At 43.7% G+C, this 68,549-nt stretch overlaps 1 protein-coding gene across 1 annotated transcript; it reads right to left on the reverse strand.

The window, feature by feature from the left end:
* Positions 1 to 3,390: 3,390 nt before the first annotated feature.
* Positions 3,391 to 46,043, reverse strand: HPRT1 (hypoxanthine phosphoribosyltransferase 1). The gene is made up of 9 exons (XM_044234958.1): positions 45,885 to 46,043; positions 31,012 to 31,118; positions 28,528 to 28,711; positions 15,760 to 15,825; positions 12,315 to 12,332; positions 10,066 to 10,148; positions 5,163 to 5,209; positions 4,652 to 4,728; positions 3,391 to 4,129 (listed from the first exon to the last, which is right to left on the reverse strand). Exons 1-9 carry the CDS (start codon positions 45,909 to 45,911, stop codon positions 4,082 to 4,084), a joined length of 657 nt encoding a protein of 218 aa, XP_044090893.1. The 5' UTR covers positions 45,912 to 46,043; the 3' UTR covers positions 3,391 to 4,081.
* Between the last annotated feature and the right edge of the window lie 22,506 nt (positions 46,044 to 68,549).

Genomic DNA, 68,549 nt, shown 5'->3' on the forward strand with positions numbered 1-68,549 from the left:
CCCCGGAAGCCAGGACACCCCGACAGTGATGAGCAGGGCCAGCTGCCACATCCAGGATGAACCCGTCAAGGACACAGGGAGTGGGGGGCGCCCACAGGGCAGGTGCCGGTATGAGCCCTCCAGAGGACGCCATGCGCAGGAGAACTGAACTCGTTCATGGTTCACAGCTCTCAAATATTCTCATGATGAAGGCAAAAGGAAAAACAAACGCCGAGAAAAGGTAGTTCTACTGTAAAGCTACCAAGTTTGAAAGTCACTTCGGTCATGAATCATCATGAGAAGGCTCATTACGAAGTACACCCATGTCGTGTAAAGAGAAAACTTGAAAGAATTTGGCAGTTTTTATCAGTAATGCTTGAAGTTACAGCTAATAATGAAAAACCATTAAAAAATCATTACTCTTTCAAGTGGTTTGAAGGATCTATAAAATTCACATTTAAAAATGGCAGAGAGCACACACACAATCCTTCATGCCAAAGAGTCACTTTGTCTGAAGCTGCCCACGGGTCGTAAAATAAGCCAGTTGAAAAATTCGGAGATCGCACTGGAGGAACTCCGGAATCATCTTTGAAAACGGTTCCCAGTGCTGGAGGAAGTCAGCGCACATTCTTAAAGATCAGCTGGGCCCTCAAAAAGCTGCTTAATGTACAAGTCCTTTGGAATTAGTACCTCCAACAAGCTTAGTATTTTTCTCTGGGCCCTCGGTGTACTAGTTTGCACATTAAGAGCCAGGCTCTAAAGGTTAAGTGGTAATGGACTAAGAGGCCAGGTTCCGGAGTAAGACTGCCTAGGTTCAAATTCCTAGCTGTGTGATCCTGGGCAAATTACACAACCTCTCTGAGCCTGCATTTCTTCACTTGCAAAATCGGGTTGATTAAAAAACATCTACCTCCTAGGGGTATCACAAAGATGCGACAGTGCTTAGTAAGGCTCCACTGCATACGGTAACAATTCAAAAAAAGTTAGCGAGTGTTAACAAGAAATCAAATTCTGGTGGTGGTTTTTTGCTTTGCTCAACCTGAGACAACATTTTGCTTGTCATTCTGGGCAATTCAGGTATCATTTTTAAACATTTTATCTGCTTTTTAACTTCCTGTCCTTTATCCAACAAATGTTTTCCCAGTCCTGGTAGGTGCTGGGGACCAAGCAGGGAAAGGGGCAAAGTGCTGCCCTCACGGGGCTGGGGGTCTACAAGGGAAGCCAGGCAAGAACTAGAGTAAGAAAAGGTCCATTGGGCAGGCGTTTGTCTGGGAATGGCTCTGCCCCAGACGTCACCACCTAGGCCTGTAAACACAGTCGACGGCCTCTGGACCCAAGTCTCAGACACTCCATGACCCTGCCAGGAACAAAGAGAGGTGAGCAGCCGAGCGACAAGCTGTCACAAGGCTGTTGTGCCCCTCCCGATCTCACAGGGTCTGCCACGAGGCAGCTTCTCATCGGCCCCCCAGGTTCAGGCTAAGCCATGGGGCCTTTGACGTCGCTAAGGGTAACTGTCCACCTCTGCCTGGGCTGTTTCCTTCCCAGCCAAGCATGGGCAGAGTGGCCACCGTGGCCATTGCTGCCCTGTGGGGAAGGCGTGACCACCTGACGGTGCTGAGGGCCACGGGGAACCGGAAACAGGTCATGTCATGGAGGGTCGCTTTGAGGCTGTTAGAGAAGGAGGATCAGAGAAGGGGTTCACTAGGGTGACCCGTAGAGCCAGCTCGGCTGATGGGGGTAACTGAGTGACGGGCAGAAGGAACTGCAGGAACGGAGGCTCTGAGGTAATGGGGAGGTTGGAGGGGGGGTGGCAGGCGTGAGAAACTGAAAGAAGAGCGGCGTGGCTGAAGTGAAGGGAGCAAGGGCAGGTGACAGGAGGTGGCCGGGAGCTGGCTCTCAGGAGAGCTTGCAGGCCACGCGACAGCCTGTTTTCAAGTGTTAACCAGGCAAGTGATATAGTCTGATTTCTGTTTTTTTGTGTTTTATTTTTAAGATTTTGTTCATTAGAGAGAGAGCATGAACTGGGGGAGGGCTCGATCCCAGGACCCTGACCTGAGCCCAAGGCGCACGCTTCACTGACTAAGCCACCCAGGCGCCCGATTTCAAAAGATCGTCCAAAAAAGGCAAGCAGACACCGAGAAAAGAGGGGTAAGATCCCATGTTTCCGTATCTCCCGAAATGAAGCAATTGAAATTTCATTTTCCTTCCCTCATGAACATTCCTAGGACACGAGGCTGTGATGAAAGCACAGCCCCGAGGGTTACAGACGTGGGACAACTGTGACCAGCTGCTCCCAGGCTAAATGACTAAAGGGCCCCAGGAGGCTTTAGCATTTTTTTTTTCTTTTTAGTACTTTTCCTCTCCCTTGACAGACGACTGTTATTCCAGAAATCACTGCTGCTCCCGGTAGGGCACCCCTTCCGTCATCCCATAGATGGACTACGTTTCACCTGCTGCAAGTTGGTGAAGGAAATAAAAATGACTGGAAATGGGCGTCCCGATGGCAGGTGAAGTAAGATGTGAGGCGTCTCCTTACAGGGAAAGGGGAAGCGCTGTCACCTCAGGCGAGAGCAGCGAGAATCAGACAGATCTCAGTTCACATTCCACCGCTGACTGGCCGCACACCTCACTTCTCGAAACATCCATTCCTGCCAGGCTCAGCCACTGTATGGTGCACCTGGCAAGTCCCGGTCCCCGGTCCCATCTCACCTGCCCTGTCACAGCTCATTACTCCTCACCATGGGCCTGTGAAGAGACACCACTGTCCCCATTAACCAGCTGAGAAAACAGGCCCCAGAGTTTAGCACCCCAAGGTCACAGAGCTAATAAGCAAAGGACAGTCCAACCCAGACCTCTTCACTACTCATCCATTCAACGACTGTCACCTGAGCTCCTAGTACCTTTGAGACACTGAGTGTATGTGTCAGTGAACAAGACAGGTACAAGTTCTCATCTTCCTTATGGGGCTGACATTCTAGAAGACGCGGATAGGGGAGACAAACAGGAACCCATACGAATGTAAACCACCCAGCTCGTGTTCAGGTTATGCCGCTCGGAACTGCCACCAGCAACCAATTTTTTACCTGCCAAAAGGGTCATTTCACACGGTTCCACCTAATAGGAGGTGGGAAGGCAGATGGGAAGCGGGAGGCAAAGGGTCATGAAGATCAAATGAGGTAGGTAACAACAGTGAAAAGGCTAGATGAAACTAGAATGTTCCGGGACCGTAACAAATTATTACATGGTATTACTTCAAGTAATACTTCAATGCATTCTACCATATCATCATCATTCGCTGTGCTCGGTCAAGATTACAGTTAAAAGAGCTGCTCAAACTTAACAGACAAGGAAAAAGTAACTGACAGAAAATGACACTAGGTTAATCTGTAGAGAAATGATAGGCATGCGGAGTTTCTTTTAAAGAGACAGCCTTTATTGTAGGGATGTTTACATTGAAGAATTCAAAACGTGGTAACGGGTTTTTGGTTTGTTTGGGTTTTTTTGGAATTTATTTACTGATTTGTATTTAAAAGGAAATGTTGACACAGATTCCCCAGAAATCATCTGAACAAGCGGGGAAAAAAACAATTAATCCTGCTGAAGCAGTAAAATAATTCCAAGACATATGGTTTACCCAACAGACAATACTGTAGATGCTGTCGCTGACACGAAAACTGACTGCTCCTTACTCTTTTAAACACACAGTGGTATATAATTAACAATATTCAATCACTTCTGTTCTTTCCTGAATATATAAAAATTAAAATACCAATTAAAAAACTAATATATCTTCTCTTTAAATGTTTCTTACAGATACAATTTCAATATTTTCATTCGATAGTGGTGTAGCTTAAGAGATTTTTTTTTTATTCACAAGTCAAACAACACTCCACGCCAAGAGAACGGATAGTCTATAGGCTCGTATTGCAAATAAAGACTTCAGGAATGGAGCAACGGGCATTTCTAAAATACAAAATGGATAAAATTCTGAGAGGATACATGCAATAAAGCTCTATGGAGCAGCTGGCCACAGAACTAGAACATTCTACTGATGATTTCAGTGGGGTTCCAGATGCTTCCGAACTCAACGTAAACTCTCATCTCAGGCTTTGTATTTTGCTTTTCCAGTTTCACTAATGACACAAACATGCTACAAGATAAAAATCCAGAGATTCACATTAGAAAAGCGTATCCTGCAATGGAAGGCAAGAACAGCGTTTTGCACGGCTTGGGGGAACAGCGCTGCGCTGCAGGGGCTCCACTGGACAGACAGACAGACAGAGGCTAGCGGGGCCTTCCTCACCGGGTGCGGAAACGCACGCTCTTGCCTCCTGCCCACGGAGCAGAAGCAGGTGCTTGAAGGAGAGTGAGTGAAAAGACTTACACCAGTTCATTTATTTCTCACTTATGACCACATCTATCATCTGAAATAATAATGGGACAGTTACTGTATGTTAAAGCTGTTCGACTGTTGCAGCCAACAGAAGTGTCGCCCCAGCCTGGCCAAGTTCCAGCTCTAAGGACGTCTGCGCTTGACTACAGCTTTATGTGACTAATGGGAAGCATCAGTCTGTTCAAATTATGAGGTGCTGGAAAGAGAAAACAATTCCTCTCTTTCGTAAATTTTTATACGGGCTCTGAAAAATGAGTGAGAAAAAGAGGCATTACTTACATTCAAATCCCTGAAGTATTCGTTATAGTCAAGGGCATATCCTACAACAAACTTGTCGGGAATTTCAAATCCAACAACTGAAAAGAATCATAAATCATCACTCAGATACAGAAAACATCATTTTGGATTCAAATGCTTATGAATGTGCCTCTCTACAGATTCTCTCTAAAATCTTAATGAAAAAACAAAACAAAACAAAATAAATATCCTCTGAAGTAACTCTCAACCATTTCATAGAAAACTTTCTCAGGTTGGGGCACCTGGGTGGCTCAGTGGGTTAAAGCCTCTGCTTTTGGCTCAGGTCATGATCTCGGGGTCCTGGGATTAAGCCCTGCATCGGGCTCTCTGCTTGGTCGGAAGCCTGCCTCCCCCTCTCTCTCTGCCTGCCTCTCTGCCTACTTGTGATCTCTCTCTGTCACTCTGTCAAATAAATAAATAAAATCTTAAAAAAAAAAAAAAACTTGCTCCAGTTAAGGATGGTTAAATGACTGACAGAAAGTAATTCACTTACAGTCTGGTTTATAGCCAACACTTCGAGAGGTCCTCTTCACCAGCAAGCTGTTAATTACAAAATGTAACATGTGACATAGGGAGACGGGACAGGGCATCACAAAAGGGGACATTCATGCTCTGAGACATGGTCTCTCCTGCACCTAGAATATTTTCTATGTAGAAAGACTACGAAACGAGCAGTGAGCTTGCAGGGACCGGGCAGGACAGCAGTGAGCTCCCGCCACAGCCGAGGCCCTTGCCTGATCCCCACTAGGAACACGACTGAGGATTCTGAGATGGTTCTGACCCCGACTACTCACGCACCCATCAGAGGGCAGCGGATCAGAAGGATGAATGGATGGGGAGTGTCAACGGGCAGTTTCAGGATCCCTGGAAGGCCAATGCTACAACTGCAAAGGGGTGCGGGAGATGTGAGCGTCACCTTTTGAGACTCTTAATATGTGGCTTACAAAGATCGTGAGGCTAAAAATAACTAGCATGTTCAAGGAGCTTGTACTGATTTTTGAGAACAAAAACTGTAGCTGGGATACACCACCTCTAACATAAGCTCATTTCGTAACCCAAGTGTGTACTGCCTGCTGGAATTTTTCAGCCATTAAGAAAACCTATTGGGGTGCCTGGGTGGCTCAGTGGTTAAAGCCTCTGCCTTCGGCTCAGGTCATGGTCTCAGGGTCCTGGGATCGAGCCCCGCATCGGGCTCCCTGCTTGGCAAGGAGCCTGCTCCCGCACCCCATTGCCTGCCTCTCTGCCTACTTGTGATCTTTGTCAAATAAATAAAATCTTAAAAAACAAACAAACGAACAAACAAAAACATATGGAAATCCTATTAAAAAAAAGAGAGAGAGAAGCTATCAACAGTGTTTTGATAACCTTTATGTATGTTAAGGGCAGTCCCAATAAAACTTACGATTTTATACCTTCTTAGATAAATATATTTCAAAAGCTGGAAAGGACAGGGGTGCCTGGGTGGCTCAGTCGGTTAGCCTCTGCCTTCAGCTCAGCTCATGATCCTGGGGTCCTGGGATTGAGCCCCTCCCTCCCCCACATCGTAGTCATCAGGCTAACTGCTCAGTGGGGAGCCTGTTTCTCCATCTGTACCCCACCGCCCCCCTGCTTGTGCTCGCTCTCTCCACTCTGGTCTCCTCCCAAATAGTTAAATAAAATCTTGAAAAAAAAAAAAAGCTGGGAAGGGCACAAAATGATTTTCAACCTTAGTTACACATCAGACTCACCTGGGCACTTTAACAAAACAAAACTCAGGTATCCGGGCCACACCCCTGACCGATTACATCAGAATTGCTGGGGATGGGGCACAAACATGGGTTTCTTTTTGTTTTGTTTTGTTTTACAATTTGTATAAGTAAATAAACTACAAGGCATACTTCAGAGATCTTGTGGGTATGGTTTCAGAGCACCACAACAAAGCAAGTATCACAGTAAAGGGAGTCAAATGAATGTTTTGGTCTCCAAGGGCATAAAAATTACGTTTATGCTACACTGCAGTCTATTAAGTGTGCTACGGCATCACGTCTAAAACAGTACGCATCTTAGAGACATTTTATTGCTAAAAGGCTTTCATCTGAGTTTTCAGAATTCATAATCACTGATCACCACAGCAAATATAAAAATGAAAAAGTTTGAAATATTCCAAGAATGATCAAAATGTGACAGAGAGGGGCGCCCGGCTGGCTCAGCAGGTTTAGCGTCGGGCTCCCTGCTCAGTGGAGCCTGCTTCTCCCTCTCCCTCTGCTCCTCCCCTGCTCATGCTCTCCCTCTCTCTCAAATAAATAAATAATCTTAAAAAAAAAATTGTGACAGGGACAAGAAGTGACCGGAAAACCGGTGCCTACAGACTTGCTTGATGCTGGTTGCCACGGGCCTCCGATCTGTAAAAAACACAGTATCTGGGGCGCACGGGTGGCATATATTTGCAGGGGGAAAAAAAAAAGAAAGGTCTAAACTCAGTTACATAAGTACAATCCAAATAAATAAATAAATAAATAAGAAGGGGCGCCTGGGTGGCTCAGTCATTATGCATCTGCCTTCAGCTCAGTTCATGGTCCCAGGGTCCTGGGATCGAGCCCTGCATCAGGCTCCCTGTTTGGCGGGGAGCCTGCTTCTCCCTCTCCCATTCTCCCTGCTTGTGTTCCCTCTCTTGCTGTCTTTCTCTCTCAAGTAAATAAATAAAATTAAAAAAAAAACCACACAGTATTTGCCAAGTGCAATAAAGCAAAAGCACGATAAACTGAACTATGCCTACGTTAAGAGGTACTAAGCAGATAGAAAGTTCAACATGAACAGCTTATTCAAATTCTTCATTTTGAAATAATTATGTAATATTTTGAAATAATTATATAAATAATTACAGGTTGCCGGAAGTCACAGAAATGCGCAGGGCCATGCCACGTGGCCCCTGCCCAGCCTCCTCCAGTACTAAGAGCTGACATTAACTGGCAGATCACCAGGACCAAGACGCGGGCTCCGGGGAACTGACCTTATCCAGATCCCACCAGTCTAACACGCATGCGTTTGCGTGCGAGTGTGTGTGCTTCTGCACGATTTTATCACACATGCGGGTTCAAGTGACCACCACCGCCTCGGGATGACAGGACGTCCCATTGCGCGAGGCTCTATTTACAGTCACGTATCACGTTCACCTCCCTCACCCCCGGTAACCACTCACGTGCTCTCCACTTCTGGCATTTTGTCACTTTAAGAAGGTTGCATACATGGAGTCATATAGGAGGCAACCTTTCGAGATTGGCTTTTTTTTTTTTTTAAAGGAGGCTCCACACCTAGCGTGGAGCCCAGCACGTGGCTTGAACCCATGACCCCGAGATCAAGAGTCGACATTTAACCGACTGAGTCCCCCAGGCACCCCGGACACTGGCTTTGATGAGCACAGGCCCCTTGAGGCTTAGCTAGGTTGTCCCGTGTTCCTTCGTACGACTGAGCAGGGCTCCATGGAACGCTGCCCTGCGGTCCGTTTCGTCATTCACCCACTGATGGGCACTTTGGTTGATTCCTGTTTGGGCCTATGACAAATGAAGCTGCCACGAGCTTTCGTGTATGAATCTCCAGGAGGACCTAAGTGCTCATTTCTCCGGGACAAATGCAAGTGCTGGAGTCATACGGCAGCTACGTGCTTAGTTTCTCACAAACCCGACAAGCCGTTTGCCAAGGCAGCCATTCCATCTGACGTTCCCACCGATTCACAGTTTTTAAATTTTTAATCGAACTTCTTGGAACACCCAGGTGGCTCAGTGAGGCAACTGCCTCCTACACGGGTCGTGATCCTGGGGGTCCTGGGATCGGCTCCTGCTTTCGGCTCCCTGCTCCATGGGGAGCCTACCTTTCCCTCTGCCTGCTCTGCCTGCCGCTCCCCATGCTTAGGCTTTCTCTCTCTCTCTGACAAATGAATAAATAAAATCTTTTAAAAATATATTAAAAAATAAATAAGTAAATTTTAATTGAACTTTTAAAATTTTTATTTATTTGACAGACAGAGATCACAAGGAGGCAGAGAGGCAGGCAGAGCGAGGAGGAAGCAGGCTCCCTGCTGAGCAGAGAGCCCGATGCAGGGCTCGATCCCAGGACCTGAGATCATGACCTGAGCCGAAGGCAGAGGCTTTAACCCACTGAGCCACCCAGGCGCCCCTTAATTGAACTTTTTAAGTTAAAATGCTTATCTAGTCCTTCTTAAGCCTGCACTGAATAAAAAGAACAAGCTGCCAGGCTTACTTTCTATGTATTGAGCACAGGTTACATACACACCACGAACAGATATGTATCTGTGATATTAAAACCGAATGGTGAGGGCGGGATTAAGAAAAAAAGGTTAAGAAAACATGGACTTAGGCCAGCTCCATCACTAAGAAATGAATGACCAAAGCACCCTCTGGGCACTCCACACCTCCAGCAACACAAAGCCCTCTCTCAGGAGGCAGTCTACCTCAATTCCACAGCCTACTCCAGGAAGGAGGGACAAAAAAGACTATCCCGAGGCTACAGAAGTATCCTGTGCCACGGGAGAGACATAAGCAAGTGCAGGCCTGGCTTACAGGAAGCCACTTAGTGCCCCAGAGTGCAATGTGGATAGAGACCCTCTCATCACACCTGTCTCTGTCAAATAAATAAATAAAATCTTAAAAAAAATAGAAGATGAAATTGCAAAAGCCAAAAAACAAATAAACAACAAAAACAAAAAACAATCCCCCAAAACCACCTCGGGTGTTACCCTACCAGAACCTTACAGTGGCAAATAAAGCCAGAACTGTGAGCCGGGTGGCCTGGTTCAAACCTCACCCCATAGTGTGCTGGACGCTGTGCTGTGCCTCTGGACAATTCCCTATACCTTGGTGTCCCTAACTGTCAAGTGGGAGCCACAGTGCTCCTTCAGAGTTGTAAGGGGTTCAGCTGTAATTATAATTAAATAGAATTAAACTAGAAACAAAGGTAGAGCTAAGAAAGCAAAAGCCAAACAGCAGAGGCAGGGCCCGGAGGGGAGGTTGGCATACGTCATCACTCAATTCCAGGAGCTCCGGATCCTCAGCACCCGCCCCCTCCCTAACACCTCCCCCTAAACCCAGTGTGGGATCCTTGGTCTCAGTTCGTCAAGCAAGCCCCAATGTTCTACCAGGCTACCCAAGACAAGGTGACATCATTATTAGCATGCTGAAAAACCAAGTGTTAATAATATTAAGCAAAAATATGACTGCAATGAAGGGCTTCATTAACACATGACAAAATAATTTACAAAGCGTATTTACTGAGTCTTATTTGAGATCATATTACTTTTTGAAGATAAACAAGTTGAGAACATTTACTCTTACGAGAAGCAATTAATTACTGAAGCCCATTTCAAATGAAGAAAATAGCCCGTCAAAATGTTATATACATACCTTGCGACCTTGACCATCTTTGGATTATGTTCCTTGACCAAGGAAAGCAAGGTCTGCATTGTTTTGCCAGTGTCAATTATATCCTTTAAAAGAAAAAGACAAGACATTTATTTATTTATTTGTGTGTGTGAGAGAGAATGAGAGAGAAAGAACATGAGAGGGGAGGGTCAGAGGGAGAAAGAGACTCCCTGCCGAGCAGGGAGCCCGATGCGGGACTTGACTCTGGGACTCCAGGATCATGACCTGAGCCGAAGGCAGTCGCCCAACCAACTGAGCCACCCAGGTGCCCAAGACAAGACATTTAAAGAGCAAATAAAACTGCATCCTATAAACACGAGACACCGAAACCCCATGGATAAGTAGAAGAATGCTATTGTTTTCAGGGTCGCCAACTCTCAGAAGCAGGTGGTTAAAGACGGCACTCCGAGAAGCGTTGCTCCACGCCATCTTGATAGTCTCCAAATTAATAAGGCTTTACTACATAAAATGACTTTATATTAAAGTGAATCTTAGCTACTTAGTCAAAAGTAGGAGACTATTCAAAATAAATACATCTCTAATTGGAAAAATACTGCTTAAACCATAGCCCTAATGTTCTTCAATGAAAACGTGATGGACGGTACAAAGCGGTGCTTCACAAAGTGCGGTCTGGGAGCCATCAGAAGCATCAGGGCTGGAGACTTGTGAAAAATGCAAGAGTTTCGCGCTGCAGTGGCCAGAACTCGGATGGCCCAAGACTCCCGTCCACTCATGCACACGCCCAGAATAACCTCCCATCCCCAGCGGGAGCACAACCTGGGAAAATGCTGGAACGGTCAGCAGCCATGTGAGAGGGCCACGTGCAAGGACACGAAGTTGGCCTTTAGGAGCTGGGAGCAACCCCTGGCCCGGAGCCAGCAAGAAAACGGGGCCCTTCGTCTTGCAAGCACAAGAACTAAATTCTGCCAACAACCTAAGTGAACTTGGAAGAGGACCGCGAGCCCTGGGCGAGACAGGAGCCCCAGCCTTACTTCAGCCCCAGGAGCCTGAGCAGAGGACTCTGCTAACCTGGACACGCACTGTTTTCAGCTGTTAAATTTGTGGTCATGTGTTAGGCAGCATCGCCCCAGACAAAATCGATCTGAAGTGGAATTAATGAATTTACATTTAAAAACAAGCAACCAGGGGCACCTGGGTAGCTCAGTGGGTTAAGCCTCTGCCTTCAGCTTAGGTCATGATGCCAGAGTCCTGGGATTGAGCCCCGCATCCGGCTCTCTGCTCAGCAGGGAGCCTGCTTCCTCCTCTCTCTCTCTCTCTCTCTCTGCCTGCTTGTGATCTCTGTCTGTCAAATAAGTAAATACATAAATAATCTTAAAACAAGCAACCACGGCACCCAGGTGGCTCTGTCCGTTAGGCGTCCAACTGCTGAGCTCAGTTCAGGCCTTGATCTCAGGGTCAAGCGTTCAAGCCCGCGATGGGCTCACTCTGGGCGTGAAGTCTACTTAAAAACAAACCAAAAAATCCCTCAAGCAACTAGTTCCCAGGCATATTTCCATACTCGAATCTTTTGAAGACAGCGTCACCTGTTTAGTTTTTGATCCATAAGCTGAAGTTTCTATTAATAAAAATGAATTGGGGGTTACTGGTGCTCTTAAGCCTTAAGACATTTTATATAAAAGAATGAAAACTCATTCTACTGGTGAGAGTATAAAGCAAATGACTCTCTCGAGTCATTTGGCAGGAACGGTAAAACTGAAAAGGGACCCACTCTATGATTCGGTCACTGCCTGCATTTAGAGGGGACTCACAAGGGCACACCGACACTGCAACTTTGCATTTTAGGACAACTGCATGTCTCAAGGTGAACAACCTCAGAACTTAACAGGAGTGAAAATAAGATATAAGAGGATATGTATAGTGCAGCACCATATACGTTCTTAAATCCCCAAATATGTTTTGCATGTTGATACACACATGTAATAGAAGCATAAAAAAACACGCATGGGGATGATGTGTATCAACTTTAAAAGAAAGGAAAAACTTTGAAACCCAAAAGAGAGGGGAAAGAAATATACCAGCATTTTCCCATTATCCAATAAAAACAAATTACTAAGTATTTCTTACAAAAAAACCAATCTTACTCCCTTGTAACAACACAAGCCCACAGTTAAAACTGATGACGAGGAATTTCTTTCCCTGGATTACCTTTAGGACCGTGCATATTAAGTTAGAAAATCATAAACACTATATTAAATGTATATAGAACTTACCTCAACAATCAAGACATTCTAGAAGGAAAAGAAATGAAAATCAGTACAATCAGTGTTTCCAATCATAACTGACATCATATAACAAACTCATTATCTGAATTCTTGTTTTTAAGATGCTTTCCTATCTCAAAGCCTGATTTAAACAATGGGCCATCTGCTGGGATTTAGTACTCTTTAATGTGAAATTTTCATCGTAGTGGAACTTTTAAAAACAAAATTTGATCTATATACGTTCATTTTTTTTTTAAATTCTCACTCCTTTAAACAGAGGTCTAATTTTGGGCAAGTCATGAAGTTTCTCTGGGCCTCAGTTTACCACGAGTTAAATAAGGGATGTGAACTAGTATATATCGTCCAACTCTAAGATTCAAGAACTATAATTTGTACTAGAACTCCAAAGTCATGCCTTTAATTCACCATACGGAATCCAGTTCAAAAACCTGTTTTCTCATTAGACTGAAATTGATCTGTATTTGCTGGGTGTGTTCATACGCTTGGACTCAACTAAAGGAAGGTGCCAATGCTTCCTTCCACCATAAACCCTCACCCCAATTTCTACCTCTCAGAATTTTATAGCAGGAAGAGCCCTTACAGAAGAAACCCTCTAAGAATCACCGCCGAGGTACAGAAGAGTCCTATCTGTTCTCATGCTGGTTAGAGGAACGAGGCCCCATTTCAAACACTGGGTATAATCACTGTCACAGGAAGAGTCATGCTACATTGTGACCTGCTGTTCTCCCTTCTTGGTCACATACCAGCTGTATGAAAATCTTCATGTTCTATATATTCTTCTAAGTCAGTGATTACCACGGTAGGGCACACAAGATCCACAGGGTTGCAAGAAAGAAATGTTAGACCTTTTTTTAAAAACCTCACCCTGTCTGAGCTGTAATTTTGCATGTATTTTGCAATATGCATAATACTACCACCACAGTCTGTATTATTGTCCCTTTCCTCCTATGACAACTACTTTGTCTCTTTTCAAGACACTGCAATCTCAATCTTTAGTGGAACTGAATTTAATCAATTAATGGGCCAATAATCATTTCATCACCTGCTATGTGATTCTTTCTCAGAATTTTCTCTACCCTCGCTAGCACATCGGAAGGGTAACACTCTCCCATCCTAACTGTGGCTCACTGCCGCAGCAATGTGTACCAGGGGATGGAGTTATAGTTTGAAAACAGCACTGAGGGGTGCCTGGGTGGCTCAGTGGGTTAAAGCCTCTGCCTTCGGCTCAGGTCATGATCTCAGGGTCCTGGGATCGAGCCCCTATCGGGCTCTTTCCTCAACGGGGAGCCTGCTTCCCCCTCTCTCTCTGCCTCCCTCTCTGCCTGTTTGTGATCTCTGTCAAATAAATAAATAAAATATTTTAAAAAAGAAAACACTGAATTATGAGACAGAAAAACTGGATTCTAGTCTTGACTCTAATACTAAGTAGCTGCACCATCTTAGGCCATAATCATAGACTTCTAGTAATAGGAGATAGCTTGTACAAATCAATCACAGTCCAGCGAGGTTAAATATTTATCTAATACAAAACTGTAGTATCTAGAGTATGATCTCAATATATGGTTTTAAAAATAAAGAATGATCATTTCTACCATTATGGAGAGCTTATTTTATGTCAAATAGCTATATCCTTACTTCAAAAATGAAAAAAAGGATGAGCCTCTGAAGTCAGATGATTTGCCTAAAGTCATAAAACTAGCCAAGTGGTAAAGAAGTATTTTCAGAGTCCAAGGTCCATATTCTCAACCACTAACTGGAAAAAAATTTATGTACATATGTATCTACATAGAATGTCCCCCCAAAATTGGCTGAAATAGAAAGTCTAAATGACCCACAATCTCACCACCAAGAAATAACTTCATCCAACTTAGACGCCTTGATTTTTTCCACAATAAATGTGCTCTACTGTGACTATCAGGAAAAGAAAATTATTTTCGAAAGAGACCTTTTAAGATCACAAAGCCATGTAGTAGGACAGAGCCATCAGGTGGGAAAGGCAACATCAAATGGAATGCCAGGAGGCTTTGAAGGCTAGGCCCCTTCCAGCACTAAAAACTGACTATAGGAGTAAGGGCTTTAAATGACTTCTAAATATGGGCAAAGTACGTGGAAAGGGAAGACTCGGTCTGGCAGTGGTACATAGGATGGGCAGGAAGGGGAAAGTCAACAGATGACTGTAATTTCTCTTTTGAAGTTTTCAAAAATGTTGAGGAGGAGAAGGTTAGTCCGGCAGGACCCCGATCCGGGACAAGAGGATCTGACACTTTGACACAAGTGTCGTATGCTGAAGTTTTCTACTACATCCTCAGTCAAGTAAGCTGTAAACATTTTAAAGCCAGAGAAAGAAAAGAGCTTTGAGGCCAGAAAGACCTGCATTTAAATTCAAGCTTTACCATTCACTGGCAGCATGGCTTTGAACAAGTCCTTCAAATCTGCTGTCTTAGCTTCCTGATCTGTAAAACAGGGGTAACAGTACCTACGCCTCACAGGCTTGTTGTGAAACTTTTATGAGATTATACCTTTATAACTGGTGGTGTTTCTACATAAAAAACTAACTGGCAGCTGAAAAAAAACACAGCAATCTATCATTTGTCACTGGTTACTTGGAAATCATTGCATTGCATCACAAGGATAACACTAAAATATCTTAACATCTCTATTATTTCTGCCAATTGCCTATACTGGAACAATCTCGATGTATTTGGAAAACTCTTTTTGAGAGGTCTTAAAATAGTAGTATGTTTAAATTTACTGAGTATTCGAACTACCAGAACAACTGTTTTAAGAGGCCTACATGCATTATCTCACTTAACGTTCTGAATTCTTTGAGGGGACTGCCATTATGGTCCGCACCTTACAGAGAGGAGACAGAGGGGTTAAATAATTTGCCCAAGGTCACACAGAAAAAGTTGTGAGCTAGGCTCTAAATCAAAGCCGCCCATCTTGGGGCGCCTGGCTGACTCAGTTGGTAAAGCATGCAACTCTTGATCTTGGGGTCATGAATTTTGAGCCCCACATTGGGGGTAGAATTTACCTAAGGAAAAAAAAAGCTGCCCATCTCTAGAACCCACACTTTCACAACTATCACATGATACCACACTACATGTTTTGTTGTGTGAGTCTACTTTTATAAAGAAGACTGTCTCCCCACCAAAATATATATACTTTTGAAGAATTCCAAATTAGATCGCCACAGAGGAAGACAAGGGTACTTTGTAATACAGACTTGAAGTTTAATGTTGGAGTCTGCTGCCTCTTTGCTGTGTGACCCGGAGAAAGACAGCTAACTGAGGTCGATTCCAAGGGTTAAACAGTCCTTGTTTAAGTGCATAAACAACTTGTGAGCTTCCTCTTAGTGATAAAGCAGAGTGTTACTAATTGACTCTTGGCATGAAGTCAAGAGAACTCTTTTCTTGCCCTTCAAGACACATACCTTTCCAGTCAAAGTTGAGAGATCATCTCCACCAATGACTTTGATGTCCCCTGTTGACTGGTCATTCTAGTAAAAAAAAAAAGATATGTAAGTATCCATGTACATCCTTTTGTGTACACACACACACACACACATCTCAAATTATCAAATGGGAACTAGAAGATTTAAGAAGTTAGCGATCTAATGTCATCGCATTATGATATCTAAATGATACAAACTGTAAGATATGTTTAAAGAAATGAACGACTAGGTAACTTTCAACTAGAGGTTAGTAAAACCTTGAAAGTTCTAATTGACCATTACTGATCTGATGCTCCTCAGAGCCCTAAAAATAGGGCACACAACATTTTCCAGTGGGCACTGTCGTAAGAGCCACCCATCTTCCGTCACGGTCATTTCTGAACCATGAAGTTAGCAGCCTGACCGATGTCTGGTTCTGGCCCTGGACCATTCCCATGAAATCAAGCAAGTTGTCGGTTCTGGTCTGTATCACACTCAAGCCCTCAAAAGTCTGGCCCAGGCCCATGTCATCTTCAGCACAGTCTAGAAAACCAGGTCTGATCAGCAGTCTTTCAAGGCCTACCTCTCAGGCTCCCAGGTTTCTGCTATCACAGAATCCAGGAGAAACCCGCACAGGAATTTCAAAGGGAAAATACTCCGTATCCACCGGAGTGGGTGGTGGTGACAATCATAATTTGGAGCCAACATTGTGCCAGCACAGTAACAGACAAAGAGACCAAGGAACAGAACGGAGCCCGGAAACACACTCAGAAATATCTGAGGATTTAGTATATGATAAAGATGGCATAAGAAGGCAGTAAGGAAAAGATGAATTATTCAACGAAGCAGTTATCCCTTTTGGGAATAAAATAAAGTATGATCCCTACCTCACAGCAGACACAGAAATAAATTCCAGATGGATTAAAATCTAAATGTAAAAAATAAAGCCATAAGCAGACTGGGAGAAAATGCAGAAGTAATATTTTCACATTCTTAGAAAGGGTAAAAACCTAGGCATATCATGAACCCAAACTGAAGGAAAAGATCTGTAACAAATAGTCCTTTGTATACCGGGTTCCAAGACTAAGAAGCCAATAGGAAAAGGAAAAATGAACGCAAGTAGGCAATTCACGGAAAAGAAGGCCAGAACATGGAAATGATATTGATCTGAGAAGCAAACACCAAAACCATGCGGTTCACCCATTCACCCCGGCGAAACTTAAGCCTGATGATGTATGTTGACGACAGTGAGGGGAAACAAGCACTCTTGGTGAGAGAATAATTGGTACAACCTCTTTTTTAAAAGATTTTATTTATTTAACTGAGAGAGAGAGAGAGAGACCGTGAAAGAGGGAACACAATCAGGGGGAGTGGGAGAGGGAGAGGCAGGCCTCCTGCCGAGCAGGGAGCCTGATGCGGGGCTCGATGCGGGGCTGGATCTCAGGACCCCAGGATCATGACCCGAGCCAAAGGCAGACGCCTAACGACTGAGGCACTCAGGCACCCCAAACTGGTACAACCTCTTTTGAAAATGGCACAGCAATAAGCTATTAAAATCGTAAGCATGTGTGCCATTCACCCCGGCGATCCCACTTCCAGGAACCAATGCTATAAAAACCCACAAATATGCGAAGGTACATACAAGGAGGTTCACTGTGTCAACTAGTTATAAAAAAAGAAAACGGGAGACAAGCAACAAGTCTATTAATGGAACCTATTTAAATATGGTTCACCTGCACAAGGCAATATACCACACAGCTATTAAAAAGAATCTGAAATCTTTATACACTGACATGGTCGACAGAATTAAAAACACCAATTAGCAGAGTAATGTGTTGCCTAAGAAACCACTTTTGCCAGGATTTTAAACAGCTTTATACCATCAATTACCTCTGAGTGGTGAAAATGGGGATTACAAGGCTTTTTACTTTTCTATATTTCCATTCTCGTCATACGCTTCGATATACATGTCCATTTTTTATGGAGTGTCGTCTTTGAAAAACACAATCGGGACCAAACTATTCAGTGTTGCAACCTAAACAGATTAAGTGTGACTTCTGATATGAAAAAAAAAACAAAAAAAAACAAAAAAACCTAGCATCTTACTCCTCATCTTAAGGAAATTACAGATACCCTTTATTCTAACTAACTTAAAATCCAGGGTTTCAAACACAGGGAAGTGATTAATAGCAAAAACAAAGATAATAACAAAAACAAAAACAAAAAAAAAAAAACCCCAAACCCAAATACAAAACCTGGAGCTTTCCATGATCGTTGGGTCATAGTAAATGACATACACTGTGTATCAAAGTATATAGTGACATCTTCTGTAGAAGTTTGGTATTACAGTCCAATTCCCAATGACCTTTTTAAAAAAAAAAAGAGAGAGAGAGAGAGAGAGAGAGAGAGGAAGAACTGAAAAGTATGGAGTTACAGAAAAAGCCCTGTGATCCAGAGGCTATGGTGACAGGGTAAGAAAAAAGAATTTCAAGCATGCAAGCTTGCATCCAGATCTCCATACTCCTGTTTGTCTCCAAGATTATTAGCTTGAATCTCTTCTGAGGCCTTTTTTAAAAAATGATTTTATTTATTTATTTATGAGAGAGAGAGAGAGAGAGAGAGCACAGCAAGGGGAAAAGCAGAGGGAGAGGGAGAAGCAGGCTCCCCACTGAGCAGGGAGTCTGACCTGACACGGGGCTCGATCCCAGGACCTAAGCAAAAGGCAGGCCCTTAACTGCTTAACCGACTTAGCCACCCAGGTGTCCCCAGGCGTCCGTCTTCTGAGGCTTCCTTCCACGCGGACCGGTGGAGGCTAATAAAGATTCGCTGAGAAAGACCACTGCAGCCCACTGTGCTAGAATACGAGTCTAAGTGCCCTTCAGCAGAGGCCGACCTCCCTCCGTCCCCAGCGCCCCCTCCCACCTCTCCTGGGTGGGACAAGCTTCCCACTGTCCTCCTGCTTATTACTGAGTGACTCCTATATGCCCCATCTTGAAGGAGACGGTGGGGCTGGCCCAGGAGAGGGGAGAGTTCCTGCCGCCTCCACTGTTCTCCCCTCTTCTCTACCGGCCCATCACCCCCATTCTTCCCAGCCAGAGAGCCCCACCTGGCCTTAACTCAGAGTGTCATTGTCAACTATGCAAAATTCCCAAAGCAGCTCTCTGAGCCTACAGTTCTACCCTTAGCATCTCTGTTTCCATTTGGTCTACCTTTTTTTTTTTCTTGTTTAAGTGTTAAGACTGGCAGTAATGATTTCCAGGTTCTTAAATTCAAGTATAATTAACATACAATGTTGTATTAGTTTCATATGCACACTTACCTTTCTTTTTTGCTTTTGAATATTTTATTTATTTATCAGAGAGAGAGAGAGAGAGAGAGAGGACAAGTGGGGCGGGAAGAGGCAGAGGGTAGAGGCAGAAGCAGGCCTACTGCCGGCTGGGGAGCCCGATGCAGGGCTCGATCCCAGGACCCCGAGCCAAAGTCAGAAGCTCCACTGACTGAGCCACCCAGGTGCCCCCAATGACCTTGCTTGAGTCTGGGAGAAAAGATGAGAATAGGAAGGAACTTTGCTTATTCCTATTTGTCTATGCCTAGGGATTCTGCGACCCTCCAGGCAACAGGACCGCAACGTGGTTTTGGAAAAGAGGAGAGCGCGCTGTGGGAAAAGACACCAGGCGAGGGCTGAGGAAGGCGGGCCTGGGACAAAGTAATCTCCTCCTGCTGAAGAGGATACAGAGGCCCATCCCCAAAGCTGAGCTCCCACAAGGGCTAGGCTAGGACTCGTACTGAGGCAGAAGTCTGGGCTTAGCGCCTCGAAGCTTGCTTGATGCGGGTAACCTGAGGCTGTATCTCCGGAGCCCCAGGACGGAGGGACCGGCAGAAGGAATGACTTCCCCGGTCCGCCACATCCCAAGCATGCTTTCTCTGCACCCCGCATCGCAACTGTCCTCTGTCCTTCTGCTGTTTTCCTGTAGACCCTGATCAAGTGTCAAGAGCAGTGAGAGTATTACAAACACCTGCTTTTACAGGCAGACGGCACCTCAGGTGAGAAGCGGCAGATAGCCAATTTTCTAAAAACAGATGCAGAGAAAAAGAAGTCTGGAAGGATATACACCCAGGGAGTAATCTATTTACCTGTATTTTATGAGTGTTTTGAAAAGAACATGTTGCTTAAAAAAATTTTTTTATCTATTTTTTTCATTTATTTATTTTCAGCATAACAGTATCATTATTTTTTCACCACACCCAGTGCTCCATGCAAGCCGTGCCCTCTATAATACCCACCACCTGGTACCCCGACCTCCCACCCCCCCACCACTTCAAACCCGTCAGATTGTTTTTCAGAGTCCATGGTCTCTCATGATTCACCTCCCCTTCCAATTTACCCCAACTCCCTTCTCCTCTCTAACTCCCCATGTCCTCCATGCTATTTGTTATGCTCCACAAATAAGTGAAACCATATGATAATTGACTCTCTCTGCTTGACTTATTTCACTCAGCATCATCTCTTCCAGTCCCGTCCATGTTGCTACAAAAGTTGGGTATTCGTCCTTTCTGATGGAGGCATAATACTCCATAGTGTATATAGATCACATCTTCCTTATCCATTCATCCGTTGAAGGGCATCTTGGTTCTTTCCACAGTTTGGCGACCGTGGCCATTGCTGCTATAAACATTGGGGTACAGATGGTCCTTCTTTTCACTACATCTGTATCTTTGGGGTAAATACCCAGGAGTGCACTTGCAGGGTCATAGGGAAGCTCTATTTTTAATTTCTTGAGGAATCTCCACACTGTTCTCCAAAGAGGCTGCACCAACTTGCATTCCCACTAACAGTGTAAGAGGGTTCCCCTTTCTCCACATCCTCTCCAACACATGTTGTTTCCTGTCTTGCTAATTTTGGCCATTCTAACTGGTGTAAGGTGGTATCTCAATGAAAGAAATTGAAGAAGACACAAAAAGATGGAAGACCATTCCATGCTCTTGGATTGGAAGAATAAACATTGTTAAAATGTCTATACTGCCTAGAGCAATCTATACTTTTAATGCTATTCCGATCAAAATTCCACCGGTATTCCTCAAAGAGCTGGAGCAAATAATCCTAAAATTTGTATGGAATCAGAAGAGACCCCGAATTGCTAGGGAAATGCTGAAAAACAAAAATAAAACTGGGGGCATCATGTTACCTGATTTCAAGCTTTACTACAAAGCTGTGATCACCAAGACAGCATGGTACTGGCATAAAAACAGACACATAGACCAGTGGAACAGAGTAGAGAGCCCAGATATGGACCCTCAACTCTATGGTCAAATAATCTTCGACAAAACGGGAAAAAATATACAGTGGAAAAAAGACAGTCTCTTCAATAAATGGTGCTGGGAAAACTGGGCAGCTATATGTAGAAGAATGAAACTCGACCATTCCCTTACACCATACACAAAGATAAACTCAAAATGGATAAAAGACCTCAATGTGAGACAGGAATCCATCAGAATCCTAGAGGAGAACATAGGCAGTAATCTCTTCGATATCAGCCACAGCAACTTCTTTCAAGATATGTCTCCAAAGGCAAAGGAAACAAAAGTGAAGATGAACTTTTGGGACTTCATCAAAATCAAAAGCTTCTGCACAGCAAAGGAAACAGTCAAGAAAAAAAGAGGCAACCCACGGAATGGGAGAAGATATTTGCAAATGACAGTACAGACAAAAGGTTGATATCCAGGATCTATAAAGAACTCCTCAAACTCAACACACACAAAATAGACAATCATATCAAAAAATGGGCAGAAGATATGAACAGACACTTCTCCAATGAAGACATACAAATGGCTATCAGACACATGAAAAAATGTTAGTCATCACTAGCCATCAGGGAGATTCAAATTAAAACTACATTGAGATATTTTTATCTATTTTACCTATTTATTATTTTATCTATTTATTATATTTATCTAACTATTATCACCAGTTAAAAAAAATGATGCTAATAGTTGAGGGGCACCTGGCTGGCTCAGTGGGGAGAATGTGTGAGTCCTGATCTTGGGATGCTGAGCGCAAGTCCTACGTTGGGCCTAGCGCTTACTTAAAAAATACAAATAGTGAAGAGAAGGGGCACATCACCCCCATGTTCATAGCAGCAGTGTCCACAATAGCTGAACTGTGAAGGAGCCAAGATGCCCTTCAACGAGCTGATGGATAAAGATGTGGTCCATATACACTATGGAATATTACACAGCCGTCAGAAAGGATGAATACCCAATTTTTGCATCGACATGGGACAGGACTGGAGGAGATTATGTTGAGGGAAGTAAGTCAAGCGGAGAGAGTCAATTACCATATGGTTTCACTCATATGTGGAACGTAAGGAATAACATGGAGGACATTAGAAGGAAGGGAAAAATGAACGGGGGGATCAGAGGGGAAGACAAACCATCAGAGACTGTGGACTCTGAGAAACCAACTGAGAGTCTCAGAAGGGAGGGGGTACAGGGATGGGGTAACCGGGTAATGGGTACTAAGGGGGGCACGTGTGGTGATGAGCACAGGGTGTTAAACACACTTAATGAATCACTAAACACTACATCAAAAACTAAAGATGTACTATATGCTGGCTAACTGAACATAATAAAAAATAAATAAAAAATAAATTTTAAAATAATGCTCATGAAGCAGGGCCCTCAGGTCATCTACTAGACCCACGCACTGTCCACTACAGTGGCCCATTAAGCACATGTGCAAATTACAGCTAACCCTTGAACGTCACGGGTCTCAACTGCACAGGCCACTTACACATGGATTTTTTTGGATAAATACGAATAGCACGGTCAATGTGTTTTCTCTTCCTTATGGTTTCCTTAATAATATTTTCTTTTCTCAAGCTTCCTTTATTATAAAAATATAATATATGATGCAAATACAAAATACGTGTTCACTGTTTCTATTATTAGTGAGGCTTCTGGCAAACAGCAGGCTATCAGTAGTTAAGTTGTGAGGGAGTCAAAAGTTACACAAGAATTTTCAACTGTGCAGGGGGGTTGGTGCCCCAACCCCTGTACTATTCACCACCACAGAAAGTTCTATTGGTCAGCGCTGCTCTAATCAAATCGAAGACACCGTTTAGCACAACATACTAGAAAGAATTGAGTCAGTGGTGGTATTTAATACCTAGAGGTTCGCTTCAGAAGTTACTGCACCCAATATTCATGCTTTTCATTCCAGGACTGGTTTGGGACTAGGATCTGATAAAATAAACATGTTCAATGGAACTACTTGGCATGGCTTTGTATACAGCAGAGGATCAATATGTGCTTCCTGAGTGAATTAACCAATGTCCTTAAATTTCCTAATACAAAATTTCTGGTTCCCAAAACCAAACTTGAACATTACCTTTATTTTCTAAGAAACAGGGTGTCTATATAATACCTCGGCCGACATCAAAGTAAAAACCCACCGGAAATAGCTACAGAGCATACTTCTGACACCAGTTCTGTTACGGTTTCCTTCTATTAGAGATGGTGCGCATCCCTGCTCCCTCCCATTTAAACTGAACAAATTCTTTCCCCCACACCTGTCTATGGTCTTAATTTAATAAGCAGGAAAGAGACATAAATCATTCCACTTGAGAGATATATATATATATATGCACACACACGTGCGCGCACACACACACACATATGGAAGGGGGAGGGAGATTAGTTTTACAGAAGATAAGCTTTACTAGTAGTCAACATCCAAATGGCACATTTACATTTAACTTCAACCGTTTCTAGAGGAAAAAGCAGACCTTAAAGCAAGGACTAAATCCACATGAACGAAAGGTCAGACAGACTGAAAGCTACTGGCCTCTCTTCTTATAAGAGATACTTTAAGAAACTACTCCAGTACTTTCTGTATTTTTCTTTAACCAAGTTCACTCAAATTACTATTAGGTAATTTACATCTTTGATATACTAAACAGTTCAGTCAAGCTACTAACCATGCAACCTCCAAGATCAAGACTGAATTATAGCTCTATGCACCCTGTGACCACAACTGAGGGGGAAAAAAATCCCACAATGGGCCAGATGAATTGTTTGCAGAGAGAACTTCTGACTAGGAGGGGCACCTAGGTGGCACAGTTAGTTTACTGTGTGACTCTTGTTTTCGGTTCAGGTCAGGATCTCCAGGTCATGAGACCAAGTCCCACCACGTGGGGCTCCATGCTGGGCGTGGAGCCTGCTTGAGATTCCCTCTCTAGACTCTGCCCCTCTCCACCCTTCCCTCTCAAAAACAAAAACAAAACAACCACTCCTGACTAGTAGAAAATGAAGAAATAAAATAAAGAACGTATTACAGGGCTCGAGTCAGTTCTAAGTTTTCCCAAGACTCTGAGTTCTGCAGAGTGAAAGGCGTGGATTCCAATCAAAGACCTGTATGATCTTTGGCGAGTCACTTCACCCCTCTGAGCCTCCCTGTTCTCAAATATATGTGGAGATAATAATTCAGAACACAAAAGTTTTCTGCAAGCTATCAAATTCTAAGATCAATTTCATTTTCATGTAAGCCGCTCTGTCTGGACACACAGTAAATCAGGCTCATTTTCCCTTTGCTTAAGGCCCACACGGAAGTATTGCCACAAAACATTTACTTGCCTGGTAATTTTTCCTCCTGAGGCTTCATCTTTTTAAGATGAAATAAAATTGGTAAGAAAAAATTTCCTACAAAATTGAACTCACAAGAAAGAAAATGCATTTGCATATTTATCAAATTATTTCATTTTTCCGAATGTCACAGAGCCTTAGAGACAGAACATCTCATTGTTTAAGATGCACACTCATATTTTAATACCCCTGTAGTCAATATATCACAACTGACATCAACTTACAATGTAACCAACAGCGTCTTCTTTCTTAGCAGTACAAAAAACAGAGTTAAGTCTCAACATCAGTGTTATCTTAAGAGTTTGAATGAAATACAATATTTGGAATGCCTGGCAACTTCCCACTGAGGCACTGAGCAAATAAAATCCTACCCAGCTACTCTGATCAGGAGTATGTAAACTATGTGGGGCGCCTGGGTGGCTCAGTGGGTTAAGCGCCCACCTTTGGCTCAGGTCATGATCTCAGGGTCTGGGACCAAGTCCTACATTGGGCTCCCTCCTCAGCAGAGCCTGCTTCTCTGCTTTCCTCTGCCACGCCTCCCCTGCTCCTTCTCTCTCCCTCTCAAATAAATAAAATCTTATGTAAACTATGACATGTATGTGAAAATAAAATATTAGAAATAAAAGTGGTAGTAGAATTCAGGGTGACTTTAATTCCTTCATGTCTTTATTTCCTGTGGTGGTATGCTTTTCTTATTAATAAACATGTATTCTTGGGGCACCTGGGTGGCTCAGTGGGTTCAAGTCTCTGTCTTTGGCTCAGGTCATGATCCCAGGGTCCTGGGATGGAGCCCCGTATCAGACTCTCTGCTCAGCAGGGAGCCTGCTTCCTTCTCTCTCTCTCTCTCTGCCTGCCTCTCTGCCTACTTGTAATCTCTGTCTGTCAAATAAAATAAATAAAATCTACAAAAAACCACGTCTTCTTTAATCAAAATATGCAATTTTTATTTTGAAGGAAAATCAGATGGGGTGTGTTGATACTATTAGGGTTCTTTATATATTCCAGAAACATTTAATAGTTCATGGAGCATTTCTCTAGGATTAGTACAGATCAGTTAATGTTTAATTCACTATTCTAAACTGGGGAAAATCAGCACATGAAACTATACTGACATCCATGTTATTAATGCTGCCACAATTTTAAATTTCCATCTTATGATTTTATCCAATTAGGTTGTCTAGTTTTTTATATGTACATGAATATCTTCCATGACAAGCTGGTGAATTATTAAATAGGGCAGAAATGTTACTTCAAATCAACAGTAAACATACAAATTTAATTTCTACTGTTTAGTAGTAAATCCACACAATTTCACATAAAACAGAACAGATAATATTTTTCTCTATGTAAAAACTAACTAAAAACTTGCTTGGCTTATGTTTAAGATTTCACTCTTTTTATCAGCTGAGGAGTGCAGCTTAATAATCCTCTAAAATCTAAAACTAATAGAAAAAAACCTAACAGTAGAAAATGGTATTACAGGGTCAAACTGTTTCTACAGCTTCAATTTGTTCTTGTAAGAATAAAATATTTTTTAAAGATTTTTAAAAATTTATTTGACAGACAGAGATCACAAGTAGGCGGAGAAGCAGGCAGAGAGAGAGGGGAGGAAGCAGGCTCCCTGCTGAGCAGAGAGCCCAATGTGGGGCTCGATCCCAGGACCCTGGGATCATGACCTGAGCTGAAGGCAGAGGCCTAACTCGCTGAGCCACCCAGGCGCCCCTAAAATACTTTTAAAAAGAAAATACTAACATTAAACTCCCCTCTTTTTTTTACAAGTCTTCTTTTCAAAGAAAAAACATTCTATGCATATCCCAGAAGAAAGGAAATCCAAGAAATAAAGTAACAAAACTGATTTTCATGTGTGTATGGTGTGGAGGGGGGAACTTATGGAGATCAAAAAAACAAGATGGGATAGGGAGGGAGACAAACCATAAGTGACTCTTAATCTCACGAAACAAACTGTGGGTTGCTGGGGGGAGGGGGTTGGGAGAAGGGGGGTAGGGTTATGGACATTGGGGAGGGTATGTGCTTTTGGGTAAATTGGAAGGGGAGATGAACCATGAGAGACTATGGACTCTGAAAAACAATCTGAGGGGTTTGAAGTGGCGGGGGGGTGGGAGGTTGGGGTACCAGGTGGTGGGTATTATAGAGGGCACAGCTTGCATGGAGCACTGGGTGTGGTGAAAAAATAATGAATACTGTTTTTCTGAAAATAAATAAATTGAAAAAAAAATTCAAAAAAAAAGAAGTCATACCACAGTCTGAAAGTACATGTTTTGACTCTAAGCCAACAAGGCACAAAGGCTGGGTACCTACACCTGCCAGCAGCTACTACTGACTAGAATTAAATCTTAGTGTAAACCAGCTCACTCACTCGCTCACTAACTTCTGGTGAGAGGAAATCCAAGCCCTGTAATTAAACAATTCTCTAATTCATTTTAGACCCCATCAAGTTACACGGAGCTTGTGCGTATGAAGCAATGTCATGGCATATGAGCACAGTGGGGCTCCAGGGGAAAGGGACAGTGTCTTCAGTGGTTCTGCAGTCACCCGTAGGACTGACGAAAAACGTGGAAAAGGTCAAACACTTGGGTCAAATAGATGATTAACTGGGGGAATGAGGGTGAAAGTTAATGTAGATAAGTGGTCTTATTCTCAGGGAAAACATAAACAGAAGGCCAGTTTCTACAGGGATGCAGGACACAGATTCATGAAACCACAAACAGCAGACATTTATTCTAATCTTTGAAGAAGGCAAGAGAAACCCCACTTTGAAGGAAAACAGTAACTCAAGCAACCAGAAGCAAACCACAGCACGAACTCACAAAAATCAAACATCCACGTGACCAAAGAAAACTACGAATGATGAACTCCACGTGTAGAGATCACCAATTCTGGCTCGTCCCTGGGCCAATACCGCTCATTATGTCAGTATCGTGAAGCCATCTGAGCCGGAGGGACACGGGCAGGGGGACCCGAACCCCCTCCTGCCGCCTTTCTAGGAAACAACCACGGACCCACCTTCTTCATCAGACTCGGCTGCAAATGACTTACTGCTCCCCACCAAACCAATCCAGCGCCACAGAAGCTATCTGCCAATGGTAAGTATAATTGCACTGCTGGGTATTGACCCCAAAGATACAGAGGTAGGGAAAAGAAGGCCATCTGTACCCCAAAGTTCATAGCAGCAATGGCCACAGTCGCCAAACTGTGGAAAGAGCTAAGATGCCCTTCAACAGACAAATGGATAAGGAAGATGTGGGCTGTATATACAATGGAATATTACGCAGCCTTCAGAAAGGATGAATACCCAACTTCTGTATCAGCATGGACGGGACTGGAGGAGATTATGCTGAGTGAAGTCAGTCAAGCAGAGAGAGTCAATTATCATATGGTTTCACTTACTTGTGGAGCATAAGGAATAACACGGAGGACATTGGGAGAAGGACAGGAGAAGGGAGTTGGGGGAAATCGGAGGGGGAGACAAACCATGAGACACTGTGGACTCTAAGAAACAAACTGAGGGTTTTGGGGGGGGTGGGTAGTTGGGTGAGCCTGGTGCTGGGTATTAAGAGGGACACATATTGCATGGAGCACTGGGTGTGGTGCTCCCAACAATGAATCTTGGAACACTGAAAAAAAGAAAAGAAAAGAAAAAAGAAGAAAAAAATCTCCCAGGTCCCAAGGGCAACTCCTCAAAAGGGGTTTTCAAAAAATCCAAGAAACCAAACCAAACCAAAAACTCTTTAAAATAAGTGGATAGCCTCCAGGGTGACTAGCCTCCAGGGTGACTAGTTTGAAAAAGATAATATTCACCTGGATATAAAGTAGTAGAGAAGATACTAGAAAATCTCACTGTAACCAAGAGAAATGAATATGTAACTTTAAGTTTGTAGAGCTTCAAAAGCATACAGTAAAACCTACCGTGGCCATGCTTTTCAAAAAACATGTATACATTTATGTATAGGTACATGTATGTATATAAACATGTATATGTACATATATGTATATAAAATGTACAGGTATATAATACACATATATACACATACACATTTTTAAAATTTTTTATTTAAAATTTTAGTTAGCACACCATATGACACTGGTTTCAGGAGCAGATATACTTACACAGTAGCTCTTCAGTCTGATGAAATCTACAGTCATGGGAATAGATCCATCACTATTTCTGTTCAGTGCTTTGATATAATCCAGCAGGTCAGCAAAGAATTTATAACCTCCCTTGAGCACACAGAGGGCTACGATGTGATGGCCTCCCATTTCCTTCATCACATCTCGCGCAAGCCGCTCGGTCCTACGGAAATAAAACCAGGGATTTAAGAGAAATGAACTTTAAAAAATTTTTTTTTATTTTTTAAATTAATATATAATGTATTATTAGCCCCAGGGGTACAGGTCTGTGAATCGCCAGGTTTACACACTTCACAGCACTCACCAGAGCACATCTCCTCCCCAATGTCCGTAACCCCAACCCCTCTCCCGACCTCCAGCCCCGCCCCCCCAACCTTCAGTTTGTTTTGTGAGATTAAGAGTCTCTTACGGTTTGTCTCCCTCCCGATCCCATCTTGTTTCATTTATTTCTTTCCTACCCACCGAACGCCCTACATTGCCTCTCAACTTCCTCATATCAGGGAGATCGTAAGATAATTGTTCTCTGATTAACTTAAGAGAAATTAACTTTAAGAAATATAATTAGCTTTATAATAAACATCTCCCTTAGGCATTAAACCTCCGCAAAACACATCCTTTGCCCCTCATGAGTTATACTCTTGCTTCAAAAAAGTGAAAAAAAAAACTTTAAAATCTTCAAAAAACATATACACTGTAACACCTAACATAAATTATTAAAATACCATTTCCACCTATCAGACTGACAAATTCTGACTAAATAAAATTTCCCTGATTTATAGAGAATATTGTAAGACATTGTTAAAAAAAATAAAGAGAGAGAGAGAGAGAGAGCACTCTCATATAACACTAGGAGTAAAAATTATAGTAACTTTTTGGGATAACCTGGCAGTATGAAAATATTCAATAAATACCTTCCCCCTAACCCAGAATTTCCCCATGGATCAAGCCGAAGCAAGTGCCCAAACGTGTGTAAGAGGACGTTTCCTTCTAGTGTGGTCTGTAAAAGCAAAATAATGGAGACATCTTGCATGTCCATCAATAAAGGACGGCTTAAATCAATTACAGTACAGTCAGAAAATGGACTGTTACGCAACTTTCAAAATACATGAGATAGCTCTAAGTATACTAACATGAAAAAATGTTCAATAAATTTCAGACCCGTATGATAGCACATTCCTATGTGTTAAAATGAAACACAGCTGATGCCTGAACAACACAGGTTTGAACTGTCCAAGTCCCCTTATACAGGGATTTTTCAAAAATAAATACAGTACTATCAGTGTATTTTCTCTTCCTTATTATTTTCTTAAAAACATATTCTTGGGGCACCTGGGTGGCTCAGTGGGTTAAAGCCTCTGCCTTCAGGGACGCCTGGGTGGCTTAGTTGATTCAGATGCTGCCTTCGGCTCAGGTCATGATCCCAGGGTCCTGGGATCGAGTCCCACATCAGGCTCCTTGCTCAGCGGGGAGCCTGCTTCTCTCTCTGCCTCTGCCTGCCACTCTGTCAGCTTGTGTTCTCCCTCTCTCTCTCTCTCTCTCTGACAAATAAATAAATAAAATCTTAAAAAAAAAAAAAAGCCTCTGCCGTCAGCTCAGGTCATGATCCCGGGGTCCTGGGATCGAGCCACACATTGGGCTCTCTGCTCCGTGGGGAGCCTTCTTTCTCCTCTCTCTCTACCTACTTGTGATCTCTGTCAAATAAATAAATAAAATATTTCATAAAAAATATTCTTTTCTCTAGCTTACTTGATTGTAAGAATATATATATAACATATAAAGTATGTGTTAATCAACTTTATGTTATCGGTGAGCCTTCTGGTCCACAGGTGGCTACTAGTAAGTTAAGTTTTGGGGAGAGTCAAGAGTTTACTGCACGTACATTCGCCTACAGTGTATGTGCATAACCTGTGTGTAGGCAAGGACTGTGCACGGGGCGCTGAGAGGAGAGAACCCTGTTCTTCTCATTCATAGCCTCAATCCTTAGAATATTTTGCAACACACATGTATTGATACTGTGATCTGAAAATCAAAAACAAACTGGCCAGACACACAAGGCAAGCATTTAAATACCAAGTTAGGTATTTCACGGCAATTCAGTTAAGGAGCAATTTGCAAGCTAGATGCATATATGAATCAACCTAGGACCTCCCCTTCATGTGATTTAGCCCCAACCCATCACCCTGCTCAAGGTTGAGTAATCAAAGACTGCAGTTCATTCCTCCAATCTCCCTTTGCTGTTTACTTTGTTCTACTCCATACAGACTCCCAGGATACCATGACTTACGCTGGGTAATTAGTAAGCTCTCCTCGGACCTTGTTTGTAAAGAGGGCTCTAAAATACAAAACATCTTTTACTTGACACGCTGGCCTAGTTTATGTTCAAATATCAACTACTTAAAACAGTTGCTGACACTTGAAATTACTGTAAGGAAAAAAAACCCCAAAACTGAAGATCTTACTAACCTGTCCATAATTAGTCCATGAGGAATAAACACCTTTTCCAAATCCTCAGCGTAATGATGAGGTATACAGAATAAATCTAGGTCATAACCTGGTTCATCATCACTAATCTGAAAAAGAAACAGAACTATTTCAGTGGCAGCATTACAAGATTGACCTCAGATATTAAAAAACCGTAGCTTGAAAGAAAAATTCAGGTATGACAAATCGAGAACTTTCTGTAACTTGTAGGTATGATTATGAATTAGAGTTATACATAAGAAACAAACTGTATGCTTTAGAGATGAACAGTTAAGACTGGAGACATAAAAAGACAGGACATGAACTTTCCTTCAGTTCAGAAACGAGAAAACAAAACACTTTAAAGAGTGAAGACAAATGTGGCAAAATCCTGGTAACATTTTAAACTGGGGTGATGAGCATATGGGGGTTCATTATTCTGTTCTCTCCACTTTTGAGTATGTTTGAAATTTTAGTAAAAAAAGAAACCTTAAATACACTGTAGAAAAAATTTTTTAACACACTGTAGTCTAACAAGCTAAAATGTCACACTGAACAAAAATTGCTGTTCCTCACCCCAATTCCAAACAGCCTCTCTCACCTCACAGCAGGGGGGGAAATCACCTAAAAAGCTAAGTGATTTCTTAAGCACCCAAACTCTTAGAAGTCTGAGACTGTTATAATCAATTCATGACGTGCCTTCACAGCAGACACTGCAAGGTTGAGGAGAACCATATAGTGGCTTTCTTTGTACGCCGAGTACCCAGCACACAAAATATTTAATAATACTGATGTTGTGGTACCTGTGGTGGTAAAGTGTACTGTGATTATAATTTTATAAATATTATATATACCTATGCATACGGAAAAAAATATAAAAACATCATAAAAATGATCTCAGGGAGAAGAGTTATAATGATTTTACTTCTTTATACTGTATATTCCAAATTTTCTTCAACTGTATATTCCAAATTTTCTTCACTGAGTATATATTGCTTTTTTAAAAAATTCAGTAGTCTTTCTTAGAAATTTGTGGAGGCGCCTGGCGGGCTCAGTCAGTTAATCGTCTGCCTTCGGCTCAGGTCATGTTCGCAGGGTCCTGGGATCAGGCCCCCCATGGGGCTCTCTGCTCAGCGGGAAGCCTGCTTCTCCCTCCCCCACTGCCTGCTGCTCCCCCTACTTGTGCTCCCTCTCTCTCCAGTGAATGAATAAAATCTTTTAAAAAATAAAAAGGTTCCCTCTGTATCCCTCTGTCCTCCCCTGTTCACTGTCTTTCCTCTTTCTCTAGAAAGAAAAAAGAAAAAGAAATTATTTGTGGTATTAGGTGCGCTTTTTCCATGCATATAAAAAGCATGGGAAAATTTTTAAAGAGTCAAACAAAATCTACAAACAAAAGCTGTAATACAACAAAATAAAGAAGTGAGGAGGGGAAGGGGGAAGGAAGGAGAGGAGGAAAGGAAGGGATGAAAGCAGAAAGGGTGGTTATGGAGGAGTGTATACCCAACAGTGGCCAACTATAAAGGGATACTAGCTGCACCACACACTATTTTTTGTAAGATTTCATTTATTTATTTGAGAGAGAAAGCGAGAGAGCACAAGCAGGGGGAGGGGCAACGGGAAAGGGAGAAGCAAGACACCCCGCTGAGCAGGGAGCCTGACACAGGACTCGATCCCAGGCCCGCGGGATCATGACCTGAGCCGAAGGCAGACGCTTCACCGACTGAGCCCCCAACCCCACCGAGGCCCCCCGTGCACTGCACACTTTAATACTGACGTGGCCTTTTTTTCTCACTGTCAATTTCACTTTTTTTTTATCATCGTTGATCTGTAATTCCCCCTTGCCATGAAGGTTAAAATTCATTCAAAGAAATAAACTAGAATATTAATACTCTCCTTCACATGGTATTCAAGACTAAATAGCTTCCAAATCACATTCAAGAAGTTGATGACAGGACTGTTTGGGCAGTTTTCAGGAAATATTGGTCAAACCACAATTATATCTCATGTGTCAGCTGGTATGGACTGAGCACCATTCTGTCAGCACTGTTAGGTGCTTACGGACCGGTGACTTGGCTTTCGATACATTTTTAAAGCATGTCTTTAAGATTTATAGTGTTATTCGCAGAATTCCTAATTGTATTCTGACGAATGTGTGGTTCACGCTGTCTCTTTTTCAGTCCCGAGAGCTGTTCTGGGTTCTGCAGGTGTGGGCGGAGCTGTAGGTATTGTCTGGTCCGCGGTGGGTCATCCCTTCCGCCTGCACATGGGGCTGGCGGGACGCAGGGAGGCCCATGACCCCGCAGCAGGGTAGGGCAAGGGCACTCACTTGGCTGCCAGTCTGAGAGCGGTTGGAAGTCATTACTGGTTTTTCAACAAACATGTATTACTTTCATACGCAGCAAGAAAAATTCTGTTTTGGTACGGGGAAGAAAAGATTATGCCAGAGAGCCTCTAAGGTAAATGCTAACCTGTCTGCTAAACGTTCCCATCATGCGTATCTCAGAACACAGTCACTACAAAAAGAATGGAAACGGGACATTGGTCACCTCCAGGAGTTTTCCAAGAACACTCTCTATAACAAGCAGTATTCCTTTTATAAATTTTATAAACTGAAATTTAGTTCAGGTTTTGGGAAAAGACAGACCTTGCTAGATCGTGTAGGATAAGAAGATAAATATTCAAGTCTGGCTCATCAGAATATATCTGCTATTACCTGACAAGAATGAAAATGTACCAACCATTTCACTAAAAAGATCCAGAGCACCAAAAAAAAAAAAAAAGGGCTTCCCTGAGGCTTACTCACCACCTCCTCCCAGTCGCTCACTGCTTCTGCACAAGCATAACCAGGGACCCACCCAGGACTCTTTGAAATTATGTAACACTTGGAAAAGACTACAGCTTCTGCAAAAGTGGCTCAGGCCCTAGCTACAGGTTTTACATGCAGCCCAAGAACTTTAAGAGTCTGGTTTGTCTCAATCAAAGCCAAGGTGACTTTTGCCCAGAGTTCATCCCAGACGTGCGGTCGGCTATACACAGAACAGCTGGAATGTATGCCAAAATACGAATTCTATCTCTGTCAAAACACCAAATTAATATCTAATTCAAAAGTTTTTATTTTCAATCAATGCTATTAGATTCATATATCACATATAATGTCAAAGAGCTGCAACAGTTTTAAAAAAAAAACTTTATTTTTAAGATTTTATTTGTTTGACACAGAGAGAGAGAGAAAAAACACAAGCAGGGGGAGCAGCAGTCAGAGGCAGAAGCAGACTCCCCGCTGAGCAGGGAGCCCGACGAGGGAATGATCCCAGGACCCTGAGTTCGTGACCTGAGCCAAAGGCAGAATCACATCGGTAGGGGAAAGGATAAAACCCATATGACAATTTCAACAGACACAGAAAAAGCATCTGACAAAATACCACATCCATTAATGATAAAATTCCTCAACAAAACAGATTTAGAGGGAACATACATCAACATAACAAAGACCATAGATGAAAAACCCACAGCCAACACCACACTCAATGGTGAAAAACTGAGAACTTTTCCCCCTGAGATCATAAACAAGACAAAATGTCCTCCCTCTCACCACTGAAAGTCTGAGCTGCAGCAACCAGACAAGGAAAAGGAATAAAAGGATCCAAACTGGTAAGGAAGTAGTAAAACCTTCACTATTTGCGAATGACATGATACTATATATAGAAAACCCTAAAGACTCCACCAAAAAACAACTAAAACTGACCTTACCTTTAGTAAGGTTGCAGGATACAAAGTGCAGAAATGTGCAGAGATCCACTACATTTTTATACACAAATAATGAAGCAACAGAAAGAGAAATTAAGAAAGCAATCCCATTTACAGGTGCACCAAAAGTAATAAAACACCTAGGAATAATCTTAACCAAGGAGGTGAAAAGGTCTGCACTCCGAAAACCACAAAACACTGATGAAAGAAACTGAAGACAATACAAACAAATGGAAAGATGGTCCATGCTCATGGATTGGAAGAACACTTACTGTTAAAATGTCCATAACTACCCAAAGCAACCTACATATTTAATGCAATCCCTATTGAAATACCAACAGCATTTTTCACAGAACTAGAACAAACTATCCTAAAATCGACATGGAACCACTAAAGACCCTGAAGAGCCAAAACAATCTTGAAAAAATAAACAAACAGGGACACCTGGGTGGCTCAATCAGTTAAGCTTTTGCCTCTTGATTTCCGCTCAGGTCACAATTTCAGGGTTGTGAGATTGAGCCACACATGGCACTCAGTGCTGGGTGTGGAGCCTACTTAAGAGCATTCTGTCCCTCTGCCCCTCCCCCATTCTCTCTCTCTCAAAAAAGAGGAGAAAAAGGAAGCTGGAGGTATCACAATTCCAGATTTCAAATTATACTACGAAGCTGAAGTAATCAAAACAGTAAGGTACTGGCACAAAAATAGAACAGAACAGGATGGAAAACCCAGAAACAAATCCACAGTTATATGGTCAACCTTCAGCACAGCAGGAAAGAAAATACCCAGTGGGAAAAAGATAGTCTCTTCAACAAGTTGCTGTCTAGTTGGGAAAACTAGACAGCAACATGCAAAAGAATTAAACTGGACCACCTGACTATACCATTCACAAAAATAAAATCAAAATGGATTAAAGACCTAAATGTGAGATCTGAAACCATAAAAATCCTAGACAAGAACACAGACATTAACATAGGCCATAGCAACATTTTTCTAGATATGTGTCCTAAGGCAAAGGAAGGAAAAGCGAAAATAAACTATTGGGACTGCATCAAAATAAAAAGCTCCTGCTCAACAAAGGAAACAATCAACAAAACTAAAAGACAACAGACAGAATGGGAGAAGATATTTGCAAATGACATATCCAATAAAGGATAGTATCCAAAATATATAAAGAATGTATCCAACTCAACACCCAAATACAAAGGATCCAATTTAAAAATGGGCCAAAGACATGAACAGACATTTCTCCAAAGAAGATATCCAAATGGCCAACAGATGCACAAAAAGATGTTCAACATCACTCATCATCAGGGAAATGCAAGTCAAAATTATAATGAGATACCACCTCACGCCCATCAGGATGATGAAACTCAAAACAACACAAGAAACAATAGGGGATGGTGAGGATGTAGAGGAAGGAGAACCCTCTTGCACCATGGGTGGGAATGCAAGCTGTTGCAGTCACTGTGGAAGACAGTATGGAGGGTCCTCAGAAAAGTTAAAAACAGAGCTATCCTGTGATCTAGCAACCACACTACTGGGTATTTACCCAAAGAATACAAAAATACTAATTCAAAGGAATATATGCACCCCCATGTTTATGGACGCATGATTTACAACAGCCAAATTATGGCAACAGCCCAACTGTCCAGACTAATGAACAGATAAAGAAGGTATGTTGTACATATACATGGTGGAATATTATTCAGCCATAAAAAAGAATGAAATCTTGCCGTGTGCAACAACATGGATAGAGTCCTAGAGTATATGCCAAGTGAAATAAGTCAGAGAAAGACAAGTATCATTATGATTTCACTCATATGTGGAATTTAAGAAAAGAAAGAAGAATGCGAGACAAACCAAGAAACAGACTGTTTACTATAGAGAGCAAATCGATGGTTACCAGAGGGGAAGTGAGTGGGGGGAGCATAAGGGAAATAGGTGATAAAGATTAAGAGTACACCTAAGTGATGAGCACTGAGTTACATATAGAATTATTGTTAAATCGCTATATTGTACACCTGAAACTAACATAACACTGTATGTTAATTATACTGAATTAAAATTTTACAGATTTTTATTCATGAGAGAGCGAGCGTGCCAGTGGGAGAGCATGAGTGGCAGGAGTGGCAGAGAGAGAAGCAGGCTCCCCACTGACCAGGGAGCCCAATGTGGGGCCAGATCCCGGGACTCCAGGAACATGACCTGAGCCAAAGGCAGACACTTAACTGACTGAGCCACCCAGGTGCACTATACTGGAATTAAAATTTAAAAACAATAAAAATTTTAAAAATGGTTGATTTGTTCTTTCAAGCATCAAAAAAATGTTAATGTAATTCTTCCCAGAAAAGGCAAAAAGAAATTCTTAAAACTTGCACTGCTCGAAGGTTTCCCAATTAATACGTGGCATTTGTGATCAATTAAAGAAGATCAAGATATCCACTGATCTATTTGACAAAACTGGAACCTGGGGATCTTAGCTAAGGGATGTGATCATAATTTTGGGCCTAATACTTTTTTCTTTGGTTGTCAAATGAACCTTTACTGAAGTTTTCCTCTATAGTTTTTTTTTTTAAATTAACATGTATTATTAGTTTCAGGGGTACAGGTTATCAGTCTTACACAATTCACAGTGCTCCCCATAGCACATATCCTCCCCAGTGTCTGTTACCCAGCCCCCCTCCATCTTCCCACTCCCCTCCCCTCCAGCAACTCTCAATTTGTTTCCTGAGATTAAAAGTCTCTTATGGTTTGTCTCCCTCACTGGTTTCATTATGTTTCATTTTTTCCTCTCTTCCCTTATGATCCTCTGCCTTGTTTCTTCACTTGATCTTAGTCAAAAGGCCGAGAAGTGATCTCTGCCTTGTTTCTTAAATCCCACACATCAGCGAGGTCATATAACTATCTTTCTCTGATTGACTTATTTTGCTTAGCATAATACCCTCTGAGTTCCATCCACTCTTTGCAAAAGGCAAGATTTCATTTTTTTGATGGCTGCATAATATTCCATCACACCCCCCCCACACACACACACATCTTTATCCATTCATTTGTCAACAGACATCTGGGCTCTTTCCATAGTTTGGCTATTGTGGATATTGCTGCTATAAACTTTGGGGGCCCGTGCCCCTTCAGATCACTACATTTATGTCTTTGGGGTAAATACCCAGTAGTACAATTGCAGGGTCATAGGGCGCTCTATTTTCAACTTTTTGAGGAACTACTTTTCCATCTGCTGATGCATGGACCATTTGCTGCCCATCATGATCCCCCGCGACCATACCACAAGCCCCCATACCAACCCGTGGATAGACTCTAACTGCGGCACAGCCCGCTGCCACATTCCAGCAGGAAGCAACCAGAGCAGTCATCGCCCGGATTCCCTAACGGCAGTTAAGGTTACTATCCCAGGGGGAATGAGAGAAGGACAGGCGGGGCTAGGTAGGAAGAGATAGGTAGGTGGCTAAGTGATCAGGCACACAGAAATCACCAAAAAATGTGGAGGTGTGAGAAGACCAGAGATAAGGGGACAAATAGGGCAATCATGCCCGAGGTGTGCCACCATGCCCTAGGGTGCCAGGTGAGTGGGGTGGGTGGGTCTTTATGGTAATCACCTGTGACCAACAAAGTATAACTAGCCCCTCATAGAAGGTGTTATCCACAGAGATGTTAAAAGGATTTAAGTTCCCTGGTTAGCTTTCCATAAAAGACCAACCCTTAAGGCAACGCTGTGGACCTGCTCACTCCTTAAGAGCTTTTTCCGTTATCCTCACTTAATAAACTTCCATCGCTTTACTCACAAAACAAAACAAAACAAAACCAACCAAAAAACTTGCATTGTTTAAGGTACTCAAGGCATGAATTCACAACAAATAAATGGGGGTATATTTAGGGGGGTCATCACTTGAGAAATATGTGATTGGCCATAGCAGTTGTCAGAACTGAGCAACAGGTATATGGGGGTTATGCTATTATGTCTACTTGTAGATATTTCAAATATGAAGTTAAATGCAGAGCAATATGTAAATGATGACAAGGCACAAACGTCACTTTTCCCAGTTTTACATTTAATGAAAGTCCAAGTCTTTTAAATCCATATAAAATGACCAAATATTAGGATACTAATTTTAAAATGGTGATGACCTTATCCAGAACGTGAATTCTTATTACTAATACTCAAATCTTTATTGAGAACCTACTATGTTGTACATACTGTAGAGGATTAGATAAATCTTCAGCTTCCTTCAGAGAGTTGACATGTACGTGAATAACGTACGCGGTAAGGTGCTATGGAAAAGAAATAGGGGATGTGTGGCGGGGGTTTAGGAGACCAGCCAACCTCTCAGAGGCCTCATTTGCACCTGGATCACTGAGAAGAAATAAACTAAGACACAATTCACTAAACAGGAACTTGTTTTTAATCATCCCAAACACCCAAGCTTCACATTCAACTCGTCCAACAACCTCGATCTCCACAAGACCTAGACAGAAATGTACTTGGTGGCCTTTAATCTTATTAGCCCTTATCAGTCCCATCTGATATTGCTTAATGTCTACTATTAACCTCATCTGATACGGATTACTTAACAATCCAGTGGCTGCTTTGATAGGAAGGGATTGCAATATATAAAATTACATCAAAATGCATTTAACATCCACTTTGAGAAAGGTACTGTGCAATAGATTTTGTAGGGGGAGCTGAAGATGATTTTAAATTTAGAGCCCTAAATTTAAATTTAGTTATAACTTTTATATCATAAATTAATTATAACTTATAATAATTTATCATAATTTATAATTATATCATAATTATAATTTATCATTATAAACTTAGAGTTTATAATCTAGGTGAAAAGACATACGTACACACACACAATTATACAGCACAATTAAGCTTCTCATTTCTACCTGAATCTAATCTGGCAAGCCAATAACCATTGATTATCAAAAGCAAATTGGAAGGGGAGGTGAACCATGAGAGACTATGGACTCTGAAAAACAGTCTGACGGGTTTGAAGTGGCGGGGGGGTGGGAGGTTGGGGTACCAGGTGGTGGGTATTATAGAGGGCACGGCTTGCATGGAGCACTGGGTGTGGTGAAAAAATAATGAATAATGTTTTCCTGAAAATAAATAAATTGGAAAAAAAAATAGTATAGAAAAAAAAAAAAGCACTTACACATACACTAAAGGCAAACCAGGAACCCAGCACAATGACTCCCCCTAAAGCACCAACGGGCTTAGTCGTTATATTCCACTGCCTAGGTTGTAAACTGGGTAGACTGGCATGTCTCTGATACTTAATTAGCACAGCCTTCTAAACCAACCAGGCAATAGTTGATTATGAATGTGTAACATTTCTGTATGAATGGAAATCCCATCTGTTTCATGTTTGGTAACTTGGAGTTGCATGTCCAAGCACGAGGCTACCACTGACACCTTCTACAACAGCTGTATTAGTCGCCTGGAGCTGCTGTAACAAAATACCACCATCTGGGTGGCTTAAACAGCAGGAATTTATTTCCTCCAGTTCTGGAGGCTTCCTTCTGGAAGTCCAAGATCAAGATGCCAGCAAAGCGGGTTTCATTCTGAGGCCTCTCCTCTTGGCTTTTAAGCAGCTGCTTTCTCCTATGTGCACAGTGGAGGGTGGGGGAGGGGGCTCTTTGAGGTCTTTTCTTAAAAGAACAGGGTCCCAACCTCATGACCTCATCTACTCCTAATGACCATCCAAACGCCCCATCACCAAATACCACACACTGGCAGTTAGGCTTCAACAGAGGAATTTGGGCAGGAGTGGCTCCTCTTCAGTCTGTCACAAGCACCTGACATAAATGGCTAAAGAAGATCACGAAGAAGGTTCTAGATGGCTCCGGGGAGAGCCCAACCCCCAAATATTTGGGGAGCACTTTGGAAGGGCAAGAAGTGGTAAACAATGTTAGTGTATGTGCTGCCAGAAGGGGGCACAGGAAGCAGTAAACAAATGAAAATGGTTTCTCTCCAGACCCACTGTTCCCACTATGGCCATATCTGGCTGAACTGGAAATCAAAGAATAGGTTACTAATAGCTCTGAGTTATTTACCATTTAACTCAGTTCAGAAATCTACACATCTCCTCTGAGCTTCAGAACACAACTCTCAAATTCTATCTATCTATAAATATACTTGTTAATGGTAAACGCTACACAGGTGCTTTCATTAATATGTAAGACTACCAGAAAATGTAACATTAGCATTTGTAACATTTGTCCAGAAGGTCAATACTTTCGCTATCACAGACTGCCAAAATGATTTTCCTTCCCCATAAAACTGGCATCACAAATTCTTAGTAATTAATGTGTGCACATCTGTAGTAACGGTTTCCACAATGAAAATTTTTTGTGGTTTACACGTAAGATTTCTAATTACAAAAATATTATTATCTAAAATTACAGCAGGCAAGGAAATTACCTCAACCTGAGGTAGCAGGAGCAACATCAATTCATCATCTGTGACCAGGATTGCTTAAGCCTTTTTGTGGTCAAAATATAGCAATACTCATGGGTCCAGACAAGACCGAACAGAAGTGAATCGCAAAATGAGCTTAAAATATGAGTTCAAAGATGTACAGTAATAGACAAAATATATTTTACTTATTCCTAGTAACCAACAACAATCCCAAGCTTCTAGAATGGGCAGGAATTGCTAGGTAGCATATTTCTACCTTTTACAGTCAGATACTTCAAAATTCTTTTTTTGGGGGGGCGCCTGGGTAGCTCAGTGGGTTAAGCCTCTGCCTTGGGCTCAGGTTGTGATCTCAGGGTCCTGGGATCGAGCCCCACATTGGGCTCTCTGCACAGCGGGGAGCCTGCTTCCCCCTCTCTCTCTGCCTGCCTCTCTGCCTACTTGTAATCTCTGTCTGACTTATGATCTCTGTCTGTGAAATAAATAAAAAAAATCTTTTTTAAAAAAATTATTTATTTTTTTAAAAGATTTTTATTTATCTATTTGACAGAGAGAGATCACAAGTCAGACAGAGATTACAAGGACCCTGGGATCATGACCTGAGCGGAAGGCAGAGGCTTTAACCCACTGAGCCACCCAGGTGCTCCCACTTTAAAATTCTTAAAGAAAACTCAAACAAAGGGGTGCCTGGGTGCCTGGGTGTCTCGGTCGGTTAAGCGTCTACCTTCGGGTCATGATCCCAGGGTCCTGGGATGGAGCCCAGTATTGGGCTCCCTGCTCCATGGGCAGCCTGCTTCTCCCTCTCCCAGTCCCCCTGCTTGTGTTCCTGCTCTTGCTATCTTTCTCTCTGTCAAATAAATAAATAAAATCTCCCAAAAAACCTGGAAAATAATATCAAACTTCTTTTAAACCTTTTTTTTGAAAAACTTATTTTTTTATTTATTTTGATAGAGATCACAAGTAGGCAGAGAGGCAGGCAGAGAAAGAAGGAAGCAGACTCCCTGCTGAGCAGACAGCCTGACTCGAAGCTAGATCCCAGAACCCTGACATCATGACCTGAGCCGAAGGCAGACGCTTAGCCCACTGAGCTACCCAGGTGCCCCAAAAGTATTAAAATTCTTAAAAAAATATCACCAGGGAGGGTATGTGCTATGTTAAGTGCTGTTAAATGGGTAAGTCTGATGTCTCACAGACCTGTACCCCTGGGGAAAATAATACATTATGTTACTAAAAATAGTAAGTTAAAACCAAAACCAACCAAACAAAAAAACACCGAAGCAGAGAATATGCCATCCCCTTGGGATAATTTGTGATAACCTGGGGAATCATAAAATGAAATTATGGATCACTGATGCACTTAATTCTTAATGTGAAAGTAATTTAAGCTAGCAGTATGTTCATCTTCCAATTTAATATCAGTCTTACAAATAAACTACATATATAAATTGTTTGCCTTCCCTTCCAGGGGTTAAAGAATTAAAAGGTTTCTAAGAATTGAAGGATTGTAAGAATTAAAATCAGGGGCACCTGGGTGGCTCAGTGGGTTAAAGCCTCTGCCTTCAGCTCAGGTCATGATCTCAGGGTCCTGGGATCGGAGCCCAGCATCGAGCTCTCTGTTCAGCAGGGAGCCTGCTTCCCTTTCTCTCTCTCTCTGCCTGCCTCTCTGCCTACTTGTGATCTCTCTCTCTGTCAAATAAATAAAAATAAAAATCTTAAAAAAAAAGAATTAGAATCAGCATTCTTTTTAAGATTTTTAAAATTTATTTCAGGAGAGGGCAAAGAGGGAGAATCCCCAGACTCCCCACTGAGCGGAGAGCCCAATGTCGGGCTCAATTCCAAGACCCTGAGATCACCACCTGAGCGGAAATCAAGAGCTGGATGCTCATCGGACTGAGCTACCCAAATGCCCCTAAAATCAGCTTTCTTACTCTTCAACCCAGGGGTAAATTATTAGCTGCTTCTAGATAAGTTGGTCCATAACTGCTCTATGTTCAAGTACATGAATTTATCCTACACTATGATCTTTCCTTTTATTAGTGTGCACTGTGGAGTAACAGCCATGTTCATTCTGGACAAAAAAATATATATACCTGTCAATTACCAGACGCACACTGTGGAGAGTAGAGTAGTTCCATAGCAATCAGAAGTGTGTACGAATTCTTATTAGTAGCAAGTTATTCTAAATGTTAGTAATTTGGCGGCAAAGGTACAATGGCAAAGGAACAATGCAGTCTCACCGTGGATATTAACAAAGGTGGTTAACACTTTTAGAGCGGGTGAATCTTTTTTTTTTTTAAAGATTTTATTTATTTATTTGTCAGAGACAGAGGGAGAGAAAGAGCAAGTGAGCACAGGTAGACAAAGAGGCAGGCAGAGGCAGAGGGAGAAGCAGGCTCCCTGCCAAGCAAGGAGCCCGATGTGGGACTCGATCCCAGGACCCTGGGATCATGACCTGAGCCAAAGGCAGCTGCTTAACCAACTGAGCCACCCAGGTGTCCCAGAGCAGGTGAATCTTACTGAATCCACACAGGATAAAATTATACAAGAAAGAAAGCTACACTAGTGCATCTTCAGCCTCTCCCCACAAGACATGGCCCAGTGACTACCTGATGAATTACAAGAAAACGAAAGGAAAACTCCAAGACCCCTCTTTTCTGCTGATCTGGTTGGTCCTTCTGTCTTTTTTTTTAGCAAAGAAACCAACACATAGTAACCACTGTGTGTTTGTTACTACTAACATCCAGACCATTTCTGGGAAGGAAATTAAAAAAAGGAACGGGAATTGGCAAACATTGCAAACACAATGAAGATCTTAATGTTCAAACAAAACTAACAGCCAGTTCTAGCAATAATAACTCACTATGTGCTGGGGTGGGTTATCACAGCTAAAAGTGTCTAACTTCCTCAGCAACTGAATAAAAACAACAGCCCTGGCCGTTTTCCGAGTACCTACTATTAGTGTCCCATTTTAAGGGCCTGGGCTCTGGAAAAGAGACCAAGGTTTGAGTTTGAGTTCCTCTTAGTAACTGTGTCATGTGGGTATGCTTAAATTACTTAACCTCTCAGAGGTTTCAAAGATTCCTCATCTGTAAAATGGTAATCGTTGTGCTGATACTGGGGTCCTGGGATGGAGGTCCACATCAGGCTCCATGCCCAGCAGGGAGTCCTGCTTGAGGATTCTCTCTCTCTCTCTCTCTTTCGGTCCCCACTCTCTCTCAAAAAAATAAATCTTTTAAAAAATAATCATGCTGTTACAGGGTTGTTTTGAGGACTAAGTAGGACTATGTAGGTAAACACAATGATAGCTATTATATTATATTACTATTCCCAGTCAAGGACCATAGAAAGGTTGTTTCCTCAGTTAAGACTGCAGACAGTTTTACAATCTTTTCAACGGCACCTCAGTAATTCATTAAGAACACTTAAGCCCAGAAAAGTGAAGTCAGTTACCCAAAGCCACACAGCTTGGAAACAACCCAAAAAAGCAGGATTCCAGGCCAGACTCCATTAAGAACATTGGTCTTTACCTTAATTAAGCCACAGTGCCGAAAATCAACAGAATCCTTCCCTTTTTAGGGCTCGAGTGGCTAATTATTTTTTAATTCAGCCAAGCATTATTGGTAATTCCTTATATGCCAAGCACTGTCCTATGTGCTGGGGTTATGGTGGTGATCCCTGACCTTTCATAAAGTTTATGGTTTAGTGGGAAAGGCAATCAACAGGTAATCGGGGGACTGTGAGTATAACAACGACGATGACGATGACGACGAAGATGCAGACTAAGGCATGTAACTGTCTGGGAGAGGCGTTGGCCATTTTAGCAAGAATGATCAGAAAGGTGGGAGGGGAATGCAGCTTAGCTTGTTCGAGAAACAAAAAGAACCAATGAGGTTGGAGACAGGATACGAGAGGCTGATGATGGTAGGAATGTCCTTGAAGGTAAGGAGCGGACTCGCGTATTTTGTCCCCGCAGGATCGAAGAGCATAGGATCCAGGTTGAGGCACATCCCAATTCTAGGCCCGGTTACCTCTGGGCCGTGGGAAAATTACCTAATATCGTCTATTTTCCCCGTGTGTAAAAAGGCAGGCATGGTTACCGCTACCAAGGCTGCCGTGAGGATTCAATCAGGCAATGCGCATTCGCACAGTCACTATGGTATTTGCGGAACTAGGTACGAATGCCAGTCCGCGCGCGCCCTCCCATGTGGTCGTTCCCGTGCCTGGGCCCTCTACACCAGCACCCTGAGGACCTGGGCAGCGCACCCCCAGTTTAGAGAAGGGCCTCCCGGGAGAAAGCCCCCCCCCCCGAACTCCCCACCAGTAAACGGCCCAAACCCGCGGCGCGCCAGATCCTTCCCGAACTGGCCCGCGCGGCCCCTCCCCGCAGCACGCTCCCCAGCGGCACGAGTGAACCAAAACGCCATTTCCACCCTCTCCTCCCACACGCGGCCCTCCTTGCCAGGGTCGTCCAGAGGCACCCACCCCGCACCTCGCCCTCCGTCCCACACGCCGCCCCGCGTGACGTAAGGCCCCAGCCGGGACGCGGCGACCGCCCCCCGCCCCTCCGGGCTTCCCCCGGCCACCCCGGCGGCCGCACTGCGGGCCGCGCGCCTCAGGGGCCGCCCGCCGCCGCCGCCGCCGCCGCCGCCGCCACGGCCACGGCCACGGCTCGGCGAGGTAGGCTGCTCACCACGACGCTGGGGCTGCGGGTCGCCATTACGGAGCCGGCGGGCGTGCGGGTCGACGGCAGCCTGAAGAGGAGGAAGCCGGCGGCGCAGCAGAGGAGGCGGAGGTTCCGCTGAAGGTGGCGACACGCGGGAGAACTGAGCGATGCGCCCGTCGCAGCGCTCTAGGCCGCCGCTGGAGCAGAGGCGAAGCTCGCCCCGCCCCGCTCCGCCCCCCCCGCCCCGGCTCCGCCCCCCAGACTGCCCCGAGCCTGGGCGGGCGCCCGCTGGTGTCCACGCTCCCGAAGGGGGGTCTTTCCTCCGGAAAAAGCGGAGACTCCTCGCGTGCGGCCTCTGTCACGCTTTCCCCGCGTCCCCCAGCCGGAGGGCTCCCGAATTCCCAAACCTGCCGCCGCCTCGCTTCTTCCTTGCGGCCCTAAACTGGGCTCCGGCTCTACCGCTTGCAGTCACCGCGTGCTTCGCTCGCCCCGCGTCCCCTTCCCAAGACCTTGGACCACATTGCGGATTCCGTTTTCCAGACTGGTGGCCCAGTTCTACCAAAAAACTTTAACTGTGGGCGCCTGGGTGGCTCAGTGGGTTAAGCCTCTGCCTTCAGCTCAGGTCTTGATCTCAGGGTCCTGGGATGGAGCCCCGCAACGGGCTCTCCGCTCAGCGGGGAGCCTGCTTCTCCCCCCACCCCCACCCCGCCTGCCTCTCTGCCTTCTTGTGACCTCTCTCTCTGTTAAATAAAGAGATAAAAAACCTTTTGAAAAAAAAACTTTAACTGGGTGTGCGAGTTCAGACCTAGAGCTGTAGAGTCAGCAGGTCAGGGTCCAGATCTGCTGGAGAACGCCCAACTGCTGTGTGGCCTTGTGTGAATCAGACCCAATGAGCCTCTTTTCATCTCTGTTAAGTGAGGATATTAACAGGATCATTGTGAGGATTAGACATGGTATCTGTGTGTGCATATGTATATAGATTGCACAGTACCAGAGACATTGCATAATCAGCAAATGGGAAATGTGGCTGTTACCGATCTTTATTTTTGCCTCCACAAATCCCTGTATGGAACTGGGCGGGGGATCTTCCCTGACCTGACCTAGTCTTACATAGGCCAGGTAAGCAAATAATCGGTTGTGCCATTCCTGACGTTCCTACTGCTTCTACCCCCACCACAGTGCCCAGCACATAGTAGGGGTCTTCTATTAGGGCCACTGAGGGATATGTGATGGTAAGAGATTTGTGACACTGGGCAAGTCACTGAACTCCTCTGAGCCTTCATCAAAAAAAAAAAAAAAATTCTTGCGGTGAAGGGTTGTTCCGAGAATTGTAAAAACCATTTTTGTAGCATACTACTTGCCTCCTAGTAGGTGATCAAGAAATAGTAGCAGTTATAATTGTACACATATGAGTATGTGAACACCACAGCGTCCAAGTTTCTCTGCATCATGGAACGATTAACAGACTGTAGTGGAAAAGGTACATGTAGGCTTTGGACTGAGAACGATCTGAGTTGAAATCCTGAGTTCACCCTAACCAGTGTTAGACCTTGAGCAGGATCGTTGACCTCCGTGTGCCTCAGTTTCCTTATTTGTCAAATGAAGATAATATCTCCATCACAGAGCATGGCGAACTTTAAACAAAATAATACCAGAGCTCCTAGTATAGTCCTTGCTTCAAAAAATGTTAATACCAATGCTGTGTGTTCCATATTTTTGCCTTAAACAATTCTTCACTCTATTTATCCTTCTAGCATCTGAAACCTTCTTTCTCCTACTGAGGGACATTTCGGCAGTTTGCAGGTTTCGTTTACTGCAAATAGTGCTGCTATGAACATTTTATACATATTTTGTACATAAACACATGAATGCATTTCTCTTGGATATAGACTTTGAGATTCATTACCAGCACATTTTTATTACTTATCCTTTTAACAAATACTGTGTTCCACCAGGAATTAATTCATAGCACTTCCGGTTTATACATTGGACCCCCTGCACAGGTGGACTGAGTGCCTTTCTTTCTCCCCTCCTTTCTCCCTCCCTCACTTCCTTCTTCCTTCCTTCCTTCCTTCTTCTCTCCCACTCTCTCTTCCTTTTCTTTTCTTTCTTTTTCTCTCTTTCTCTCTCTTTCTTTCTTTGTCTAAGTAAGCCCATCCCCAGCAATCGAGACCTGAGCCAAGATCAAGGAGTCAGGCCAACTGAGCCAGCCAGGTGCCGCTCCCTGCCCACCCCCTCTGCCATTTGTTTCTAAATAAGATATCCAACACTTCTAGAGCTCTTCTGGCTTGTTTGTGGCTTGCAATATCTTTCTCCGAGCCCTGTGGTAGCACATATACTCTTGTATTCTCACGGAGGTTTGAAATAAACACTGATAGCCTGGTGACTGTCAGGACAAACAGTTCTATTATTTCAGTCCTGTCATTCTATGACAACTTGGAGCTTTTGTTTGTGTTTAAAATTTAAAACAGCAGATAGTTCAAGTTGCAAGATGCAGTACTTTTGTTTGGGAAGTGGAAATCTGGCTCACATATGAAATATTTTCCTGAATTTGAACAATATATTTAAGTTCAAAGTGTGTTATTTTAAAATTATAACAGTTGGGGCATCTGGCTGGCTCAATCAGTGAAACATGCGACTCTTGGATCTCAGAGACATGAGTTCAACCCCACACTGGGTGTGAAGACTACTTAAAAAATATTGGAAAATTAGGGGCGCCTGGGTGGCTCAGTGAGTTAAAGCCTCTGCCTTCGGTTCAGGTCATGATCCCAGGGTGCTGGGATCGAGCCCCGCATAGGGCTCTCTGCTCAGCAAGGAGCCTGTTTCCTCCTCTCTCTCTGCCTGCCTCTCTATCTACTTGTGATCTCTGTCTGTCAAATAAATAAATAAAATCTTTTAAAAAATGGAAAATTAAAATTACAATTGTCTTAAACCAAAAAAAGAAATCAAGAAAATAATTATTACTCATTATTACAGAAAATAAAATTTTCATGTAGAGAAATAATTGTCATTTTTTTTGAGAGAGAGAGAAAGCATGCAGGTTCACCCCAGCAGGGTTGGGGGGCAGAGGGTTAGGGAGAGAGAATCTCAAGCAGGCTCTGCCCCCAGCACAGAGCCTAACTCAGTGCTTCACTCTCAACCCTGAAATCATGACCTGAGCCAGAACCAAGATTCAGATGCTTAACCGATTGAGCCACCCAGGTGCCCCAATTTTGTAATTTTTTTTAAATAAAAATTATCAGGCACCTGGGTGGCTCAGTGGGTAAGGCTCTGCCTTCGGCTCAGGTCATGATCTCAGGGTCGTGGGATCGAGTCCCACATCGAGCTCTCTGCTCAGCAGGGAGCCTGCTTCCTCCTCCTCTCTCTCTGCCTGCCTCTCTGCCTACTTGTGATCTCTGTCTGTCAAATAAATAAATAAAATCTTAAAAAGATAAAAATAATAATAATTATTATTTACTTTGGGGCACCTGGGTGTCTGAGTCAGTTAAGCATCTGCCTTCAGCTCAGGTCATGATCTCAGAGTCCTGGGATCATATCCTGCATTGGGCTCCCTGCTGGGTCTGAGGGGAGCCTGCTTCTCCCTTTCCCTTTGCTGCTTCAATTGCTTATACTCACTTTCTTTCTGTCAAATGAATAAATAAAATCTTTGATTAAAATATTATCTACTCTGGGTGTGAAATATGGTAGGTATGCCAGTTTTACTAGAATATTTGCATGCAGGAAGAGATAAGGAAAGCTTGGGTGTAACCCAACATTCCCCTTCTTTACTCCTGCCTTTCCAAAAACAATTTTGTAGTCTACTTGTTTGGACAGAATGAGGAATTATTTACGTTCCACAACCAATTTCGAGTATATTTCGGCTCCACACGTTTCTTCACTTAGTAAGTAAGCTGTATTTCTATGAAAAAAAAATCATCACAAAAGTACTTATCCTAAACGTTGGATTTTAAAATTGAATTTAGACGAGCTTCCCCAATAATCTTGGATTATTTCCACCTTCATCAGAATAAATTTCCATAAACTTTGCTTTGACTCCGGGAACTGGATGAACACTGAACTAGTATTGGAATTAACTAATGGGATGGTTCATTTACGTGTCCCTTTGGCTGGGCTCCAGCGCCCAGGTAATTTGGACAAACATTCTGGATGTTTCTGCGAAGGTGTTTTTTGGATGGGATTAACATTTAAATCAGTGGACTTTGACTAAAGCAGATTACCTTTCCCCAATGTGGGTGGGCCTCATCCAATCATTTGAAGGCCTGGAAAGAGCGAAGGCTGACCTCCCCTGAGCGAGAAGGAATTCGGGCCCGCATCTGGCTTTGGATTGGAACCGCCGCTCGTGCCTGAGTGTCCAGTCTGCCGGCCTCTCCCATCAGATTTTGGACTCGTCAAGCCTCTGCAATCGTGAGCCAGTTCCTTAAAATAAACCTCTCTTGCTCTCTTTCGTGCTCCCCCTCCTCTCTTCTCCCCACCGCCCCCCATACACACATCCCATTAGTTCCCTTTCTCTGGGGAACCCTAATACAACTGGTTTCCTGTTGGAAGCCTCTAATGATCTAGATGGCTACTTCTTTAAAGCTATCACTTCACTTTTCCTCGTGAATGGGACACACACAGTCATGATCAATTTTCCTAGGTAGCAAATACGGTATTTACTTTTTCACAAATTTCGCTCTGTTAGTGTTTGAATTCCCATGTCGAAAGGGGGGATTGCAAATTCTTAAAAAGGCACGGGTCGTAGATTTGTGCCATATAATGAATGACATAACCGTGGTACTGAGAGCATTGAGGTTCCTTACTGTGTTCTACAGCAGGACACCTCAGCCTCCTTTTCCTAAAGATATTTTATGTCCATGGAAGGAGGTAATTTACTATGCCCACTGGGCTACCCACTCGTGGCCGGGCAGCTTCCTGCGATTTCGGGGCTCTGGCATGGGCACAGCTGGACGGCACGTCCTGCCGGGACGCCTGTGGGTCCAGCAAGGGGCACAATCTTGAATCTTCCCTCTCATCCCCGCCCGGGAGGAGAATGAGTCGGTTGTCTCCAACGGCTAATGCCTGAGTGCGTTGGCTCTGTTATCTGTGAACACCTAGCTCGCTGTCCTTGAGAGGGTTGCCTCGTATTTGGAAAAGATTAGAAACAGGGAGAAGGGTTATCACTAGTTTAACTCTGTGGTAAAGGGAGAATGTGCTTGTCTTGGTACACACCACGCAAGCTAGCAGACAAGACCAAGGCAGAGAAGCTGGAATTAAAAAGTGGTGGCCCCCCAGACGCATCCTGGCTTAGGGCGATTCAGTGATTCCTACTTACACCTGGTGGGGAAATGAAAACTCTGGAACAGATGCTGCCATGGACAAGTTGCTGGGGTAACCATCCCTCCCAGGCAAACTGGAAAGTAGAGTCCCCCCTGCGGTGGCAGAGGGCCTGGGTGGGGACACCCTTCAATACTGTGGATGGCCGTTCTTGGCTGCGGTCTCCTGATCTCTGACCACAATTTTCTTCCTCTCCAGTTGACCCTGGCCACCCTGCCTAGCAGAATTGTGCTTCAGGCTCATGGGCGACCTCCAGTCTCCCGGTCTACCACGGAGCCCCTGGCTTCCTTCCCACATCAGGTTGGATCCCACCTGAACCACTCTCTTGCCAACTGCTGGAAGTCCTTTGTAGCCTTTTTTTTTTCTATTAGGGTTTTGTTTGTCAGAGAGAGAGGGAGAGAGGGCGCGAGTGCCCAAGCAGGGGGAGCAGTAGGCAGAGAAGCAGGGTCCCCGCTGAGCAGAGAGCCCGATGCGGGACTCCATCCCAGGACCCTGGGATCATGACCTGAGCCAAAGGCAGAGGCTTAACCCACTGAGGCACCCAAGCACCCCCCTTTGTACCTTTCTTAATTCTGCTTTGCCAAGATGGCAAAGCCACACCTTGGTTCAGCCCCACAGCCTGTTTTATCTACCCCTACCAGGCAGCAGAGAAAATCCCACAACCATGGAGATGGGTTCATGGGCTCAGGTCTCTTCTGGGCCCTAAACAGCCTGCCACAGTCCTTTGCAAGTCCTTGGTCAGCAGCCCCTCTTGTTCCCCTCAGGAATGTTGTGAACATCTGCCCCCATTCAGCCTCATCATCCTCACTCTGGAAGGTAGACTGGACCCCATTAACTTACGAAGAGAGCAACGGAAACGAGGGAAGAAGCGCATCAGTCCCTCCCACCGCATCTACGCTGTCTTCTCTCTCCTCCAAGCCCAGAGGTGAGGAGCCCCTCTGACCAGCAGATCCATCCCCTCTGGTACCTGTCTCTGTCATTGTCTCACAGCTCTGTCCTCCTCCTCATCTTTCCCCTCAGGCCTGTACAGACTCAAGTTTCTCTTCTCCTAAAAAATAAGTCAGTGAATAATGGCGTGAATGAATGAATGTGCATGTTGAAAGTCCTCTCCTGATGTCATACCTCATGTTCTCAGAAAAATTTCCATGACATTCTGAGGAAAATCTGATGTTGTGAAACAGTTTATGACAGGAATGTCAACAGCAAGCTAACTGCTGTTGTAAGTCACGCGTGCTTGCTTTAGCTCGAGCAAAGAAACGAGTTTATAACAAGTAAGGCCAGGCGCTATATCATAGGACTATGTATTCTTTTTTTTTTTTTAAAGATTTTATTTATTTATTTGACAGACAGAGATCACAAGCAGGCAGAGAGGCAGGCAGAGAGAGAGGAGGAAGCAGGCTCCCTGCCGAGCAGAGAGCCCGATGCGGGACTCGATCCCAGGAACCTGAGACCATGACCTGAGCCGAAGGCAGCGGCTTAACCCACTGAGCCACCCAGGCGCCCAGGACTATGTATTCTTATTGGATTCTTCTCAGATTCTGTATTTCTTCTTCTGAAAATTGTCAGCCAGCCATCACCCAGAGTTTCCCGCACTCAATCTCTAGGCTAATGTTCCATGTCTAGATCAGGGTCGTCTTTTTTTTTTTTTTTTTTTTTAACCGACAGAGATCACAAGTAGGCAGAAAGGCAGGCAGAGAGAGAGAGGAGGGGAAGCAGACTCCCTGCTGAGCAGTTAGCCCGATGCGGGGCTCGAACCCAGGACCCTGGGATCATGACTTGAGCTGAAAGCAGAGGCTTTAACCCACTGAGCCACCCAGGTGCCGCATAGATCAGGGTCGTCTTAACGTCCACTAAACTCTTACTGGCAGGGCTTAATTTTCTCCCAGCTGCCTAATGTCATCATGTTAACGTCTTTCATAGCTTTCTGATATTATTGCAGGAAGTCTTTTATATAGACTTATTTCCAGAACCTTCAAAATCGCATATGGCTCACAGAAGTTGTTGTCTGCTTAGGATTTTTTTAAAAGATTTTGTTTATTTATTTGACAGAGATTACAGGTAGGTAGAGAGGCAGGCAGAGATTGCGGGGGAGCAGGCTCCCTGCCGAGCAGAGAGCCTGATGTGGGGCTCAATCCCAGGACCCTGAGATCCTGACCTGAGCCAAAGGCAGAGGCTTAACCCATTGAGCCACCCAGGCACCCCAGGATTTTTTTTTTTTTAAATAAACTGTTTAGTAAAAAAAAAAAAAAAAAGGAATTCTTTTTCGGGAAGATGCCTGGGTGGCTCAGTCGGTTAAGCATCAGACTCTTGGTTTTGGCTCGGGTCATGATCTCGTGGGTAGTGGGGTTGAGCCCCGCTTCGGACTCCCCAGTCGGCGCAGAGTCTGCTGAGATTCTCTCCCCCTCTGCTCCTCCCCCTGCTCGCTCGCTAGCTCTCTCAACTAAATAAATACAATCTTTAAAAAAAAAATTTCAGTCACAGCACCAGCTTCTTGAGTTGTTCAGACTTGCTCCCTTGCCGTTAGCCTCCTCACTCACCGCGCTCTGTCTTCCGCACCCACAACGGAGCCAGAACACCTTGGCTTGGACAACACCATGGACTGTTCTCTGGCCAGATCCAATGGACGCTATTTTTGGCCTAGAACCGTCCTCCCTGTTGTATTTGACACGATTTGTCACTGGGTTCTTGTGCCTCTCTATTCCTTTGGCTTCTGGGACACCACCCTCCTGACTGTCCTGCCCCTCGATTCTGGTTTTCTCTCTCCACCTTCTCGGTACAGATGGTTCCCGACTTACCTACATTTTTTCGACTTTATGGTGGTGCAACAGCGGTACACCTTCGGTAGAACATATACCTGGAATTTAGGATTTTGGTCTTTTCCCAGGCTGGCAGCGTACCATACGGTCATCTCTCGTGACGCTGGGTGGCGGCAGCAAGCCACAGCTCCCAGCCGGTCACAGGGTCACGGGTTGGCGGGGGGCGCGGCGAACGACCCATACGTTGACAACCATTCTGGTTTTTTGCTCTCGGTACAGTATTGAGTACATTCCATGAGATCTTCAACACTTGATTATACAATAGGCTTTGCATTAGATGATTTTGCCCAACTGTAGGCTCAGGTAGGTGTTCTGAGCATGTTTAAGGTGGCTAGGCTAAGCTGTAATATTTGATAGGTTAGGTGTAGTAAATGCTTTTTGATTTATGATATTTTCAACTTACAGTGGGTTTATCAGGGTCTCCCCCCACTGTAAGCGGGGCAAGGTGTGTATACCCTTCCCCAGCATTAACATTTAATATAACCACACCCAGTACAATGATCAAACTCAGGAAATTAACATTGATGTAACATTATTAACTAATCTAGAATCCTTATCTACATGTCATCAGTCGTCCCATCGGTGTACTTTTTCCGGACCAACATCTGATCCGGGAGCACAGGTTGCCTTTCCTTAAATCTCCTTAACCTCCTTTATTCTGGAACAGCTCCCATGTTTGTCTGTTATGACCTTCACGTTTCTCGAAGGGCACTGGCCAGTTATTCTGTAGAATATCCCTCGGTTCAGGTTTGTCTGATGTTACTACACGACGGAATTTCAGGTGTTCCATTTTGGATGAGAAAACAGTCACAATGGTGTGTTTCTCTATTAGGAGGCACAGGCTTGTCAATTTGTCCCTTTTAAAAAAAGATTTTATTTATTTATTTGACAGAGAGAGACACGGCGAGAGAGAGAACACAAGCAGGGGGAATGGGAGAGGGAGAAGCAGGCTTCTGCTGAGCAGGGAGCCTGATTCGGGGCTCGATCCCAGGACCCTGGGGTCATGACCTGAGTCAAACACAGACACTTAACGACTGAGCCACCCAGGTGCCCTAGTTTGTTCCATTATTGATGCTAAGTTGAATCACTCAGTTAAGGCAGTGTCTGCCATATTTCTTCACTACACACTATTTTCCTCCTTGTAATTAATAAGGATCATGAGGCAGGCTGCTTGGAGACTGAACTATTCTGTTCCCCATCAAACTTTCACTGACTCATTCTGGTATCCACTGGTGATTCTGGACTATAACAGTTCTTACTGGGATGTTTGTCGAATGTTGCTCTTTCCATAATATCATTCCTTCTTCACTTACTATTTGGAATGCTGCTGTAATAAAGAGAGTTCTCTTCTCTCTATTCATTAGTTCTTAAATTATTTAAATCACCAGAGACCCAGGCATTTTATCCTGTAGGTAGTGATCCATCAGTAGCATTAATTACTTTTGTGCCCAGAAGTTGGCTCTTGGGAGTCCCCTTGTGTTGGTTCCTGTGTCTTTGTGGTTATTTTCCCATCACTCTTTGAGCACTTTCTTAATTTCTGGCACCACAAGATACACCAGGCTCATCTTGTACTTTTCCTATCTTAGCCTTGGAATTGGCTGTTTTTCCAAAAAGCCGGTTCCACTCATTGGAAAGTAGTATTAGAAGTAGGAGAAAATACTAGTATTAGAAACTAAGCTCTGGGTATTAGGTTATAACATTTATTTTATTTTACTTTATTTTATTTTATTTTATTTTATTTTACTTTATTATTTTTTGTATTCCAGGAAGACATTTACTGTTTGCTGAATTAGAAATCAGACGGAAAACCATCCCAGGCTTTGAGTGCTCAAAGACATGATCCAGAAGTCAAGCCTTTCTTCCCATTCTATTATACCCTTCTCAGGTTTGTCCCCTCTTGGTCACAAGATGTCTCCTGTAGCTCCAGACATTCACACAAGATTCAAAGCACAACAGGAGGGAAGAGGGCTCCCCAAGACCCTATTTCTACAATTCTCTAATAAGGAAGAAAAGTCTATCTCATATACCCCCCTGTAAGCTAGATGGCCAAAAACTGTGTCACACTTACTTCTCTCTAGACCAGTCAGTGGTCAGTGGGAATTGGTTAGACTGGGCACATTGTCCACTGAACAAGACCCAGGGTTCTGTTAGCAAAGAAAAGAAGGTGGGGGAAAGGACTATTGGAAACAAAATTAAGAATGTCTGCCACAACAAGGTATAGAGCTGAGTGATACTCTTTTAGACATTCTCACCAAAGTATCTAACCAATGTATATCTGAAAGAAAACAGTGATTCCATTGCACCAAAATGACAAACCCCAATATTTTAGTACAGCGTGTTCTCCAGAAATTGAGTATTTAAGGAGCATTTCCTTTTTTAAAAAAGATTTTATTTATTTTTTGACAGAGATTAAGGAGCATTTCCTAAGAAATTGCTAACTGTAAGACATTGTGCTAGGGTCGGCTTGAAGAGGAATAAGAAATGGTCCCTATCCTACCTCAATATAGTTATTCCAGAAGAGACAGGATAGATCTAGTGAGGGTTCTCAACCCTGGTGGCACAGTCCAGTCACTTGGGAAGCTTGTAAAATTCTGGCTGCAGGGCCAAGCCCTAAAACAATGAAATGAAACCCTTACAGGCAAAGCTGGGTCAAAGGTTAAAGCTTCAGAATGGGTGAAGATGCAGAGAAAGGGGAACCCTCTTGCACTGTTGGTGGGAATGCAAGGTGGTACAGCCACTCTGGAAAACAGTGTGGAGGTTCTTCAAAAAGTTGAAAATATATAGAGCTACCCTAAGACCCAGCAATTGCACTACTGGGTATTTACCCCAAAGATACAGATGGAGTGAAAAGAAGGGGCACATGCACCCCAGTGTTCATAGCAGGAATGTCCACGATAGCCAGACTGTGGAAGGAGCCGAGATGCCCTTCAACAGATGAATGGATAAAGAAGATGTGGTTCATATACACAATGGAGTATTACTCAGCCATCAGAAAGGATGAATACCCAACTTTTGCATCAGCATGGATGGGACTGGAGGGGATTATGTTGAGTGAAATAAGTCAAGCAGAGAAAAACAATCATATGCTTTCACTCCTACGTGGAACATAAGGAATAGCATGGAGGACCATAGGGAAAGAAAGCAAAATCCAAAGGGGGAGAAATCAGAGAGGGAGAAGAACCATGAGAGACTATGGACCCCAAGAAACAATCTGGGGCTTTCAGAGGGGAGGAGGGGTAGGGGTAACAGGGTGATGGGTATTGAGGAGGGCATGTGCTATATAATGAGTGCCCTCCTTAATGCCCATCGCACATTTAACCCCCCCTGCCCAACATCTCTTTCTAATGTTGCTTTTTCCTAGGATCAGGCACCAAGTTCAGAATAATACAACTGATGAGGTATTTTACACCAAAACCCATCCTTAGCTGTTCTCCTAGATGCCTGCTAGCACCTGACTCACAGTGTGACCTCACAAGCAAAGGTAGGGAGGGGTGTGTGTTAGCAATAATTATAATAGGTATGCTTCATGTATGTTTCATGAGACCAACAGTAAACTGTCTTGTAGTTTAGGCTCACAACACAGGGAAAGTTGTCAAGTCAAAGAAGCTCAAGTTACTTAGGTTTATCTTTTACTACTATAGGAAATGGTATCTCTTTTCAAGCATTGTGGTGATAGCATTCATGTTTGTGGGTGTAAGGGCTAGTGAAGTGGCTGTTTTTGTTTTTAGGATTTTATTTACTTGTTTGGCAGAGGGGGAACCAGGCTCCCTGCTGAGCAAGGATCCTGATGTGGGACTCGATCCAGGAACCCTGGGTCATGACCTGAGCCGAAGGCAGACGCTTCATCGACCGAGCCACCCAGGTGCCCTTAACTGTTGTGTTATAGGGATTCTAGCACACACTGTACAGGCCAGATTTTAACACCCTGAAGATTTCCCCGCGGCCTTCTCTGTTTATGAAATGTTCTTGCCCCAAGGTTATCATACACCACTAGTTACAAGTGGGTCCTTTCCCTTGTGTACTGTTCCCTGCTAAGGCGTTCGGCTCACTTCCATTCTGATACTGTTGGTTATCCTAAGGACCCACTAGAACAATTTGGTCTTTCCATAGGTGGTCTCTGCTCTCCCTTCAGGCTTGCCCAAAGATCCCTGCTGTGATTTAAGTAGAGCTGTGCTATCCAATATGGCGGCCACTAACTACATGTGGCCATTAGTCTATGTTTAAATGAATTACAGTTAAATAAAAAATTTGGTTCCCAGTCCTCCTAGCCACATTTCAAATGCTCAGTAGCCACTTACAGCTGGTGGCTGCTGTGTTAGCCCACATGGACGGCCGGAGAGCATTTCCATCACTGTAGAAAGAGTGGGACTTCCAGGAGGAATGACAAAGAACAGGGAAGGCTCTACTAAAGCTGATTTCTCTGTAAGCTGATACAGCTACGAGGGGCCCAAGACTGACAGACTGGTCCAGTATACCAAAGACTCGGGACTTCTAGGATTATCTTAGCCCAGAGTCGGAACACTTCATGAAGGTAGGCTGCTGGGACTCCTGGGTGGCTTAGTCGGTTAAGCGTCTGCCTTCGGCTTGGGTCATGATCTCAGGGTCCTGGGATGGAGACCCGCATCCAGCTCTCTACTCAGTGGTGAGTCTGCGTCTCCATTTTCCTCTGTGATCTCTCGCTCTTGCTTTCTCTCAAATAAATAAAATCTTTAAAAAAAAGTTTATTTAAAAAAAAAGTAGACTGCTACTCTAAGTAGAAAACAAAGTAGGACAGAGTAAAACTGATAAGAAACCGAGTCACAGTTGTCTTAGATCAGAATTGTTCTGAATGTTCTTTGTGGCAGCAGAGCCAGAGACCCCTTTCTCTTTTCTCTCTTCCAGCCCTCAGTTTAGCAGGCTGTATCGGTGCCATTTACCAGTGGATTCCAGCCTAAAGTTCTAAACCAATAGCATAACTCCCTCCTTGACTGTTAATGCCATATCAATTACCTGATTTGTGGAGGGGTGCTTTTAAAGAAAACCTTGTAGGGGCGCCTGGGTGGCTCAGTCAGTTAAGCATCTCCTTTCGGCCCAGGTCAAGATCCTGGAGTCCTGGGATCAAGCCCGAAGTGGGGGGGGGGTCCCTGCTCCCTGCTGAGCACTCCCCCTCTCCCTGTCCCACTCCCCCCCACCCTGCTAATGCACATGCATGCTCACTCTCTCAAATAAATAAAATCTTAATTTAAAAAAAATCTTGCAAGGCGAGGAATCAAAGCAGCATAGGGACAGGGAAGGAGCTGAGCAAGGATATGGCCTCAGGGAAAGTCTGGTCCTGGCCTGACTCACAGGGGAAACCAACCCCCCATACAAGGACTTTGTATCCTAGAATCATTGGCTACCTTGGGAAGGGGGAGGGTACCCTCCCAGGCTCCCATGAGGCAAGGGCAAGTAACCAGAGACCTCGCAGGTAGAAATTACAAACCGAAGAAGTGTGGGATGAGGGCACTAGCTGGTCAGGGAAGCAGGGCACCAACAGCACCTCCCACACCCGTGTCCATAGCTACGTGCGACAGTGAGAATGAGTTACCATGGGGTTTTGTTCTGCTAGAAACATTTTCCTAATAGAGGAAGGCAGTTTAAAGGAATATTATTGCATTATCATGAATAGAAATGACTTTAATAATGACTTTGCATGCTACATAATTAAGACTAGGTCTCATTTCCACCATTTGTTAGAAATTTTAAAAGCAATTGACTGGGCAACAAATTAATGGAATTTTCACTCATTTTTGCTGGTAGCTATTGAGTAATCATTTGTTTAGCTGAACCCAGGTAACATTCTGAAATTTACGTGTATAGAAATGTTTCTACTCAGCTTTATGTGTGGCCTTTTAAAGGCGTACTATCTGATGGGTTTGTAAAAATTAATTTTATTTAGCAATTGTATTTTATCTCTGTTTTGTATCTCTTAATATTCTTAAGTGTCTTTGGGGAGTTTAAATTAGTATAATACTAGATTAATAAGCATCTAGTTTTATACAGTATACTAGAATTGCCTGAAATATACTCCTGTAACACATGTAATACCGAGATGGTAATTATATGCAAGTGAGTGCTGACCTCGAGGTGATTTCAAAAACCTCAGGAACTTGTGTTTACATCTCCCTCCCCCCCTGAGAATACTGGAAATTTAGATAAGAATAGCAAACACTTAAATTGCACTTACCATTGGAGAAATGTAAACAGTGGAGGTTTGAAGACAATCAGGGAGTACTATTAAAAACTGAGGAGTCCAGGGGTGCCTGGGTAGCTCAGTCACTTAAGTGTCCGACTCTTGATTTTGGCTCAGGTCATGCTCTCAGGGTCACAAGATTGAGGCCCATCTCAGGCTCTACTCTCAGCAGGGAATCTGCTTGGAATTCTCTCTGGCTCCCTCTTGCACCCTCCCCCGCAGTGAGTCTTTTTAAAAATGAAATTTATCTTAAGGCTATAATCAGAGAAGGGCAGAAAGCTATATGGATAAGAATGTTCATCTCAGGGTGCCTGGGTGGCTCAGGCGGTTAAGCGTCTGCCTTTGGCTTGGTCATGATCCCAGGGTCCTGGGATGGAGTCAGCAAAGGGCTCCCTGCTCAGCGGGGAGTCTGCTTTTCTGCCCCTCCCCTGGCTCGGCCGCTTTCTCTCGCTCACTCTAAGTAAATAAGTGAAGTCTTTTTTTAAAAAAAGAGTGTTTGTCTCAGCATCATTTGTTACCGAGGCTTCCTATAAGAAAAAAGTTAATGTCACTTAAACAAAATGAAAAAGGAACCTAAGACAGACGAGGACACCAAAATAGAAACAAAACAGGCACAGCTGAAGGGTGAAAGCAGCTCATGAGGTCAATCTCCTACATTTCGGGGGTGCTCCAGCGGAAAAGGTTAGCAATCACCCCAAGTACTGGGGAGGGAGAGCGTTCTCTCTGGGCCACTTGATCCAAATACAGTTTATGCTCTTTCCTCCAGATTATGGTTCTTTAGTGGCCTTTGGTGGCCTTCCTTTATAGATAGGCAACTTGATCCAAGTATAGCTCATGCTCCTTCCTCTGGGTTCCTTAGTGACCTTCCTCTCTAGGTTACTTGAGCCAAATATAGCTCGTGCTCCTTCCTCCAGAGTGTGGTTCCCCTACCCTCCCCATACCCTTCGGAAGGATGTCTTGGCTTGCTCCCCTTCCCTGAATTTGGACCTTCGGGCTCCCTTAATAATGGTTGCTATTTCTGCTTGTATGCCTAACGTTAGATTTTTTTCCAAAATTATAGAAAAGTGACAATAACAGTGCAAAGAGCTCCTGCATACCATCCACCAAGATTCATCAACATGTGGTATCATGCTCCATTTGCTTTATCTCTCTCTCTCTTTCACTCTCTCTCTCTCTCTCTTCTTTTTTCTGAACCAGGTAAAAGGCAGACACGACACCTTTACTCCTAAACACATCGGTATCTGTTTTCTAAGAATAAGACTATTCTCCTATAACCACAATTATGAAAATCAGGACATTGACATTGACATCATAGTATCAATCTCCAGCCCATGTTTACATTTAGTCAGTCATCCCCAAAATGTCAGAATTCTTTTTTGCTGAACCAGTCCCCATGGCAGGATCCCACATTATTTTCAGTCACGTCTCTTTATTGCCTTTAATGTGGGACCGTTTTTCAGGCTTTCTTTGATCTTCAAAACATTGAAGGCTAGTACAGACCAGCTGTTCTCTAGAATATTCTTTAACCTGGGGTTCTCTGCTGTTTCTTCATCATCAGATCGGCTCTGTTTGCAACAGCGAGGTAATAGCAAAAACAAAACCCGGAAACTTAGCGATCTAAGGATAGGGAAATGGCTAAACTAGGACAGATCCACAAAATGCACGATTAGGCAACTAATAAGAATGATAGAGTTTATGTACTGAACTATGAAGATACTTCCAATTTTTAGGTGGGAAAAAAGCGGAAGACAACTTAGATATAAAATGCGCCCGTTAAAAAAAAAAGATTTTATTTATTTATTTGACAGAGAGATCACAAGTAGGTAGAGAGGCAGGCAGAGAAAGAGGAAGGGAAGCAGGCTCCCCGCTGAGCAGAGAACTGGATGCGGGACTCAATCCCAGGACCCTGAGATCTTGACCTGAGCTGAAGGCAGAGGCTTTAACCCACTGAGCCACCCAGGCTCCCAGAATGCGCCCATTTTGTGTGATTACATATATGCACAGACATGTTTGAAGATTTTACAAAAAAATATAATGGTGGCCTTAATGGTTCATAAGATTAGGGGAGATTTAAAATTTTTATTTTTATTTCTCTGTGTTTTCTAATTTGGATTCAGTGACCATTAATTCATGTGCAAGTGGTGAAAATACAAAAAAAGCTTTTATAATTTTATAATTTTTTAAAAGATTTTATTTATTTATTTGACAGAGAGAAATCACAAGTAGGTGGAGAGGCAGGCAGAGAGAGAGAGAGAGGGAAGCAGGCTCCCCGCCGAGCAGAGAGCCCGATGCGGGACTCGATCCCAGGACCCTGAGATCATGACCTGAGCCGAAGGCAGCGGCTTAACCCACTGAGCCACCCAGGCGCCCCAGCTTTTCAAAGAGATGGAGGCTCACGTGTGGCAGGCAAGGGGACTAGCTGATGAAAAGATTTCCAATCTCGGCCCTGTCATCTAATGTGTTACTCTTACTCTTGGGTTATCTGCAAAATAACCATGTGACAGTGCTTGGACCGTTAGGGACATGACAGTCAAGAAGTCAAGGAAAGAAGAACTGAAGAGGACCGACGGGCTTTAGCAACGGCCACTGGTGGACTTTGCTGGAACAGTGTCTGTGTAGTTGAGAAAGTGAGTACAGTGAAGCTGAGGACTAAGTCATAAAAATAGGGAAGCAGAGGCATCGAGTGGGGACTCGGCTTTCCAGAAAATTATTTGCGAAGAGGAGAGAAGGTAAAACGAGAAGGGAACACAGGAACGAGGGCCACGTGTCAGGGGGATGGGAAAGTCTTGAGTCTGTTCTCTCCTTTAATCCTCACAAGTCTATGCATGGAGTACTTTTTTTTTAAGGTTTTATTATTTATTTGAGAGAGAGAGAGAGAGCATGAGAGGAGAGAGGTCAGCCAGAGAAGCAGACTCCCGAAGTGGAGCCCGATGTGGGACTTGATCCAAAGACTCTGGGATCATGACCTGAGCTGAAGGCAGTTGCCCAACCAACTGAGCCACCCAGGCATCCCAAGGAGTACTAATTTTAAGGGCATTTTAAAGATGACATCATGGAGATGGAGATCCAGTTAACTTGATCAAGGTTACACAGGATCCCAGCCAAGGCCACCCATACCTAGAGTCCATACACCTATGTTTGTAATAGGTTCTAGGTATAAAAGGAAAGACAAGTAAAAAGGATTGCAGACTGATGTGGAGAACCTGAGACGAAACCCCAGTGTATGTGGTGGTGATCTCTAGTGGTCCCCTTCCCCAATGGAACAGGAGAAGGAACTCGAGGCACAGGGACATGGAAGGGCAGATGAGAATCGCGGAGCGGCGGGTCGTGGCCAGTGATGTCTATTAAGCATCTCATGCGGACTGAGTAGGAAAGGAAGTGAGGCCAAGAAGTGCCCCCAGAGAAAACGGAGAAACAGAGAGTCTGATGAACAAGGGTGCAGAGTGGAAACGGAAATTAGGATTCTGAGCAAAAGGTGAAAGAGAAAAACAAAACACCAGGTAAAATCAAAACTAGTTTATCAGCCGTGAGACTGTGGAGGGGATGGATCCAAGAGACAGAACAAATGACGGGTCCTCAGGAACTTTGCAGGCAGACATGGAGATGGAACCAGACCGGGGTGCAGCCCTAGAAATGGGTGGCGTCATTAACAAAGACGTGAAATTCCGGTCAGGACAACTGAGTTTGGGACTCACGCCGGAGTAGCCTGCAGACTGGGTACAAATGCTCAGGAGGAGAACAGTGCAAGACAGCAGAGACCAGAACGCTGCTGTCGGTCAGGGCTGGGGAGAAGGGCTGGAGAAGGAGTCGTCTTGAAGGTGTGGTACAGATCATGGGAATGAAGGTAGGAGGGTTTCCAGGAAAGCATCAAAGGAAGAAAGGAATAAAGATGTGAAATGTTCCAAGTTTTGTGCTGACCATTCTAGGAAATAGCCTAGAGTTGGCTGCATTTCCAAGTTTCATGGAATGAAGGGACCCCAGTTATGAAATAGACCTCTCTCTCCTACCCTGCCTCTTCCCAAGCGAGAATGAGCATCTGTCAAGCCTTTCCCTTAAGCAACATATTCTTTTTTAACCCTTCTCCCTGTGTCCCTGTCCCCAGCCCCTGCATACTGGACAGCTGCCCTAAGCCATTTAGGCACCTGGGACAGGTTGAAATGCTTAAGGACAACTCCTCTAAGGGAGGTCTAGAATGACTGTTGTGTTTGAGGATAATGCCAAAATTCCAGCTCTCTGATCTGTAAACTGTAAGAAACTCCTTATCTTTTGTGCTTGCTCTCTAACCGAGAACATGTGAAACCAGGATCCCAAGAACGATTGCTTCCTGGTAATACTAAATCAATACTAAATATAGAACATAGGCCTACTTGGGCTTAAGGATCAGGAACATTTGTAAATAAGCCTTTGTGTTAAATTGTCCGGCTAACTTCTGAAATGAAAGTAACGGCAGTCTCTGTGACCACTGAAGTTCAAAGTTATAAGAACTCATGGAGTCGGGATGTTTTCTTACCCCTCGTTACAGACTTCATTATTTCATAAACATATAAGAAATGAGTGGAGGGAAACATGATCAAAGGTTCTGTTATTGGTAAAACATTAAATTATTATTTTTATAGGTTATGCATCTGACTGAGATCTTTTAAAAAAAATGGCTGTTTGGCTAATGTCGTAAGTACCTAATTAGCACAAATCGATTTTGAGAATTAGAAAAAAAACTACTTTTCGGGTGGCACCGATCATCCCTGACTACATTCAATTTATTCTTTACTTAGAAACTGGCAGGTTGACTGAGGAGCGTAACCGAATATTTGTGTTATTTTTGCCAACAGTTTATTTTTAGACATGCAGGTAACTGTTGCTTGAAATTCTTAAATGAAAGCAATCATTCTTTAGCAAATGAGCTAAAAGCACGATATATACATCAAGCCAATTTTTCTGGTTTGTCTTAGATTTGTTATGCATACAAGGACAAAACAACTAGTCGAAAAGTGAAAAGTACAAATGGCTTCGTCTTGTTTTTACACAATTGACTAGTTGTTAGACACACGGATGGGGAGTAAGAACCATCACAACAGGAATTCTTCAACAGAACAGTACACGACCCCTTCAAATGCACCAAACCAAACCACACATGACCCTGGACACACAGAGAAACAGATCATCTGGCAACAATAGACGGCTATGAACAATCCGTTACATTTCAGAAAGCAGGGGGAAGAGAAATGATTCACCAATTACTACTGTTACTAATACATATGAAACAAAACCTTGACTCGTTTCACAAATGAGATTCCCCCAAATAATCCAGATTCTACTTTGAGATATACTCTACATGGGCTTTATGACAAAATGAAAAACCCAGAGTTTCCTATAGAGCACGTAAGCATGTATCGCATTCTTTAAAAGAAGGTACTGGGTGCCTGGGTGGCTCAGTGGGTTAAGCCTCTGCCTTCGGCTCAGGTCATGATCCCAGGGTCCCAGGATCGAGCCCTGCATCAGGCTCTCTGCTCAGCAGGGAGCCTGTTTCCCCCTCTCTGCCTGCCTCTCTGCCTACTTCTGATCTCTGTCTGTCAAATAAATAAATAAAATCTTAAAAAAAAAAAGAAGGTACCGTAATTCTTTCCATTAAAAGGCACTCCTTTGGAGCGGAAAAGCAGAGAAGCTTAATCCCTTTGGGTGAACTTTTCAATTGGTATAAATTTTTTGGATGGCAATTTTTATTAAAACTTTAAATGTATAGGGCACCTGGGTGGCTCAGTGAGTTAAAACCTCTGCCTTCGGCTCAGGTCATACTTCCAGGGTCCTGGGATCGAGCCCCACATCGGGCTCTCTCCTCAGCGGGGAGCCTGTTTCCTCCTCTCTCTCTGCCTGCCTCTCTGCCTACTTGTGATCTCTGTCAAATAGATAAATAAAATCTTTTAAAAAAAACTTTAAATGTATATATACCTTTTATTTAGCAGTTCCACTTCTGGAAGTTTAGCTTGTGAAATGGCCTGAGTAAGAACACGAAGATGTATGTGAGACCAGACAGAACCATTGCAGCCCGTTCACAGAGCTGCTAAACAGAAGACGAGAAATCTAGTTGTTCTGACACCTTGTGGTGGTGTTCCAGCGAAGAGGACAGGTGCAGATCTCCATGCCCAGCATGGCCCTATTTATGCTAAGAAGTGTAGAAGTTAGAGATGTACACAAGTACTTTAGAAGGACCCATGTCACATCCTGGGGAGTGGGCTTGCAGACGCGGTGCGGCGGGGAAGGAGGGGTCTCACATTTTGCCCTACAGATCTCTGTATGTTTTAATTGTGTACGATGACCACACAGTACTTTTTAAAAATCGAGGTTAAAAAGTCATGTAATAAAAAACTTACCCTTCCCACGTATATAATCCATGGTTTTTAGTATATTCACAAAGTTGTGTGACCATCACTACTACCTAATTCCAGCCATTTGCATCACCCCAAAAAGAAACCCTGTACCTGCTAACAGTTGCTCCCCGGGGCCCCCCTTCTGCACCCACTAATCTGCATTCTGACTCTGTGGACTTGCTGCTTCCGGACATTTCACATAAAGGACAAACGGCAGGGACGCCTGGGTGGCTCAGTCGGTGAAGCATCCGCCTTCCGCTCCGGTCCTGGTCCCGGGGTCCTGGGATCGAGCCCTGCATCGGGCTCCTTGCTCAGCGGGGAGCCTGCTTCTCCTTCTCCCTCTGCCCCTCCCGACTCTCCTGCTCTCGCTCTCATAAATCAATCAATTAAATCTTTAAGGGAAAAAGAAGGGCACCATACAAGATGCGATCCTTGGTGCCTGGCTTCTTAGCATTAAGTCTTCAAGCAGGGATCAGTTCTTTAGCTCTTTAAACAGCCATGCATGACTTCAATAAAGAAAACAATCTGTAAATAGCTCTGATTTAAAAAAAAAAAAAAGACACTCAGAAACCGCCTCACCCTTTTGTACGAATCACTTTGTAGAAGCTCAGCAGTTCTAAATCCAATGTCCATATTAAAGCACGGTTTATTTCTATCTTCCTGCTCCTAGCGCTCACTTGAATAGACACTCTCTCAGGTCCCAGTTCAAAGGTTTGGCCCTTCACAGAGCATTTTTGTTTCCGCCTAAGTCTGTTTATGAGATCATTTATCCCAGCATCATCTTCCCTATCTCCCTGGCACTGCCCCCACCCCACTGTAAAAACACACTTACAGCCACAGAGAGGTAGAGACAAAGGCATAATCTGGGTGTTTATGGACCCCCTATCTTTTGACAAAGATCCAGGTCTAAATGACTTCGGTACACTGACCACGTACAGAACATGGCCGCTTACTTTCCTAAGTGACTTTCTAGTTTCCACCCCCTGAACAGAAATCAAGAATGCATTTTTGCTTTAGGTCCTTAATGTCCAGATGCCTCATTATCTAAAGAAGGCAAAATTATGTGAACGTTGGTTGATCTACAAAGCAGCACCGTCTCTGCAGCTGAGGACTCTGATACATAAATAAGGAGGGTTTTCCCTAAAAAAGATGGACCAGCCCTTTGCTGGCCATAGAATTTTCCTAGGAAATTCTACCAGGTTCATACGTTAGAATGACCTCAGCACCTGCTGATGACTGAAGCTGGAAAAGGAGAACAAAACTCCCCCCCCCAAGGCCCCCAACTGCCAATAGTTTCAGTTAGCTGAAGAAAAGCACAGAATCTCCCTTCTCTAGGTCTTTATGGTGGTAATAAAAATGAAATTAAGTAATAGGGAGGCCTGGCTGGCTCAGTGGATATAGAGTGTGCAACTCCTAATCTTGGGGTTCTGAGTTCGAGCTCCACCTTGGGTACAGGGATTACTTAAAAATAATTTCTTTTTAGATAAAATCTTAAATTAAAAAAAAAAAAACGGGGCACCTGGGTGGCTCAGTGGGTTGAGCCTCTGCCTTCAGCTCAGGTCATGATCTCAGGGTCCTGGGTTCAAGGCCCACATCGGGCTCTCTGCTCAGCGGGGAGCCTGCTTCCCCCTCCCACCCGCCTGCCTCTCTGCCTGCTTGTGATCTCTGTCTGTCAAATACATAAATAAAATCTTTAAAAAAACAAAAAAATGAAACTAAGTAATATATTTGAAGCACACGCACCAAGCACGACTAGGTAATGTCTGCATTCAGGCACGCCGTCCCACAGTTCTGGTGTTAATCGGAACCTGTTCCGAAATTTTTTTTCCTCTCGAGTAGGAATGCAGGTGAGGACTCTTCTGTATGGAATGAGCACGTTCCACTAACTGAAAACTGCTTTCCGCCCTGGCTACACCTACCTCACTGTACGAGCGTGCTACGAGAAGTCAGCTGTCCATGATAAGGGCTAAATCTGTAAGTTGGAATC

Source organism: Neovison vison, chromosome X (assembly GCF_020171115.1).
Source record: "Neovison vison isolate M4711 chromosome X, ASM_NN_V1, whole genome shotgun sequence".
NCBI classification, from domain to species: domain Eukaryota; kingdom Metazoa; phylum Chordata; class Mammalia; order Carnivora; family Mustelidae; genus Neogale; species Neogale vison.

Excerpts from the sequence above, each read along its gene's own strand:
- HPRT1 (XM_044234958.1), bottom strand. The coding sequence starts at position 45,911 with ATGGCGACCCGCAGCCCCAGCGTCGTG. Across the intron at positions 5,210-10,065 it reads AAGATGGTCAAGGTCGCAAG|CTTGCTGGTGAAGAGGACCT; the intron begins GTATGTATATAA and ends TGTAATTAACAG. Across the intron at positions 4,130-4,651 it reads AATACTTCAGGGATTTGAAT|CATGTTTGTGTCATTAGTGA; the intron begins GTAAGTAATGCC and ends TTTATCTTGTAG.